Source organism: Phoenix dactylifera, unplaced genomic scaffold, assembly GCF_009389715.1.
Source record: "Phoenix dactylifera cultivar Barhee BC4 unplaced genomic scaffold, palm_55x_up_171113_PBpolish2nd_filt_p 001147F, whole genome shotgun sequence".
Classification (NCBI taxonomy): Eukaryota; Viridiplantae; Streptophyta; class Magnoliopsida; order Arecales; family Arecaceae; genus Phoenix; species Phoenix dactylifera.
In genome coordinates this window covers 46,770-118,858 of record NW_024068488.1, presented here as the reverse complement: position 1 = coordinate 118,858, position 72,089 = coordinate 46,770, and the positions used below count along the sequence as shown (strand labels likewise).

Below are 72,089 nucleotides of genomic sequence, written 5' to 3'. Positions count from 1 at the left end.
GCCGGGCCGGCCCGGCCCAGGCCCCCCGGGCCAAAACTCTAAACGGGCCGTGCCTGGCACGGCCCGTGAGGCACGGAAGGCAAGCCCGGCCCAGCCCCCGGCCCCTCTATTGGTGGGCCGGGCCGGGCACGGCACGGCACGGGCCGTGCCAGGCACGGCCCGTAACGGGCGGTAACGGGCCGTGCCAGGCACGGCCCGCAACGTCTCTAAACGGGCCGTGCCTGGCACGGCCCGTAACGGCCAGGCACGGCCCGTCTGGAGAGGGGGGAAGAAAATAGCCGTTTCCAACGGCTATTTTCGGGAAAAAGACGGTTTTGCCCCTCCCAACAGTCCTATAACGGCTGAATTGAGGGGTATTTTGGGAAAAAAATTTTTTTGGGCTTCTATAAATAGCCCATTCCTCCCTCATTCTCACCACACCAAACCTCTCATTCTCTCCTTCTCTACTGCTATTATTTCTCTCTTCTAAAGTGCTCTTCTAGCAATTTAATTTTTAGTTTGTTCAAGTGCTACACAAGAGGAGGTTCCTGTTGAGAAGAGAAGGTCGCTTCTGTTGAGAGCACAAGAGGAAGCTCGGAATCTCGGCGCTGCCTCTGCCCTCCGACCCTCTACTCAATTCCTCCTTGCGGTTAGTTTTTATTTTTTGAATTAATCATAGATATGTCATCTTTTGAGGAAAGTCAGTTTGGCATTCCTGTTTCTGAGGGGGAAGAAACTAATCCCCAACCCCCTGTTCCTAGTTCCTCTAGAACTGGTGAACCGAGTGAAGGTCAAACCTCTTCTCGTAAGAGGACTAGTACTGTATGGAATGAATTTGATAGAGTTATGGTTGAGAGAGTCTGGAAAGCTAAATGTAAAAAATGTGCCAAACTTTATAGTTGTAGTAGTAGTGGGGGAACAGGGCATTTAAAAAGACATCAAGAGAGTCATAGGATGCATGATTCTCATGCTCAAACTCAAAGTAGCCTTAATATACAAGGGGGATTACTTGTAGGTAATTTTGCATATAATCATGAAAATCAAAAAAAATCACTTGTAAAATGGATAGTTAAGGATGAATTACCTTTTAGTTTATGTGAATCTTTTAATTTTGAAGAATATGTTCAATTAAACCTACAACCTGCTTACAAAAGAACTAGTAGGCGTACATTTAGAAGAGTAGCTATGACCAATTTTTTAGCAATGAAACAAAATTTAATTGAAACACTTTCTACTTTAAATGTAAAAATTTCATTAACTTCTGATATTTGGTCAGCATCTGTAGGTAGTAATTCTTTTATTGCCATTACTGCTCATTATATTGATAATGATTGGCAATTAAATAAACGTATTCTTGCTTTTCGTGCTTTTGATTTTCCACATTCTGGGCAACAAATTTCAAATATAATTTATCAAACTGCATGTTCATATAATATTAATGATAAAATTATGTCTATTACTTTTGATAATGCATCTAATAATAATTCTGCTGTTGTATTATTAAGAGACTCATTGCATCCCATATTAGATGGAAATTTACTGCATATTAGATGTGCATGTCATATCTTAAATCTTTCTGTTCAAGCTGGCATGGGCATGATTCAAGATGTGATTTCAAAAATTAGAAATGCAGTTTCTTTTATTCATGCTTCTAGATCAAGACTTCAAGAATTTAAGGAATTATGCATAAATCATGGTAAACGTTTTAAAAAATTTAAACTTGATGTAATTACTCGTTGGAACTCCACATATAGCATGATACATGATGCATACCCATATAAAAATTTATTAAGTACATATATTAATGATCGTGGATTAGGATTTACATTGACTGAAACTGATTGGAATAAAGGAAAAATTTTGGAAGATTTTTTGCTTAGTTTTTATAATGCTACCAATGTTCTTTCTGGTATTTATTACCCTACTTCATGTTCATTTTTACAACAAGCATATATAATTAGTCAAAAATTTGCAGAACATAGATATGATGATGTTTTAATGCCTATTATTCACCTAATGGAATCTAAATGGAATGAGTATTGGGACAGGATATGTCCTATGCATAACTTAGCTGCTGTATTTGATCCTAGAGTTAAATTAAATGGCGTGCTAATTTTACTTGATGCATACGCTGAAAATATGAATCAAGATGCTGAATCTGCTAAAGATGAGGTAAGACAACTTCTTTATGATATTTATGCTATATATGATGAAAAAATTCGTGGATCTAGAACACAAATACAAACCTCTATTCCTCCTTCTAGTAGTTCTCGTTCGTCATCTATTTTTTCATTCATTGCACAGAGAAGACACACACATGCTTCAAGTTCCTCTTCATCTTCTTCATCTTTAAGTAGTGAACTAGAATTTTATTTACGAAATGATCTTCAGTCTGCATATGATGAAAATCAAATAGAGAATCTAGATGTATTATCTTGGTGGAAGAGTGTTAGAAATCAATATCCTGTTATGTCTGCAATTGCACGCGATATTTTAGCTGTGCCGATGTCCACGGTAGCATCGGAATCCGCTTTTAGTGCAGGTCGGCGTGTTCTTGACGAAAAGAGAAGTAGGATGACGGGCGAAACGGTGGAGATGCTTCTCTGCTTCAAGGATTGGCTGGATGCTGAGGCAAGACTTCAAGATAAAGGTGGACATAGTACAACATCTTCTGATGATGATGATACAAACACTACTGAAGAGTGAAGACTGAAGACTGAAGACTGAAGACTGAAGACTGAAGACTGAAGAGTGAATACTGATTCACTGAATCACTGATGATTAGTAAGATTTCTTAATTTTTTATAATTGTACATTTTTATTGTATTCTGGAGGTCAGACCAAGGTCCAAACCTCGGCCCTTTCTTAGTTTCTTATTGTATTCTAGAATCTAGAGGTCAGACCAAGGTCCAAACCTCCCTTCATGTACCATTTTGATTGAAATTAATAAACTGGTAGGGGTCTATGCCAAACCCCCCACCATTAAGATGGCTTTATATTCATAAATCAAGATTTCTTAGTGTTCATAATTTATTAATGTATTAAAAAAATTTTATCGGGCCGAGCCGGGCCCAGGCCCGGACCGTGCCAGGCCCGCGTGCCAGCCCGGCCCAGGCCCTTATGGGCCGTGCCGTGCTGGCACGCGGGCCGTGCCGTGCTTGGCCCGCGTGCCTAGACCGGGCCGTGCCTGGCACGGCCCGAAGCGGGCCGTGCCTGGCACGGCCCGCTGGCCAGGATTCGCTAGCCCAGCACGGCCCTATCAAAGGGGTCGTGCCAGGCACGGCCCGTCACTGTAGCTGGCGGGCCGTGCCAGGCACGGCCCGCTTCGTGCCGTGCCGTGCTGGGCCGTGGGCGGCCCGGCCCAGTGCCCATCTCTAGTCACTGAATTAGAAATTCAGGTAGTCCGGTACCAAAGTACAGTGAGTTGCTTGCTAGTCACAGGTTGCGGTCTCAGGTCAGAGGGCCAAACTTATACCCATATCCACTCGGAACATCTCTCGACAGAAGAGCGTTCCGGAATTGGTCACGTTTAGTGAAATGTACTTCTACACTTCACTTGTGTGGCATACCAGTGTCTCCACACTCCTTGGTTAAGAGGACAACCAACGTATATGTCACACAACGACCTAATCTCGATAATGTTGTCGTCCTAGTAACAACATATCATTTCGTCGCAAACAAGTTTAAGGACTCAAAGATAAATCCTCCTTTATCATAACATAAGTCCTAAGGACTTCATCATATAAGAGTTCATTTGAAGATGAAATGATGAATAATGCCAAATAACACTTTATTAATTTGTCAATTCATTTACAAAATTCAATCATCAATATGCTGACGATTGACATTTAGGATACAAATTCCAACAACTCCCACTTAGCCTAATGCCAATCGGCATAGTATCTAATACCCATCTTCGACTTGTGTTCGTCGAACTCTTTGATGCCGAGGACTTTGGTAAATGGGTCAGCCAGATTTTCTTTTGTGTCAATCTTCTGAAGATCAATATCACCTCGATCGATGATCTCTCGAACGAGGTGGTAGCGACGTAGAATATGCTTGGTCCGCTGATGTGCTTTGGGTTCTCTTGCTTGAGCTATGGCCCCAGTATTGTCACAAAATACAGGCACTGGACCATCAATGGAGGGTGTCACTCCAAGCTCGGTGATGAACTTCCGCAACCATACAGCTTCCTTGGCGGCATCAGATGCTGCGATATATTCTGCTTCACATGTAGAATCTGCCACTGTATGCTGCTTGGAACTCTTCCAGCATATGGCCCCACCCTTAAGAGTGAAGATATATCCTGACACGCTCTTGCTATCATCTTGATCTGACTGAAAACTTGAATCAGTATATCCCTCAAGTTTTAAGTCAGAATCACCATAGACAAGCCACTGATCTTTAGTATTTCTCAAATACTTAAGGATGGTTTTTACAACCTTCCAGTGGTTGCTACCTGGATCAGACTGGTATCTGCTCACTACTCCTAGTGAGTATGCCACGTCTGGTCTAGTACATGTCATGGCATACATTATAGATCCCACTGCCGAAGCATATGGAATTCTATCCATACTCTCTCTTTCTTGAGGGGTTGTCGGACAATCCCTTTTAGAGAGGTTAATTTCATGGCCCATCGGTAGATAGCCTTTCTTGGAATTAATCATACTGAACCTCTTCAGTATAGTATCAATGTATGTGGATTGGGATAATCCAAGCAATCTTCTAGATCTATCTCTATAGATCTTCATCCCTAGGATGTAAGATGCTTCTCCCAAATCCTTCATGGCAAATTGAGATGATAGCCAAACCTTTATTCCTTGTAATGCAGGAATGTCATTTCCGATTAAAAGAATGTCATCCACATACAAAATAAGGAATATAATAACTGAACCATTTGCCCATTTATAAATGCAAGGTTCCTCTTCATTCTTAATGAAGCCATATGTTTTGATTACCTTATCAAAACGTATATTCCAACTCCGTGAAGCTTGCTTTAATCCATAAATGGATTTTTGAAGCTTGCACACTTTAGACTCATCTGCAGATGTAAAACCTTCAGGTTGTATCATATACACTTTCTCTTCTAAATCTCCATTTAGAAATGCGGTCTTTACATCCATTTGCCAGATTTCATAGTCTAAATGTGCTGCTATCGCAAGCACAATCCGAATGAACTTGAGCATTGCCACAGGAGAAAACGTCTCGTCATAGTCAATACCATAACGTTGACGATAACCCTTGGCAACCAAACGGGCTTTATAGGTCTCTACCTTTCCGTCTGCGCCCCGTTTCCTTTTGAATATCCACTTACACCCTATGGATTTAATTCCTTCGGGTGGGTCAACTAATGTCCAAACATCATTGACCTTCATGGATTTCATTTTAAATTGCATGGCTCCAAGCCATTTATCAGAGTCATACCTCTGCATTGCATTCATATATGTGATCGGATCCTCATCGTTTTCATCAAGTTCGATAGGATCCCCATCCCGGACCAAGAAACCGTAGTATCTGTCCGGTTGACGTGGTACTCTACCCGATCGCCTTAATGGTGCATCTAATATGGGTTCTGGATCTAATCTAATCAAATCCGACTCAACTGGTTCAGTAGATGGTGTCGGATCTTCTACATGTTGAACTTCTCTAAGCTCAACATTAGAGCTATTTGTTCCTTCACCAAGGAATTCCTTTTCTAAGAAAATTGCTCTATTGCTTATGAACAACTTTTGTTCTTCAGCAAAGTAGAAGTAATATCCTTTAGTTTCTTTAGGGTAACCAACAAAGAAACATTTGTCAGACTTGGGTTCAAGTTTGTCTGTCTTCAAACGTTTGACGTACGCCGGACACCCCCAAATCCTAAGGTGAGAGAGCATCGGCTTACGTCCAGTCCACATCTCATGTGGTGTTTTATTTACAGACTTACTTGGAACCTTATTTAGAATATAGCAGGCTGACTCAAGAGCATATTCCCAAAAGGATATGGGCAGATTAGCAAACCCCATCATGGATCGAACCATGTCTAACAGAGTTCGATTTCTCCTTTCTGACACACCATTATATTGTGGTGTACCAGGAGGAGTCCATTGGGAGAGAATCCCATTTTCTCCTAGATATGTCAAAAATTCATTGGAGAGGTATTCACCTCCTCGATCTGATCGAAGAGTTTTAATACTCTTTCCAGTTTGTTTTTCTACTTCATTACGATATAATTTGAACATTTCAAATGATTCAGATTTATGTCTCATTAAATAGACATAACCATACCTAGAAAGGTCGTCTGTAAACGTAATGAAATATGAATACCCACCTCTAGCATCTGTGCTCATTGGCCCACATACATCAGAATGTACAAGGGTCAATAAATCACTGGCTCGTTCACCTTTTTCGGTAAAAGGTGATTTGGTCATTTTACCAAGAAGACATGATTCACAAGTTGTCAATGATTCACAATCATTAACATCAAGGATTCCCTCTTTACTTAACCTGTTCATCCTATTCTTGTTAATATGACCTAGCCTATGATGCCAAAGGTAGACATCCGTGACATTATCTATTCTAGGACGCTTATTGGATTTATACATTACATGAACAGGCTGTGACAAAATGTAAATGCCATTACTCAGAATTCCATTCATTACAACAACACCATTCCAAATGACATTGCAATAATCCTTTTTTATTGATATTTCATAACCATTTTTGGCCAAAAGGCCTACAGAAATGATATTCAATAGAAAACTTGGACAATAGTGACAATCACTAAGGACATTTACATGAGGGCTGAATTCAAGTTTAAGAATTCCTAAAGCTAGAACTGGAACTGGTCTTCCATCTCCAACATTCAGGAACCTTTCTCCTTCTTCAAACTTCTTACTGACTTGTAGCCCCTGCAACGAATTGCAAATATTAAAAGGACTACCGGTATCCAATACCCAGGTCGAAGTATCACAAATAGAAAAATTACAAGGTGTTATCATATAAGTACCTTGATTGGCAACTGATTGCCCACTTTTCTTAGGCCGGTTCGGATCGAGGGATGCAATGTAAAGAGGACAGTTCCTCTTCCAATGTCCTTGCTTCTTGCAGAAGAAGCACTCCGCCTTGCTCTGATCAGCCTTTTTATTCTTTTTCTGACTAGGCTGAGCATGGTGCACCTGTTTCTTTTGGATTTTATTTTTTTTTTCCCTTTCTTAAAGGAGCGACCCTTGGATGAACCTCCTACTAAATTCACCGTCTTCTTAAGAAGTTGGTGATCATTCTCAAACGTCTGTAGTAACCCCAACAATTGGTGATAATTCACTACAGGTTTCGTCATACGAAAATGAGTGAGAAAAGGACGGTATGATCCAGGCAATGAGTTGAGTATGGCATCCTTCCCCAATTGATCATGAAGGGGAAAGCCAAGAGAGCTTAGACGCTCGATCAACTCAATCATGTATAGTACATGATCAGTTACCGAGGTCCCATCTTTCATTCGGGCGCTGAAGATGGCACAACTAGTTTTGTGCCTCTCAACATTGTCAGGAACGCCGAATGATTCATTCAACACTTGAATGATATCTTCTGGCTGCGTATTCTCAAAACGCCTACTAAACTCATCACTCATTGCTGCCAACATGATGCATCGAACAGTGATCCGGTCACTGAGCCACTTCTGATAAGTGTCTCTGGCCGATCTTGATGCATTAGCAGCGGGCTGCTCAGGTGCTTGATCCGTTATCACATAAAGGATCCTCTCATGCTCTAGCACTATTTTCAGTTTCCTATGCCAATTATTGAAATTTGGACCAGTCAACTTGTCATTGTCCAACAATGAGCGAAGTGATAAATTAGTGGCCATTTCTGCATAAAAAGAAAATTTGGCTATTAGTATATGAATTGACTAAACACAGTAGACTTGGACTTTAGTCTAAAGATATTCCCACTATTTTATACAAATTGGTAGCCTCTACCTCTAATTCGAAAAATTACTCCTAATTCTTTAGTGGGCACTAGAACCCAATAGATCCCATATAGGCCCGAGTGTGGCTCGGCCAACCCATATGCACCTATTGGTAGGTTCTTAACCAATTGCTTCACCAAGCAACTTCTAGTGATGATTTTGCCCTAGGTTTTCCGGCAGGCGTGTGGCGCCTCCACCGAATACCCTAGTTAGATCCAACCATTAAATGATAGGGTTAAGTCTAATCAACTAATAGACGACCAAGCCCGAGTGTGGCTCGGCTCACCTGACCGCCTATTGAAGGTACACTTAACTCATCATATATTGAATGACAATTCCAATGCTTGATAAGTATCAGGCGTGTGGCGCCTCCAATAATTATCAAAACATTGGACCCATTATCACCCAACTTAATGGGAGGCTATGACCTAGTTATCTCCATAACTATTTCATTTTAAGGACCTAATAATTTTAGAGGATTTCATAATTAGGATAGATGAGAAGATCCGATTAGTCTAATTTCTCCCACTGACTTCACCAAATCAGATTAGACTCAAACCGGTTAAGGAGACACCTAAATCAGTCATACTGATTTTTCTTAAGGCATGGGCTAACTCGAATCATTAAGTGATCCAATCAAAATGTGATTGACCATGTCGGCCAGGTAAGTGAGATCGGTGGAAGGGATATGCCATTAACTCGACAAAGACGAATCAGTGCGAATAGCTCCCAATTAAAAACCACCGGTCAGAACTGCCAAACTTACCTTAGACACCGACTGGTTAATCAATTTCGATTTGATTACTCAAATGATTCGGGCTACACCTCTGAGCCTAAATCAAGTTCCATCTTGGTCTAATCAAAGACATGGAATTGATCAATCTACAACTATTGTATTTAACCTAGAGTTTCCTTGACCTAATCTAGTTACTACTTAATTAGATTTGATCAAATACTCTAATTAGACCATGTTTGATTCTAACCTTAGGTCTAACCCAATCCTAAGAACTTGATTCAAGCTAACCCATATGCCCAAAGAATTATGTAATGTCAATTAATTGAGTAACAATTCTATTTCATAACACTTAATTCTCAATTAAGTTTAGACTTATGAAAGTTTTGATCATTGCATATTTCTTTTTAATTACATATTAATTACAATCTTTCAGTTCTTAAAACACATTTTCAGATCTGAGTTTTTGTAATTAATCACATGTAATCAGATTTAATTCATGTTTAAGTCATTATGTTTTATGTTCATGCATCACATATACATAACAACATGAATTAATACAAACAACATACATCTTATGTATTTGTTTTTTCACTTTTATTTTCAGATCTGATTTGTTCATTAAAATCAGAGATCATATGAATCATAAACTTTATTTAGATCTAATCTAAACAATATTATGATTTCAGATTTATTCATGTTACTAATCCTAACACAAACATGCATCATATGCATCCAAAATTTCAGATCTACTTAATCATGCATAATCAGCAATTAAATCAATCATAAAAAGCACTTTAGATCTAATCTAAACATGTTAATGATTTCAGATTTAATTGCAAGAATTAAAACATAAAAGTTTAAACATAAACCTGGCTCTGATACCATTTGTCAAGATCAAGCGCTACCATTACACCAAAACCGATCGGTGTTGGTGAAGGCGCAACTCTATTTCCTTAAACCCCACCAAAGGCAGCGCCACGAGTCGACTCCGACCAGGCCTCGCCCACCCCGGACTCCGACCTAGCCTCGCCATTGGTTCAGGGACCCTCGGGTATAACCCACCTACTAACCAAGCCATCGCCGTTGGCAGGCGGCAGGACATGCTGACAGTGACCCTCCCTGTGCTGCTCAGGGACCCCGCAAGGTATGGCCCGCACAGCGGCAGAATATGTCCAACATTCTCCCCCCCAACGCGATGCTTGGGTTTCGAACTCGAGACCTCTTTTAGTTGGCACATGCAAAAGAATAGGAACAACCCAAATCAGATCTCAACCAAATCTGAGGTTGGTTCTGCTTTCTTTTTGTTTTTTTTTTGCAATTCAAATTTTAAACACATGTGCAAGAGGGAAGGAATTTGAAATCCATGCGGTAAGGTAAAACACTTCATAATTTCGAAATCACCTCTTGAAATTTGAATTTAATCCATTCAAAAACTCAGACGCCACCTTGGCTGATGGTTTGAGTGATTAAAATCATTTAACACATTGCTTAATGTTTGAATTTAAATTCAAATAACAAACAATGTCGCCATGTGTCAAGCAATGGGTCCATGTGCCATGCAATAATTTTGGTTTATTTAAAATTCATGAAATCCAATTCCATGTCACCAATAATTGCCACATCATCTGAGCCTAATCCCCTTGGGTTGCACCTAATCAAATTTGGTCAAACTCGAATTAAAACAAAGCAATTTGGTTGAACCCAATCTAATCAGGTCAGACCCTGATTGAGCTCAAATTGAATCCAATTCAATTTTGGCTCATGCAAACTCAATCAAATTGAATTATTACTTTGTGTTGGACCTAATTCAATTAGGTCAATCCCCAATTAAGAACAAATTAATTTAAAATTAATTTGATCAGCTTAAGTCCTTTTTGGTTCTGACCTAATCCATCAGGTCAAAACCCTGATTGAGCCCAAACTTGAATCCAATTTAATTTGGCTCATCCTTAGCACAATTACTCAATCAAATTGAGTTTATTAGTAATTTAATTACTAATTAATCCTTCAATAATTACTTTAATTATTTTATAAGATAATTTGCCAATCAAATTGACCAAATTACCCCTGAATGATTCTTAATCATTCATCAGCTTTCTTGATCAATCAGGAATCTTCTATGCGTGTGACCTCATAGGTTCGAACCTAAGCCGGTAGTATAGGAATAATTTTCTACACTAATCGATGTGACCATCTAGCAATGGTACCCGACGTCCGGATAGGTCGAATATATGCGAAGCAAATATTCTGGAACCCTGAACTATGGTTACTGTATAATTCAATCCCTTTGACTCCTAATGCCAGGATGACTTAGAGCTCACTGTCAACCCTATAATTAGTACATCCATTATGTGATTAACTTTAGATATCCCGTGACTCCTCACTGGGATTACCCTGGCCAAGGTTTTGCTAAATTAATCACAAGACATTATCTTCTGTTTTCAAGAGGGGTCAATTCCATCTTGACTCACAACTGACTACGCAAGTACTTGACTGCACCCAGTGACCTTCCGTCACTGAATTAGAAATTCAGGTAGTCCGGTACCAAAGTACAGTGAGTTGCTTGCTAGTCACAGGTTGCGATCTCAGGTCAGAGGGCCAAACTTATACCCATATCCACTCGGAACATCTCTCGACAGTAGAGCGTTCCGGAATTGGTCACGTTTAGTGAAATGTACTTCTACACTTCACTTGTGTGGCATACCAGTGTCTCCACACTCCTTGGTTAAGAGGACAACCAACGTATATGTCACACAACGACCTAATCTCGATAATGTTGTCGTCCTAGTAACAACATATCATTTCGTCGCAAACAAGTTTAAGGACTCAAAGATAAATCCTCCTTTATCATAACATAAGTCCTAAGGACTTCATCATATAAGAGTTCATTTGAAGATGAAATGATGAATAATGCTAAATAACACTTTATTAATTTGTCAATTCATTTACAAAATTCAATCATCAATATGCTGACGATTGACATTTAGGATACAAATTTCAACAGTTAATGCATTGTTAGATTCCATTCCTGTGATGGATACTAGCAGATGGGCCACCAAGTTTGAATCATTGCCTATTTCGGAATCTCAGCTAGTGTCATCCAATGTCAAACCTCCACAACTAGAACTCAAAGACCTTTCCGAAAACTTGAAGTATGCATTTCTTGGAGAAAACAAGACCTTACCTATTATAATTGCATCGAATCTAACTAAAGAACAGAAAGAGAAGCTGTTAAGTATCCTTCGGAAGAATCAGGAAGCTATCGGTTGGTCTATAGCTGATATTAAGGAGATTAGTCCTTCTGTGGTCCAACATAAAATCCATCTAGAAGAAGATGCAAAAATTTCTAGAGAACCACAAAGGCGACTTAATCCAATCATGAAGGACATAGTTCGAGCCGAGGTCATCAAGCTTTTAGATGCAGGGATTATATATCCTATTTTTGATAGTCAGTGGGTAAGCCCAGTTCAAGTCGTACCTAAAAAGTCTGGCATCACTGTGGTGAAAAATGATCACAATGAGTTAGTCCCTACTCGAGTCCAAACGGGATGGCGAGTATGCATCGACTATAGGAAGCTTAATGCCATGACTAGGAAAGACCACTTTCCTCTACCCTTCATCGATCAAATGCTAGAATGGCTAGCTGGCCACTCCCATTACTGTTTTCTCGATGGTTATTCTGGATATAACCAAGTCCCTATCGCACGTGAGGATCAAGGGAAAACCACATTCACCTGTCCTTATGGCACTTTTGCCTATCGTCGCATGCCTTTTGGGCTATGCAATGCACCAACTACATTCCAACGGTGTATGATGAGTATTTTCTCCGACATGGTGGAGAAATTTTTAGAAGTTTTCATGGATGATTTTTCTGTATTTGGATCCAATTTTGAGGAATGCCTACACCACTTGACACTTGTTGTAGAACGCTGTAAACAGAAAAACTTAGTTCTTGACTGGAAGAAGTGTCATTTCATGGTAGAATCAGGTATTGTTTTAGGACACATTGTGTCACAAAGGTGAATTGAGGTGGATAAGGCCAAAGTAGAATTAATTGCTAAATTGCCACCTCCCAGAACTGTTAGGAAAGTCAGATCCTTTTTAGGGCATGTGGGTTTTTACCGCCGCTTTATCAAGGATTTCAGTAAATTGTCGAAACCCTTATGCAATTTGTTGGCGAAAGATGCTACTTTTAATTTTTCGCCAATTTGTATAACTGCTTTCGAAAGACTAAAGTCTGAACTAACTTCAGCACCCATCTTAAGGAGTCCTGATTGGAGTCGTCCTTTTGAAATCATGTGTGATGCATCCGATTATGCCATAGGTGCTGTCTTAGGTCAGCAAGTAGAGAAGCTTCCCCATGTTATTCATTATGCAAGCAAAACTCTAAATGACGCCCAACTCAACTATTCCACCACTGAAAAAGAATTGTTGGCAGTTGTTTTTGCTCTAGATAAATTTCGCCCCTACCTGATAGGATCTAAGGTTCTTATTTATTCTGATCATGCCGCCCTTAAGTACCTTCTCACAAAGAAGGATGCTAAGGCAAGGCTCATTCGTTGGATCCTATTGCTCCAAAAATTTGATCTCGAAATTCGAGACAAAAAGGGATCTGAAAATGTAGTAGCTGACCACTTGTCCAGACTAATTATTAAGTCATCTGCAGAATCATTACCTGTATCCGAAACTTTTCCGGATGAACAACTAATGATGATTTCCCATACCAATGTTCCATGGTATGCTGACATAGTCAACTACCCCGTTACTGAACAAATGCCTAGCTCTTGGACCAAACAGGAGCAATGTCGCTTCCTAGCTCGTGTGAAGTGGTATTTTTGGGATGAACCATACCTATTTAAATATTGCCCTGATCAGATCATCCGACGGTGTATTCCTGAATACGAACAAAGGAAAGTCCTTTCCTTTTGTCATGACCATGCCTGTGGTGGTCATTTCAGTGGTAAAAAGACGGCTGCAAAGGTTTTGCAGTGCGGATTCTATTGGCCCACACTATTTCATGAATCACACGAGTATTGCAAATCATGTGACCGATGTCAAAGACTAGGAAAAATTTCAAGAAAAAATGAGATGCCCCTGAACCCGATCTTAATTGTAGAAATCTTTGATGTTTGGGGTATTGATTTTATGGATCCTTTTCCTATGTCATTTGGGCACCAGTACATACTCCTAGCTGTTGACTATGTGTCCAAGTGGATTGAGGCTGTCGCATGTAAGACCAATGATCACAAAGTAGTGATCAAGTTTCTTAAGGAGTCTGTCTTCGCTCGCTTTGGCACCCCTCGTGCTATCATTAGTGATGGAGGGAAACATTTTTGCAATAGAATTTTTAAAGCCCTTGCTAGGAAGTGCAACATCACCCATAAGGTCGGTACACCATATCATCCACAAACAAGTGGACAAGTTGAGATTTCCAACAGAGAAATCAAGACCATCCTCGAAAAAACTGTCAATCCATCTCGAAAGGATTGGTCCCTTAGGTTAACAGATGCATTGTGGGCATATCGAACGGCCTACAAAACACCAATTGGAATGTCCCCATATAGGATTGTCTATGGCAAGGCTTGCCATTTACCTGTCGAGTTAGAACACAAGGCGTATTGGGTAATCAAACGCCTAAATTTCGATCTCGACAAGGCAGGAGAACATAGAAAGCTTTAGCTCGACGAGCTTGAAGAAATTAGGAACGATGCTTACGAGTGTGTTAAGAAGTACAAGGATCGCATGAAAGTCATGCATGATAAAATGATTACTCATAAAGAGTTTTACCAAGGACAAAAAGTTCTCTTATATGATTCTCGGTTACATCTATTCCCTGGAAAACTTAAATCTCGCTGGACTGGCCCATACACAGTAGAGAAAGTGCACCCTCATGGTGCAGTAGTAATATGCAATACCAAGGATGGTAGGTCCTTTCAAGTCAATGGACATCGTTTAAAACCATACCTTGAGTATCTGAGTCCAGAAGTCGAGGAGACACTTCTGACCGACCCTATCTATTATGAGTAAATCAGAATTGTCTGGCTGAAGACATAAAACTTAGCGCTCTTTGAGAGGCAACCCAACATGTAAGTTTCTTTTATTAAAAAAAAAATCATCAATAAATTACTAACATGCAGGTTTGGAGGATTTTGCCCCAATTTTTAATTAACCCACCCATATCAGGTACTTCTCCTCTGTCCTCTTACTGCTTTAAATTTTCTTTAACATTGAGGACAATGTTAGATTTAGGTTTGGGGATATTTTTACGCATTTGAAATTTTATAAAAAAAAAAGTTTTTAGTTAAAATTTTTGAAAAAAATATATATATACAACACACAAGGTATATAAAATCTAAGAGCCCAATGACTAGTTGGAAGTAGTGCAAAGTGAGTTCTTTTTATTAAGTTCCTTTTAGTGAGTTGTAAGCTAATTAGTGCTTTCAATTTTACAACACATCTGGCCTGCATTTTCTAAGGTATAGGTTCGACATTGTGTTGAGAATATGGTAGCAACCTCGAATCCTGATGAACCATCATTTTTTGATCCCCAAAAAAAAAAATGGTGGATTTAGTCAGGTACATCGAAAAGGGCTACCTATTGTCAAAGGTCAGCGGGCTTGTAATGAGGAACCCGAGCATAGGTCCGTAGGGAAGTCTTGATGCCCGACACCTCATGCCAACTAGTGTGAGAATTGTCGACTAATTGCTCGCTACATGGAGGAATCATCACAGGAGTAAAAGTGCACAATATATACATTATCATTTCTCTTTAATGCAAAAAAAAAACAAAACAAAACAAAACAAAAAAAAATGAAAAAAAAAATGTATACTGACCTTAAGAAAGACAATAGTGTGAAAGCCGTCGTTGTAAAAATTCGAGTAAATTGAAATATTACAGATAAAGCCCATGAGGTATTAAAGTAAACATCCACAGCTCTCGAAATCCTGCAGAAAAGATGATTTTGAATCAGCAAATAGGTCTGGTCCGACCAATTCTTGGAAACTATTAATATTAGCGATATTTTGGAGATCCAAAATCTTAGCTTGTGCATGGTCCAAACTTCACTGAGCACTCAAGTATAAATAAGTCTTACAACTTCCTAACGGAAAACTTAATAACTTCAACTTAAATTGCATACTAACCTAGAAATTGGGCTACTTAGTAATTAAAACCTTGTGTGCTTTTGAAATTCTTATCAGTTATGTACTTGAAATAAGACTTTCATTTCACAAATCAAATTTTATTTTGGGATTGAAGTTTGTGGGTAACTTCACTGCAAACCCTCACGAGACAACACTCGTCCACTAGGGTAACCTAGGGGTTTAAAGGCTTGTTGCACGTGCTAAGTGCAATCGTAATGCTCTACGAAAGTGAGTATTTATCTTAGTATATTTATATAATAAATAACACTTTTGCACTCTTATTTTATCATTTTCGCACTAAATTGCTAGAGACTAGCAATAAGCTAGTTGGGGGGTGTGATGAGAGCACAAAAGTGCGACCTACATGTCACCTAAATTAGTATTATTGCTAACCGATAATGATAAATTCACTGGATTAATATTATATTTGGGTTTGGCACAGATTTTCATAAATTAGAGATAAAATGCACATTGAGTACAAATTTGACTAAAGAATGATCCCTTCCCAGATCCGACCCGATTGAAGATCGGTTCGGGTCCGAGTCGGGTTCGGGTCCGAATCGGGTCTAATTTCTTTATGCTTTTAGGAAAGAATTTTGGGCAAATCTAATTTGACCATATCATAACTATGAGGTGCTAGGTGACCCATGACTTAAAAGACTTGTAATTGACCTCCAGTCAGAACAGATGACCTGTGACGAATTTTCCAAATTTCATATCACACTATTTTTATCTATATAACTAATTGGACGGAACTTGGTGTCTCCCAGCTTCCCTCTCAGGAGGGAAAAGAAAGACCCAGACCTTCTTCCAAATCCAATTCCATTGCAGAAACTGGCACATGACCCATATTCGGTCAAGTGAGATCCCAGCGTCCAAGCCGCGATCCACGCCATCAAGATCCCAGCAGCGGTCCCATGGCATCCCTTCCAAATTCTCCCAGAAGCTTCACAGCACCCACAGCCGTCCGTATTCATCTTCCGACTCAGCCCTCCTCCGCGCTCATCATCCATGGATCCTCCTCCCCGTCGATCCAGCTTCCAATCTGGCACCTAAAGAAGGAAGCCCCAGCATCCTTCCTCTTCCGCGTGCGATCCCGGATGAATCGCCTCCCATCAACGCCACAGCATCCCACGGCACCCTTCACAGATCCCGCATCCGTGAAAGAAGCCCCATCATCCTTCCTCTTCCGCGTGCAATCCCGGGCGATTCACCTCCCAGCAAGGAAGATCCCAGTGCCTCCCTTCCGCATCAGCAGCACCCGAAGAAGGAAGCCAAGTCCCCACCTTCCGCTTCAGCTCCCAGCGATTCCGCATCCATGGCCCAAAGAAGGAAGTTCACGCCTCCCTCCCGCTGATCCTGCCTCCACCACATCTCCAAGGGTCTATAAAAGAGAAGAGGAGGTGCTTGGGGAGGAGGTGTGCTCGGTTGGGGATCGGCTCCAAAGAACAGAGGAGGGGGGAGAAGTCGAGCGAGAGGAAGAAGTTGAGTGCTCTGTTTTCAGATTTGAAAACAGAGCATTACATTTCTTTTGTTTTTTTTTTTATTTGTTTTAGTTGTTTTTCTTTTAAAGGTTATATTTTTAATTGGTGTTTAATCGTTCTGTTTTGGGTATCATGATGTTCTTATTTATTTATTTTTATTTTTATTGAGAGTAATGTTTTTAGTAAGAGTTTTATTTTGAGAGCATGTTGTCTTGGGGTTTTTAGTTTTAGTTTAATAGAGAGATCTATTTATGCTAAAGTTTTTAATTTCTATTATTTTTAATTTTCGTTCTCCAAATTCTGTAATCTTTCTTCTTTGTTATGCAATACAATTAAATCTTCCTTCATGCAATTTGTGTTCGCTTCAATCTTCTTATTTTATCCATTTTAATTTATGCCAAAACTCTTCTTTGATTAATTAAATAAATGCTTTTTGAATTTAAAAACCTGTCTTTTAGTTAATTTCAATAAAAAAAAATATTCTCCGGTAGACTAGAGAATCTATCAACATCCTCAAAATAATGTTTTTCTTCCATCATTAAAAAGTCGATTTTGAATTCGAGTGAATGTTCTAATTTTTATGCAACTCCAATCGCCTCCCTGTGGATCGACCTCTTACAATCGCTATTCTTTGAGTAGAACAGGTAAGAGTAAAAATTTAAATTAAACTTTGTTTGTCGGTTCTAACAACGATCTGTCTAGTATATTTTTAGTTAGACAGGAAAGGACGAAAAGAGTAGACTAGCGCATACTAGTATGGATTTGATTTCAAAACTTATTCAAAAATATTTAGTTGTAGGTTTACCTAAATTAAATGTTGATAAAGAGAAAATATGTGATATATGATAACTAGAAAAACAAACTATAGTTTATTCAAATAAAAAAATATTGTTTCAAGTTCTAGGCCATTGAAATTGTTGCATATGGATTTGTTTGGACCTACTAGCACCACAAGCTAGGCGGTAAATTTTTTGGCTTTATAATTATTGATGATTACTCTTGATTCACTTGGGTTTTATTCTTAGCTCATAAAGATGAAGCATTTGCTGCTTTTACAAAACTTTATCGAAAAATTTCAAATGAAAAGGGTTTAACAACTTTATGCATTTGAAGTGACTATAGAACTGAATTTGAAAATTATAATTTTCAGAAGTTTTATAATAAAATTGATATTCAATATAATTTTTCTACACTTATGACACCTCAACAAAATGTGGTTGTAGAAAGAAAGAACAAAACTTTAAAAGAACTAGCTTGTACTATGCTATGTAAAACCAACCTTCGAGAATACTTTTGGGCAGAAACAATTAATACAATATGTTACATTTTGAACCATCCTTTGATAAGACCTATTTTAAATAAAACCCCATACTAACTTTGGAAAGGAAGAAAATCTAATATTGAATTTTTTCATATTCTTGTTTGTCATTATTTTATTTTGAATAATGAAAAAGATAGGCTAGAAACATTTGATGCAAAATTTGGTGAAGCCATCTTTCTAAGATACTCTTCCACTGTAAGCCATCTTGGTGTAGAATGAAGAAGAAAAGGAAGATGAACATGAGAATGAAAAGGAAGAAAAGCAAGATCCACCAAATGAACCTCAAGGTAGGCATAAATTACCCAAGGAGTGGAGGTATGCTCATAATCACCTAGAAGAAATAATTATAGGTGATCCATCTCATGGTGTTAAAACTAGGTCATCACTTAGAGATATTTATAATTATTTAGCTTTTGTCTCATAAATAGAACCTAAAATTATAAATGAAGTTGAAAAATATCATAATTGGATAAATGCAATGCAAGAAGAACTTAACCAATTTGGATGAAATAAATTATAAAATTTAGTTAAAAGATCCATAGATCATCCTGTAATTGGAATTGAATGGATATATAGAAATAAGTTAGATGAAAATGGCATTGTAGTAAGAAATAAAGCTATATTAGTTGCATAAGGTTATAATCAAGAAGAAGATATTGATTTTGGTAAAACTTTTACACCTGTAGCACAACTAGAAGAAATTAGACTCTTATTTGCTTTTGCTTTTTTTATGAACTTCAAATTATTTCAAATGGATACAAAAAAATATATATTTTTAAATGGGCACATTGCTGAGGAGCTTTATGTTGAGCAACCTCCTGATTTTGAAAATTATAACTTGTTAAATCATGTTTTCAAATTAAACAAGGCTTTGTATGATCTAATACAAGCACCCCATGCTTGTTATGAAAGATTGAAAAAATTTTTACTTGAAAACAATTTGTGAGAGGAAATATTAACACTACATTATTTATTAAAAGAAAGAACAATGCTATCTTAATTGTGCAAATATATGTAGATGACATAATGTGATACCCAGGAAAAAAAAAAAAAAGAGAGAGAGGGGTGGACGGGCCGGCCCGAAAAGACCGGGCCCATCCACCATATACGATCGTGCCTAGGGCACGATCGTGGGAGAAGAAACACACACAAAAAAAAAGGGCAGCAGCGGCGCTAGGGAGGGCGATCGCCGGAGGAGGCCGGTCGTCGGGGGAGCTTGACCGCCGGAGAAGAGGGCGATCGTGGGGGAAAGCGGCGGATTTCGCAAGCCGGCGGGTCAAGGAGGAGGATCCCCACCAAACACACGAAGAGGCCTCGGATCCGTGGGTTTACTCACGGATTTCTCCACCGATTTCTCGCCGGAAGGGCCGCCGGAGCATCCCGCCGGACCGAGGAAAGTCCTTGTGCTTCATTGATTGGTTTTTGGGTGGTGTTGGTGGAGTTTTGGCCGGTGAAGCCGTCGAAGAGGGATCCAAAATAGGGTACCCCTGTTTCGGCCCCTTTCTTTTGGATTTCGCCACCGCCGGCCGCCGGGATTGGCCGAGGTCCATGGCGGTGGGGTGGTCGGGATAGAGGAGATTTGGAGTAGGGTTCTAAGGCTTTGATTGGAGATGGGGGATGGCGGATCCGAGGCCTTCCTCCTCATGATCCCGTCCCTTCCTCCTCTCCCTCCGCGTGGGTTGGCCACCGGCGGCGACGACAGCGGTCGGGGGGAAGGCAGCTGATGAGAGCACAAAAGTGCGATCTATACATCCCTTAAATTAGTATTATTGCTAACAAAAAAATGATAAAAATGCTGCATTTTTGTAGGGTGCAAGTGATCGTAAATCAAAGTTAAATTTCGCATCGGGTCCAAAAATATGCATCATCACAGGTGACCAGCCAACCATATGGGGTCAGTCCCAGTTGCACACTGGAAGGAGCATTAGCCGACTAGGTGCAGCCACATCCAGCATGCAACCCATCCTCCCACGAGTGATCAACGGCATCCGCGAGCCAGTCCATTCCGCATCCGTTTGCGAATCTCCCGAGCCCCAGCATCCCGTGAAGCTTCTGAGTCCGCCTCTCCCGCGAGCCCATCCACGCGTCCGTGATCTCAGCGTCCGCATCCCAGCTCCGGTGCACAAGTCCAGCCATCCATCATCCATGGAGCTTCTTCCGCGAGCCATCCACGGATCAGATCTCCCAAGCTACCACCGAGCGTCCTCGTTCCAGCTCTCCCGAGATCTCGCAGGCGTCCGTGATCCCAGCTCCAAACCTCCTTCCGTTCGAGAGCTTCCTCATCCGTCCGCGTGTAGGTCGGCATCCCGTGATTTCAGCATCGGCGACCAAGCTTTCGCGCGAGCATCTCCGCATTCCAGCCGTCCGCGAAGCACTCCTCCACGTCCAGATCTCGTTGGATTCCTCAGCGATTTCGGCATCCCGTGATCCCAGCGTCCGCGTTCACAGCACATCCTGCGAGCCTCTTCCGCATCTCTTCCCCAGATCCCGCAGCCGTCCGTGGCGATTCACCCGCAATCACAGCCTCATCCAGCCGTCCCTCCGCGTCCGAAGATGATCAGCATCCCGGGATTTCCGCGATCAGCTCTCATCCGAGCGTCGATCCCTCATCCAGCCGTCCACGTCCATCCCCTTCTCCCGGGATTTCATCTCATCCGGCCATCTCCACCGCATGTCACTCTCGGCTGGGAAGAGAAGGGAGGCTCTCGAGGGGTTCAAAAGAGAAGAAAAACAGAGGCTGGGATTCATTCAAAAAACAGAACTCCCATTCGAAAAAACAGAGAAGGGAAACAGGGGAGACCCTGTTTCCGAAAAAGAAAAAGGAAAAAAAAAGAAAGAAAATGAAAGGGGGATTAATGTTTTCAATGAGCGGCTAATTTCTTAGGGAGGGTGATGGAGGAACCTTTGATGTATTGCTCTTTGAAGTAAACTCTAAACTTTTGCTTTCAATGGTTTATATTTATTGATATGTTCTTGATTCATTTCATAGATAGATCTTTAATGGATTATGATTATTGATATATGGATTGCTTTTGTATTTGATTCGTCGTAGACGTAGAAAGCACGACGGATGCTTAGAAATTGAGTTCATATGTTCATGAAATATATACCATGATTAGATCTATCTTACATTTAATCTTTAATCAAGAACCATAGAGTTTATTCTTTGGATGCAATATCATCAAGGGGGATTCCAGATCCCTACCATTTTTATTTCATTGAATTTTGTTTATTATTCTTTGCATTTAATTTCTGAAAACGAAAATATCATTTTAATCCACAAATTTATTTAACTGAAAATTACATCTAAAAATTACGCTAATAATCTATAGATCGTTCCCTGAGGATTCGACCTCGGACTTCCGAGATTTTACTACTTGTGCGATTCTCCTGCACTTGGGAGAACAATTTTATTTTTGCATCAAGTTTTTGGCACCGTTGCCGGAGAACGGCTGATTTATTAGTATAATTTTAGATTTAATCAGTATCTTAGTATTTAGTCTTTTTTTTTTCAAAAAAAAAAAAACTTTATTGCTGTTTTTTTTATTCCCTGCACAGTCTGCATCAAACTCTGATATCTGAGTAATCCACCGTCTGATTGCACTCAAATTTCGTCGGCTGCTGTAGGACACATGTTTCGTTCATCGGAACGGTCTGATTGATATTCTGATACTTTTACGACCATTACATTAATATAAACTTTGCTGCTGTCTGCTTTGAATTTTCTGTGTTTAATTTTTTTTGTTTAGAATCAGAATTTTATTATCATCATATCTCATTAACCCTTGTTGCTACTTGAAAATTGATAAGAACTTTAAGAAAAGATCAAGGGTAATCATTAAAAAAAAAAACAAACAAATAAATAAACTCTGAAATTTTGTATGCTAGGTTGGAATAGGGACAACACTGGACGTCTGAGTCGACAACCTTTTGACAATTCCTTAGATCACATTATTGAAACTTTTTCGCAAAAGCTCAGATCTGGTGAGATGGCTGATGATGATGTAGGAAGTCACTATGTTGATGAAGGTAGACCCCCAGTTATGACACTTCGACAATATTTACACCCTACTAGGACTAGTCAACTTTCATGCATGATTATTCCTGAAAATGTAGGACACTTTGAAATCAAACCAGGAGTAATTCAATTGCTGCCAAAGTATCATGGAATGGAATCCGAGAACCCTTATCTTCATCTTAAGGATTTTGAGGAAATTAGCATCACATTTAGAGTGCCAAATGTATCGGAAGATGTCCTTAAATTGACCTTGTTTCCTTTTTCCTTGAAGGATAAAGCCAAAACATGGCTAAACTCCTTGAGACCTAGATCGCTAGGAACATGGCATGATATGCAAAGAGAATTTTTAAAAAAATTCTTTTCCGCACAAAGGACTAATTTTTTGAAAAGGCACATTAGTAATTTCCAACAAAAAGACCATGAAACATTTTATGAATGCTGGGAGAGATTTAAAGATTTGCTACTCTCTTGTCCTCATCATGGGTTTGAAACATGGAGAACCATTAGTTTCTTTTACGAGGGATTGTCTCCACAATTAAAATAATTTATAGAGACTATGTGCAATGGTCTATTTTTGGAAAAGCAACCTGATGAGGCATGGGACTATTTAGACTCTCTCGCAGAGACTGCACAATTATGGGATACAGGGGATAGAGTGAATAAACCTTTGCCTAAGCCTACTAGCATTCCACACGGGGGGCCTTTACAACCTTAATACTCAGGATGATATTCAGGCTAAAATGGCAGCCCTTACTAGGAAGGTAGAGGAAATTGAACTTAGAAGGATTGAACCCGTCAAGACCGTAGAATATAACAGCGAGTGTTGTAGGATTTGCGAGATGCCTGGCCATCTCATCACTGATTGCCCCACAATACCCGCATTCAAGGAAGTCTTGCACGATCAGGCCAATGTTATGAATACTTATCAAAAATCTTTCAATAATCCTTTTTCGGGTACTTACAACCCTGGATGGAAGAACCATCCAAATTTCAGGTGGAGGAATGACCAACCTCAACAAGTATATAACCCAACTCCTCCACCTCCGCACCCTCATTATGCACATGCACCCCCTCAAAAATCCAGTCTCGAAGAAACTTTGCAATCTTTCATGCAAGGTCAAGCCAAAATCAATGATGAATTAAGAAATCAACTGACAACGCTGACCACTGCTTTAAGTGCTCAAGAGAAGGGTAAGCTACCAGCTCAACCACAACCTAACCCTCAAGTCTACGGCGGTAGCAATGCATCATCTTCAACTTCGCATAAAGAGCAAGCAAAAAGTATAATAACATTACGAAGTGGAAAGATTATTGACCGACCAGTCCCAGAACAAACACAAGTCATACCTGATTCTGACCCTCCCAAGACAAAAGAAAAGGATAATGAAGAAACTGAAGCACCAACATCTACTGAAAAAATTGAATGTCCTTTTCCTGCACCATTTTCACAAAGATTAAAGCCCTTGCAAAAGCTTGAACCAAACTCTGAAATTCTTGAGCTTTTAAGCAAGTAAAAATCAATGTACCTCTTCTTGATGCAATCAAACAAGTGCCTTCATATGCAAAATTTTTGAAAGATTTGTGCACTGTCAAGCGTCGATTAAATGTCAAGAAGAAGGCATTTCTGGCTGAAAATGTGAGTGCAATTTTACAGCATAACATTCTCCCTAAATATAAAGATCCAGGTTGCCCAACTATCTCGTGCATCATTGGCAATTTTAGGATTGAGCGAGCATTGCTAGATTTAGGGGCGAGTGTGAACTTGTTGCCATATACGGTATATGAGCAACTCGGTTTGGGTGAGTTGAAGCCAACAACTGTCACCTTACAATTAGCTGACAGGTCAGTGAAGGTCCCTAGAGGAATTATCGAAGATGTGTTGGTCCAAGTAGACAAGTTCTATTTTCCTGTTGACTTTATCGTACTGGACACACATCCGGCTTCCAATTCACCATCTCAGATTCCGGTCATCTTAGGACGCCCATTTCTTGCAACTTCTAATGCATTGATCAATTGTAGGAATGGTGTCATGAAGCTTTCTTTTGGCAATATGACTTTGGAACTGAACGTCTTTAGTATAGGCAAACAACCCAGTGAACATGAAGAAAGTAAAGAAGTTGAATGGGTTGAAACCATTGCGGAAGAATATTTGTTAAAAGAAACATTTACTGAATCGGCCGATAATGATTTGATAGATTGGTGTTCTGAAGGTACTACTGATGATGTGGTCCCACCTGTTTTAGATAATTCGGATGTCATGATGGTCAATGGGTGGAGACCGAGAATAGAGGAATTTGAACAGTTGCCACCTCGAAAAGCAAAGATAGTACCATCCCATGAACAAACACCTAAGCTCGAGTTGAAACCTTTACCGAAGGAACTCAAGTATGCCTTTCTTGGATCCGATGACACATTTCCTATAATCATCTCATCTAATCTGGATCATGCCCAAGAAAGAAAATTACTTGGTGTTCTAAAGAATCATAAGGGAGCTTTAGGATGGTCTATTGCCGACTTGAAGGGGATTAGCCCTTTAATTTGTACGCACCGGATATATTTGGAGGACAATGCCAAAACCACAAGGCAAATGCAGCGTAGGCTGAATCCTACGATGAGAGATGTGGTTAAAGCAGAAGTCCTCAAGTTGCTTGACGTGGGTATTATTTACCCAATTTTCGATAGCAAGTGGGTAAGTCCTACTCAAGTCGTGCCCAAAAAAGCAGGTCTAATGGTAGTCAAAAATGAGCAGGGTGAGTTAGTCCCGACTCGTGTCCCCACGAGTTGGCGCATGTGTGTTGACTATCGAAAATTGAATTTGGTCACTAGGAAAGATCACTTTCCCTTACCCTTCCTAGACCAAGTTTTGGAAAGAGTTGCAGGACATAATTTTTATTGTTTTCTCGATGGCTATTCCGGATACTACCAAATCGAGATTTCACCAGAAGATCAAGAGAAGACTACTTTCACTTGTCCTTTTGGTACATTCGCTTTCCGTCGGATGCCGTTCGGGTTATGTAATGCCCCTGCAACATTTCAAAGATGCATGCTCGGTATTTTTGAAGACATGAACGAGAAGTTTTTGGAAGTGTTCATGGATGATTTTTCTATTTTTGGCGATTCTTTTGATAATTGTTTACTACATTAAAAGAACCTACTCGCAACCAGCTGGAACGTCGACTTACGGAACTGACTTCCGTCAGCAAGCGGTGGCCGACAAGGCCCTTTTCAAGCTGTCTTAGCTCGGTGTATAGAAAAGAACCTGATACTGAATTGGGAGAAATGCCACTTCATGGTGCCAAAGGGAATTGTCCTAGGACATATTGTTTCATCGAAGGGCATGGAAGTTGATAGAGCTAAGATTGACTAAATCGCCAAGCTACCTGCACCCAAGACGGTTAGAGATGTTAGATCATTTTTGGGTCATGCCGGATTTTATAGGAGGTTCATCAAGGACTTTAGTGTCATAGCCCGACCATTATGTAACCTCCTATCCCTTGATACACCGTTCAATTGGACTGAAACCTGTCAAGAGGCATTCGAAAAGTTGAAGTCTATGCTTAGCACTGCACCCATCGTGTGACCACCTGATTGGTCATTACCTTTTGAGATCATGTGCGATGTTAGCGACTATGCGATAGGAGCTGTCCTAGGACAACGCAAGGCTAATAAGCCATATGTCATCTACTATGCAAGCAAAACCTTAAATGATGCTCAAATGAATTACACCACCACCGAGAAGGAATTGCTTGCAGTAGTATTTGCATTAGACAAATTTCGTTCTTATATCCTTGGTGCTCCTATTGTTATCTTTACGGATCATGCAGCGCTAAAATATTTACTGGATAAGAAAGAGGCTAAACCACGCTTAATACGATGGATTCTTTTACTCCAAGAATTTGACATCACTATCAAAGATAAAAAGGGAGTAGAGAATGTGGTTGCTGACCATTTATCACGGCTAGTTTTTAATGATTCGGTGCCACAGTTGCCCATCAAGGACTCGTTTCCTGAAGAGCAATTGTTTGCACTTTCTACTATGCCATGGTATGCTGATATTGTAAACTTTCTTGTCACTAACCGGATGCCGGAGCATTGGAGATCGAATGATAAGAATAATTTCTTGCGTGAAGTAAGAAATTATTATTATGATGCTCCTTATTTGTTCAAGTATTGCAATGATCAAATCTTTAGAAGATGCATTCCGGAACATGAGATACAAAGTGTACTCTCTTTTTGTCATGCCAGTGCTTGTGGAGGACACTTTGCATCTAAGAAAACGGCAGCTAAGGTGTTGCAATGTGGTTTTTATTGGCCTACACTATTTAAAGATGCCCACGAGTTCTGTAGGACATGTGACCCATGTCAACGTGTTGGAAGTCTAACTCGTAGGCAAATGATGCCTCTTCAGCTCATTACTGCTATTGAAATTTTTGACATGTGGGGCATCGATTTCATGGGCCCATTCCCACCGTCGTTTGGATATGAGTATATTTTAGTTGGTGTTGAGTATGTGTCAAAATGGGTAGAAGCTGTTGCCTGTAGAACTAATGATCACAAACCTGTTTTGAAATTTCTAAAAGAAAATATTTTTTCACGATTTGGGATGCCCAAGGTTATAATTAGTGATGGGAGAAAACATTTCTGTAATAAGCCTTTTGAGATCCTATTACGAAAGTACGGTATCACTCATAGAATTGCAACTCCTTATCACCCGCAGACTAGTGGCCAAGTAGAGCTAGCCAATCGGGAGATTAAACGAATTTTAGAGAAAACGGTGAATCCATCACGCAAAGACTGGTCTTTAAAACTTTCTGATGCATTGTGGCTTACCGTACTGCTTATAAAACTATTCTTGGTATGTCTCCGTATCGGCTAGTCTATAGAAAAGCATGTCATCTACCTGTTGAATTAGAGCATAAATCATATTGGGCCATTAGAAAATTAAACTTTGAATTGTACGATGCTGGTTTAGCTCGAAAATTACAATTAAGTGAGTTGAATGAAATTCGTCGGGATGCGTATGACAATGCTAGACTTTGTAAAGAACGAATGAAAATTAGGCATGATAACTCAATTCTAAGAAAATCTTTTGAACCTGCACAAAAAGTTCTTTTGTATGACTCTCGCTTACATCTGTTTCCTGGAAAGTTACGATCAAGATGGACAGGTCCTTTCATTGTAAAAATTGTTTTTCCACACGGGGCAATTGAAATTGAGAATCCACAGGATGGCAAAATTTTTAAGGTTAATGGACACAGATTAAAACCTTTTCTTGAAAATTTTGCAGATGAAGAGGACTCCTTTTCCTTGGGGGAGCCTTCTTATGACTGAACATGAAGGCCACGGTATGTGTATATTAGTTAGAATTATTATTTTTTCGTTTATTTCTAGTTTTCTTCTTATTTTGTAGGTCTCCTTTTCTGAAAATCAACAGCTCAAGGTATTCTTCTTCTCTCTATTATTTTCTCTATTGTCTCTCATATATAGTTTTCTTGCATTTTTTTACATTGAGGACAATGCAATGTTTAAGTTGGGGGGAGGGAAATATTTTGATCAAAAAAAAAAAAAAAACTTGTTTTTGCATTTGATTTATTCTATTACTTTCTTTTCTGAGCAAATGCACATGTATTTTCATATTGAGTGTGTACAACTATTAAGGCAAGGAACACATGCATACTATGACTGATCAGAGACCTATTATTAGATCCCCACAAGTGTACTTAATGACAATAGGAAGGCCTCAGGAGTTCACATTTGTTAACTGCATTTTTGTTAGCCTTATCCGTAAAAGAAGTATGAGTATCCTTGTTCGTACCATAAGGTTCAGGATTTGGTTTTCACATAAAGATAGAGGTTGAATATCCCAGTTAGATTACTTAGGTGCCTTATGGTCCGACCTTGGTTGACCTATAGTCACGATGCAGTCACATATATAGTAAAAAATATATATATATGGTTCAGTCTATCTTCTCTTTTCTTGCAAAACAAAAAAAAAAAAAAATCCTTATGATGACAAGTCTGGCCTCGTGGCGTAGTCTGATTCGAGCAATTAAGCCCGAGGGGTTTTTCACCTAATGTCTTGAGCCAACTGGATCGGGGGTCATTGGCTGAAAGCTCGCTACACGGATCTTACTAGAGCCTAATGGGGTTGGACTATTGTAATCGTCATATGTGTTTTAAAAATAAAAATAACAATAAGCATGAATAAGGTTGGTTGGACTGAACCTAGTGACATGTGGTAATGGCTGGTTTGACTCCATTGTATTGGACCTCTGTGTACCCGGGTTGTTTAGTTGGGATTGATAGCTCTTTCTTTATATGCGAACCATTCTTGACAAATTTAGACAACAAGTGATATTCTGAAAATTTGATAGATCAGGTTCTAATAAAGTGTAGAAAACATTTGTGGACTTGAGTAGTGCACCTAAAACTCAGGCGGTACCCGGTTGTGGTGGAGGTATTAGTACTCTGAGAAAGTCATACGATTTGATGCACACTACATTTTTATATTTCCTTGCTTTGAGAGTTGCCATGCCTGAAAATATATATCAATTAATTACATGTGTATTAGCTTAAGATTTATTTCATATTTTTATTAGAATCTCATGTCATATAATTCATGATGTTTGTGGGTAACATCCCTGAAAACCCTCACGAGACAACACTCGTCCACTAGGGTAACCTAGGGGTTTAACGGCTTGTTGCACGTGCTAAGTGCAATCGTGATTCCTACGAAAGTGAGTACTTATCTTAATTTTATGCAGTTAGCTTCAATAAAAAGTCATAGGTTAAACCACACCTTTTGCACTCTCATTTTAGTATTTGCTTGTTAATTGCTAGAGACTAGCAATAAGCTAGTTGGGGGGTGTGATGAGAGCACAAAAGTGCGATCTATACATCCCTTAAATTAGTATTATTGCTAACAAAAAAATGATAAAAATGCTGCATTTTTGTAGGGTGCAAGTGATCGTAAATCAAAGTTAAATTTCGCATCGGGTCCAAAAATATGCATCATCACAGGTGACCAGCCAACCATATGGGGTCAGTCCCAGTTGCACACTGGAAGGAGCATTAGCCGACTAGGTGCAGCCACATCCAGCATGCAACCCATCCTCCCACGAGTGATCAACGGCATCCGCGAGCCAGTCCATTCCGCATCCGTTTGCGAATCTCCCGAGCCCCAGCATCCCGTGAAGCTTCTGAGTCCGCCTCTCCCGCGAGCCCATCCACGCGTCCGTGATCTCAGCGTCCGCATCCCAGCTCCGGTGCACAAGTCCAGCCATCCATCATCCATGGAGCTTCTTCCGCGAGCCATCCACGGATCAGATCTCCCAAGCTACCACCGAGCGTCCTCGTTCCAGCTCTCCCGAGATCTCGCAGGCGTCCGTGATCCCAGCTCCAAACTTCCTTCCGTTCGAGAGCTTCCTCATCCGTCCGCGTGTAGGTCGGCATCCCGTGATTTCAGCATCGGCGACCAAGCTTTCGCGCGAGCATCTCCGCATTCCAGCCGTCCGCGAAGCACTCCTCCACGTCCAGATCTCGTTGGATTCCTCAGCGATTTCGGCATCCCGTGATCCCAGCGTCCGCATTCACAGCACATCCTGCGAGCCTCTTCCGCATCTCTTCCCCAGATCCCGCAGCCGTCCGTGGCGATTCACCCGCAATCACAGCCTGATCCAGCCGTCCCTCCGCGTCCGAAGATGATCAGCATCCCGGGATTTCCGCGATCAGCTCTCATCCGAGCGTCGATCCCTCATCCAGCCGTCCACGTCCATCCCCTTCTCCCGGGATTTCATCTCATCCGGCCATCTCCACCGCATGTCACTCTCGGCTGGGAAGAGAAGGGAGGCTCTCGGGGGGTTTAAAAGAGAAGAAAAACAGAGGCTGGGATTCATTCAAAAAACAGAACTCCCATTCGAAAAAATAGAGAAGGGAAACAGGGGAGACCCTGTTTCCGAAAAAGGGACCCCTTTGCGGGTTCATGGGAGGAAGTAGAGGAGACCTCTTCTTCCCCTTTCTCTTGGCCGGCCACAATCACCGGCGACTGCAAAAGTGGCGGCCGGCGATGGTTCGGCCAGTGGTGGCCGAGGGTCGGGAGGGTGGTGGCCGAGGATTGGGCAGGTGGCGGCTGCTGCCCTTGGGCCAAGAAATGGGGAAGGGGAGATGTATTCCCAACCATGAAGAGAGAGGAATCATCCATTCTTTTGGTCTCTTCAACGGGACCGATCATCGTCGCGGCATGGCTGCGGCCACGGCTGGCGACGACGTAGGCTGGTGGTACGGAGTGGGAGTCGGGCCACCCCGACTGCCCTAGATCTGGAGGGATTGAGATGTTTGGGGACCTGGTGATGGACCCCATAGTAGATGTGAATTATGGTTTAGAATATTTAAATATTAAATAATTTAGTTGTGATTTATAATTGATGTTGTAGAGGAAAAGTCAGCGGTGCCAGGAGATTTTGATCAGGGGACTCAGCACCCCAGCGCGTAGGTTGTGATTCGGACCGTGTTTGAGTCAGTCTACAATTTCTGTAAGAATCCCTACATCTGAGCACTCTATGCATATATTTGATTTATTGTTGGATTTATTTCATAATTATGTTGTTATTGTTTTATGAGCTGATACGAAACCTTTTAGGCGTGCATTGGGTTTATAATGAAAATATTGAGATAAATTCATTTGGGAAGAAATAACATATTTTTATAGGGTGGACGGTTTTCGACTTTCTACCTAGAATAAATGAATAGAATTGTCTGAAAATATGTGATGTGATGAAATTGTGATTAAACATGTAAAACTAGACATGTAATGTGGGTTGGACTAACCTTGTCATGAGATAGCCTCTACGAGCTTATGCGTAGGATAGCTGCCACGAGCTGATGCGTGGGATAGCCTCCACGGGCTTACGCGTGGGATAGCCTCTACGAGCTTATGCGTAGGATAGCCTCCACGGGCTTACGCGTGGGATAGCCTCTGCGAGCTTATGCGTAGGATAGCCTCCACGTGCTTACGCGTGGGATAGCTGCCACAAGCTTATGCGTGGGATTTGTGCAGTCTTGGACTGGGTCATGATCTTGGTTAGTCCAACGCCAGAAGTAAAAAGTCTGAAGACTTGGAAATCAGGGTATTACGTGAATGAATCACGAAATGTGAAAAAAAGGATTTATGTATATGTACTGATATATACGCTTGTTGTTTGTTGAGCTTTTTGAATGATGAAATGACATATATTTGATGCATTGATTATTTTATAATTTTTACTGTGTGTAGCTGTTGGGATTCTTACTGGGCTGGAAAAGCTCATACTACACTTACATTTTTTTTCAGAGGCACTGGATTCGTAGGATCTGACGGGTGGGACAAGAAATGAAATCAGCATGGAGTCTGACTGCTTGATAGATAGCAGCTTATCTTTTATTTATGGACATTTGGAATTATGTAATAAATCAGTACATTTTAGTTGGTTTAGTTTGAATACATTAATTATGGATTTATTGGAATTGTTGTTTATCTTAGGCCTTGCATGATCTTTAGGGCATTGCTCTAGGGCTCATGCGGCCGGTCGCGTACCGGACCCGGGTGATGGGTTCGGGGCATGACAGAGTGGTATCAGAGCTTAAGGTTAAGGTATCCTAGGGTTTATGTTCAGGTGAGTATCAGTGGAGAATTATGATAGAAAAACTATCAGAGTTTGGTTTATAATCACTTGAGATTATAACAAGAATGATATTATAATCTAAGGTTTAAGACCACTAGGGACTGTGGCCTTAGTGGCATTAAAGTTTGAGGTTTAAGATTATTGGAAAATGTGACCAGTTGGAATCTGAGCATATGTTTAAGATCACTAGGGATCGTGATAGAAATATATCATAGCTTAAGGTTATGATCACTTTGGACATGACAATTAAATTCAGTGCTTAAGCTGTAAGATCACTGGGCATTGTGATAAAATGTATGCATCGGTTTGGTTTTCGATGCATACGGAAGGAAAGTATAAATTGTCTTTGATCATGATAAGAGAGGTTTGACCTAAGATAAGTGTAGGTCAACAATGGCATATCGAGTATACCATGTTCAGATATTATTTAAATGATCTGAAAGTTCAAATTTGATGTGGGTTTTGATGTGATCATACTTTTGGTTTTGCTGCTAATTATTAGAGTGGGATTTGTACGTTGATTTAGTATTGGAGTAAGCTAAGGAGATTTCATAATATTGAAAGGAACGTTCTTCGAAGTTGAAAATGTATGTGGATTATATCTGGTGTTGGCATGTTGGATATTGCAAATAGGTCTATTTCCTATGGATGTATTTGATTATTTTGAGGCCATAGAGTATGCATATTGATGGGAGAATTCTAATTATTTGAATTCTCATATTTGGATTGGGCTACTGGATTTTACTTATAATTGTAGAAGACTATTTGATGTGTTAATTTAAAACTCAAGCCTAGGTTTAAGATTTGAGCAGGGATCTTGTCATTGTTGATGAAGCCACTAATAAATGTCATATTGAGTAGAGACTTCGATCATAAGATGCTTACATGAATTATCATATATAGCATTACTGATGGATGTTAAGAATCTTGGTGAAGGAAGATCAGGAGATCGATCGAGTTAAATTCTAATCATAGTGTATTGGCTCAATGACTTCTAACCCATTGAATTTGAAGTAAATTCTGTTGGAAGGAAAATCAATGTAGATCTTCTAATTAAATTGCTAAAAGAATACAAGAATTACCTTCCTTTAAATTAAACTTAGATATTTTGGATTCTAAGAAGGTTGTGGAGATTACGTAGTGACCTTAAACTTGACTAAAAGATTGGGGGTTAGTTATGGTAAGTATACTCTATATAAATTGAGGACAAAAAGATCTAGAGGTTTTGCTCTAGTTCTACTTGAAAATTTAAAATTTGGATTTTCTTAGTCTCGATGCAAAGTGATACTTTGGTCAGAAATTATTTTGTGACTTTAGAGAATTTGATGAGTTAGATCAGAGTGCGCAGCGGAAGTGTAGTGGTTTGAGTTATTTTGAAACCGATTAAAAATAATAATAATAATAATACCTTGATCTGAAAGGTATTATTATGGAAGACTTGAGTTAGTTTTCTAGTAGAGGGGAATGTCGTTGATTCTTTGCCTACTGGAAGTAGTTGTGGGCTCTCCTATTTTTGATAATTCTAAGAAGAATTTTGGGGCAACTCAAATTTAGCGTTAAAGTATTGATAGCTCTGTGATTAAGCTTGGGCCTGGAATAATTTAACATAGTTCTTCGACTTCTAGCCCTGACATTGTTAATATACCTATTTGATCATTTAATCACAGGCAAAGTTAAGAAAAGAAAAATGATTATAGAATATTAAGAGCATTTGATACTAAAGATTTCTCCTATTTATGTTAAGCCAATTATGATCTCTATGTAGAATCAAGAGAAATTAATTTCTTTGGGATATAATTATGGCATTTTAATCCAAGGTTGGGAGTTTGGAATTCTTTTGAAGGATACCAAAAGAACTTACTACGTGTGGTACATAGAAAGGATCAAGTTTTGAGATGCTGTGATTTTTGTATGTCAAAATCTTGTGAGTAGGTACTCCGAGAGGGAGACTACTTGAGATCTCGGGGATGATATAACGGATGCATATTTTTAAAGTTTGAGGCTTCAAGTAAGTTAATTTCGAGGACGAAATTTTTTTAAGGGGGAGAGTATGTGATACCCAGAAAAAAAAAAAAAAAAGAGAGAGAGGGGTGGACGGGCCGGCCTGAAAAGACCGAGCCCATCCACCATATACGATCATGCCTAGGGCACGATCGTGGGAGAAGAAACACAAAAAAAAAAGGGCAGCAGCGGCGCTAGGGAGGGCGATCGCCGGAGGAGGCCGGTCGTCGGGGGAGCTTGACCGCCGGAGAAGAGGGCGATCGTGGAGGAAAGCGGCGGATTTTGCAAGCCGGCGGGTCAAGGAGGAGGATCCCCACCAAACACACGAAGAGGCCTCGGATCCGTGGGTTTACTCACGGATTTCTCCACCGATTTCTCGCCGGAAGAGCCGCCGGAGCATCCCGCCGGACCGAGGTAAGTCCTTGTGCTTCATTGATTGGTTTTTGGGTGGTGTTGGTGGAGTTTTGGCCGGTGAAGCCGTCGAAGAGGGATCCGAAATAGGGTACCCCTGTTTCGGCCCCTTTCTTTTGGATTTCGCCACCGCCGGCCGCCGGGATTGGCCGAGGTCCATGGCGGTGGGGTGGTCGGGATAGAGGAGATTTGGAGCAGGGTTCTAGAGCTTTGATTGGAGATGGGGGATGGCGGATCCGAGGCCTTCCTCCTCGTGATCCCGTCCCTTCCTCCTCTCCCTCCGCGTGGGTTGGCCACCGGCGGTGACGACAGCGGTCGGGGGGAAGGCAGCTTGGGTTGCCGTCGGGTGTGGGGGGAGAGAGGCTGAGCCACCACCTCGGTGGTTCATCTGTTGATGATGGAGGGGAGGGAAGAAAGAAAGAAAGAAAGAAAGAAAGAAGAAGAAAAAAAAAAAAAAGGGACCCTCTCCTCTTCTTCCCCTTTCTCTTGGCCGGCCACCATCACCGGCGACTGCAAAAGTGGCGGCCGGCGATGGTTCGGCCAGTGGTGGCCGAGGGTCGGGAGGGTGGTGGCCGAGGATTGGGCAGGTGGCGGCTGCTGCCTATGGGCCAAGAAATGGGGAAGGGGAGATGTATTCCCAACCATGAAGAGAGAGGAATCATCCATTCTTTTGGTCTCTTCAACGGGACCGATCATCGTCGCGGCGTGGCTGCGGCCACGGCTGGCGACGACGTAGGCTGGTGGTACGGAGTGGGAGTCGGGCCACCCCGACTGCCCTAGATCTGGAGGGATTGAGATGTTTGGGGACCTGGTGATGGACCCCATAGTAGATGTAAATTATGGTTTAGAATATTTAAATATTAAATAATTTAGTTGTGATTTATAATTGATATTGTAAAGGAAGAGTCGGCGGTGCCAGGAGATTTTGATCAGGGGACTCAGCACCCCAGCGCGTAGGTTGTGATTCGGACCGTGTTTGAGTCAGTCTACAATTTCTGTAAGAATCCCTACATCTGAGCACTCTATGCATATATTTGATTTATTGTTGGATTTATTTCATAATTATGTTGTTATTGTTTTATGAGCTGATACGAAACCTTTGAGGCGTGCATTGTGTTTATAATGAAAATATTAAGATAAATTCATTTGGGAAGAAATAACATATTTTTGAGAATTTATAAAAATATGTGATGTGATGAAATTATGATTAAACATGTAAAACTAGACATGTAATGTGGGTTGGACTAACCTTGTCATGAGATAGCCTCTACGAGCTTATGCGTAGGATAGCTGCCATGAGCTGATGCGTGGGATAGCCTCCACTGGCTTACGCGTGGGATAGCTGTTAGATGTATGCCCTAGAAGCCAATTTGGCTGACACATTGTTGATTCTAGGGACATAATTTTGTACTTGACTGTTTATTATTGAATAAATAAAAGGCATCTTTTCATTCATATTATTTATGTGTCTATGAATCGTCCAAAGAATTAATAAAATGATGATACATATTCTCAAGAGTTGAGAATTTGAGCCATGTATCATTGGTGATTAATTTCTAAATGCTCCTGATCAATGGATCATCACAAGGACGGTGATCGATCCGATCAGTGCACAGATCACTTTTCTTCTGGATGGACGAGACTTGAGTCCACAGTGTAGGGACACTGAAGTGATAGTGCAGGTGCTTGTTAGAGAACAAGGGTACTGAGCGTGACCAAGACAAGAAGTCACTTGGATGTCTATCCACTCGTCAGTGACTTGCTTGATGTTGCAGTAGTGTGACTAGTCCTTTGACCTGCAGTGCTTCGGCTACTCACAGTGAGGTTATTGTAGTTTGACAGCACACATACATGGTCTCTAGCCATATGGGTCCATGCAGTGTAGATTGGCTGCAGTAAGTTCACTGTAGGAGTAGGGTATGCATCTATAAGGAATCTATCGACCTTGATAGAAGAGAAGTGATCCTATGTGATTTGTTAGACTGAGTTCTAAGACCTTGGCCAGGGCAGTAATATAAAGTGGAAAAAGAGTTTTCCACTATCGAACTCAAGTCGAATAAATCTTGACATATGACAGACGATGGGGTTTGACGAGTTGTCCATGACCTCCGTCCTGTAAGGATCCACGATAGTAGGACTGTATCACACGTTAACTGCACCTAGAGGTTCATCATTCCATTCTGCTGGGTAGCCACTACATGCTGCTAGGTGTCACTGGTGGATGGTGGGACTCACAGGGATTATCTCGATGATCGATAAACCCTAATGAGTAGAGTTGGAATCGTTCCAACCCATTGAAAGGAGTTTTCAATGATATAGTGATAGAGATCACAATATATCTCACTACCAGTCAGAGTAGAACCTATGGGGTCACACACACTAGAAGTATTGACCGATCCGATGGTTGAAAAGTGATTATGAATCACAAGTAATCAATTTGATTGATAAGAAGTTGAAGAAGGAACAAAGGGAATTAATTAATTGGACTTAAAACAAGAGTCCTACTTCGGGTAGGATTCCTAGAGTCCTAATTGGATTAGGACTGGAAATCCTAGTTGGAGTAGGACTGGGATTCCTACTTGGAATAGGATTCCCAAAATCCTAATGAGATTAAGAGTTTTTAATTAAAATTGGATTCCTACTTGGAGTAGGATTCCCAGAGTCCTAATCGGATTAGGACTCCGAATTTAAATTAGAGTCCTAACTGGATTAGGACTAGAATTAAACAAATCCTAATTGGATTAGGATTCCTTAAGTCTAAATTAATTATTAATCTAATGAATCAACATGACTCCTAATTGGATTAGGATTGAAGAGTTCAATTGAGTCATGGTTCATTCAAGTCCTAATTGGATTAGGACTAGCATAGATTGAACCCAATTTGGCTAATCCTAATTAGATTAGGACTAAACCATGAAAAGGGCACCTAATCCTCTTTGGAAGAGGATTAGGTTAACCAAGTAAGAGGGGCATCAGCCCCTCTGCAATTGGTTAGGGCGACAAGAAGAGAGAAGGGGCCGGCGCTCCAAAGAAAGAAAGTAGTCAAGGGCTCCTAACTTGTAGGAGCCCTTGATGCTTATAAAAGGGGACCTAGGGCCGGCGCCCTAGTTAGTGCTCTCTTCCTCCTCTTGCTGCCGCCACCAGCCCCTCTCCTCCCTTGGTTCAGCCGCAAGCAAGGGAAGAAGCTCTCCAAGTGTTGGCGGCCTCCTCCCCTTCCCTTCCTTCATCCAACGCAAGGAAGAAAAGAAGGCTGCGTGGGGATTCTTCTTCTTCCTCTTCTTCATCCTTCTTCTTCCTCCTCTCAAGCACAATCAAGGGTTGATTGAAAGAGAGGAGATCAGCCATCAAAAGAAGTCTTTGCAAGGGAGCTAGCACCCCGGGAAGGCAAGAAAGATTTGATCGGTCCTCTACTTCGTGTGGATACCCGTAGAGGCCGGACGTTTGAACGGCTTCAAGCGAACCCTCTTCCAAAAACCACGAATTCAGATTTGCGGTGATCATCTACCCGCGCAAGGTGAAGATCTGATCTTCCTAATGGTTTTAAAAGTTTTAATTCTTACCTAATTACGAAAGGTCTCGAAACAACGTTCATGCGATGAACGTTGATCCCGCACATGCCCCCTTTCCGCTGCCATCTGATTTTTGTTTTGAAATATCAGTGGCATGGGCGGGTTCCCAACAGTGGTATCAGAGCCTAGGCTTCGTAGATTAAGGTAAGAATTAATTATCTAAAGGCTTATTAGATCTGAAAATTAAATGATCATGCATGCTGAAAATTTCTACATGCAGATTTTTCAGGGGTGCTGATTTTTGCATGCTGATTTTTATGTGATAAGATGATGATTTTAATTGCATTGTTAATGAGATTACAAAGTTTAGAATCATGATTAGCATGATCAGCAACCTATGTCATGATATAATCAGTTAGTTTTCAGATCTGAAAATTATAATTGTTGCATATGGTGATGATCATAGGATCCAAACCCTTTTGGTATCAAATGTAATGACCTGCGATGTGATCTGTGATGTCATGTAATTTTTCAGATGCTTGCATGCATCTTGTTTAATATTTTGAGAGGCCTGTGTGCCTCCTAAAAGGGGATGTAATTTATTTTTATTTTTATTTTACATCTGGTTGTATTTCTGTGATGTGATGTACGTCAACGATCAAGTTGAAGACAAGGCATGAGATGAACAGGGGTCTAAGCAGTTGATGGCGATTGGATCAAGAGTTGGTCAAGGATCGAATCAAGGAGGCTTGGAACCAATTCAAGAGTTGAAGACCAGTTGATCGATTGACGTGCATGTGCTTGTAATACGACCTAACTAGAATCCATGATCATCACCTATTTAAAGTTTAGCTTTAATTTGATGCTGCGATTATAACTGCCTGTGATGTGCCGTTTGCATGTGATGTGAATGCAAGTCGGGTAGATAGGTTTACATGTGATGTAGCAAACCCAATTGACACCTAAATCAAAACCTCCTCAATCAAGTCGAGAGTGAACCGACATGAGCAAGTCATATTAGATTAATTGATCTAATTGGTGTCTAGGAAAGCATAAAAGGTGGTTACTTAATTAGGACCTTACTCTCTGAGTAAGGAGAGCCTCCCACCTGCTTACCTGGCCAATTGTTCGATTACCTCTTATGAAGGGCTCAAGTTGCAAACACTAAGACCTGATTAACCAATATTAAGTTAATAGGTCTTCCACTGTAGTAGAGCTGCTAAGGCCTTTCTGATGTTGATTTGTCTCGGCTGGACACAGTGGTCAAGTTGCATCGGGGGGCTGGACCTCTCTATAGACATGAGATGTTGTAGGGTAAAGGTGGGGTTGGGCACCAATAACTATTAGGTGAGGACCCAATGACGACTTTATTCCTACGGTTATACGGTGGGTCTGACTTAACTAAGAAATGGGACCAATAACTGTTAGGTGAGGTCTTCATGGCTTAGAGACCAAGTTACACTGCACCATGCTTGAGAAGCATTCTACAAGAGTTGTACACTCATCCATCTATGTGTCACCAATAACTGTTAGGTGAGGTGGCATGTAATCGGTGGGACCGCAGTACCCACTAGAAACCCTAGTCGTGTGGGATTTTCGTTTCCCTACCAGGAGAGTGTGAGGGATTCGAGAAAATAGTGGGAGTTACATTTGTTCTAAAAGACCTTAGAACAGATTAGGATCAAGTACAAAAGTCTAACTAGAATCTTTACTCTCTGCAGATACAATGTCAGCTTCAAACCCTTTGACCCGTATTCTTGAGACCAACCGACTGACCGGAACCAATTACAAAGACTGGCTTAGAAATCTCAAAATTGTTTTGGACTGTGAGAAAATAGGCTACATACTCGATTCAGATATCTCCATACTACCAACACGTCCTACTGATGTTCAGCGTGAGATGCATAAAAAGTGGTTGGATGATGACATTAGAGTAAAATGCTATATGATGGCATCCATGTCTAATGAACTCCAATGCCAGCATGAAAATATGAAGACTGCTAGGGACATACTGGCACACCTGCAAGAGTTGTATGGTGAGCAGAGTCGCACAGCTCGTTTTGAAGTGTCCAAGAGGCTTTTCAAAACAAAGATGCGCGAGGGGCAGTCTGTCCATGATCACGGTCTGACCATGATCAAGGACCTAGAGGAGCTTGAGAAGCTCGGTATGGACATGCACAAGGAATTACAAGTGGATTTGATCCTACAGTCACTTCCTGATTCATTTGGTCAGTTTATAGTAAACTACCACATGAATAAGATTGAATGCACTAAGACTGAACTAATCAACATGTTGGTAACTGCTGAGGGAGCTTTGAAAGGTTCAAGGGGCAATGTCCTTGCTACTGAGTTGACTTCTGGTTCCAAGAGAAAGTCTGCTTGGAAGAAAAAGAAGCCTGCGAAGAAGCAGAAAAAAGACAAGAAGCCAAAGAAGGAAGTTCAAAAGAAAAAGGCTAATGACAAAGGAAAATGTTTCCACTGCAATGTCGACGGCCACTGGAAAAGGAACTGTCCTTCATACCTCGAGAGCCTGAAGAACAAGAAGACTGACACACCTTCAGAAGGTATAGACTTGCTCATAATTGAAACTAATCTAACGGTTTCTTCTACTTCTAATTGGATTATAGATTCTGATTCTAGTGCTCATCTATGCACTACCATGCAGGGTCTAAAGAAAAGTAGAAGGCTGGCGGAAGGTGCGGTAACCCTTCGGGTTGGCAACGGGGCAAAAGTTGCTGCTGTGGCTATGGGCACCTACCATCTGCGACTACCGTCTGGTTTTAGTTTATTACTTAGAGATTGCTATTATGTACCTGCTGCTAGCAGAAATTTGATTTCTGTTTCATGTCTAGCACAGGAAGGTCATGCTTTTACATTTGACAAAGACTGCTGTTCTATTTATTTAAGAAATAAAATAGTCGCACGTGGTTTTATGATTGACAGTCTCTATCATTTACATATGGATGTATCTGTGAATGTTACCGAGCAAGAAGTGAGTGCCAAATGATCCAAGAGATCCAGGGATGAGATAAACCAAAGATATTTGTGGCACCTCAGGCTTGGTCATATTGGAGAGGACAGAATGAACAAAATAGATAAAGATGGGCTTCTAGGCACATTGACTTCCGAGTCATATCCAGTTTGCGAGTCTTGTCTTCAAGGAAAAATGGCTAGATTGCCCTTTGTAGGACACGGGGAGAGGACCACTGAAATACTTACCCTAGTACATACAGATGTATGTGGCCCATTCGATGTGCTAGCCAGGGGACGTTATTCTTACTTCATTACCTTTACCGATGATTATTCACGATATGGGTATGTGTATCTTATGAGACACAAGTCTGAATCTTTTGAAAAGTTCAAAGAGTTCAAGAATGAAGTAGAAAAACAAACTGGAAAACCTCTTAAGGCTCTTCGATCAGATCGAGAAGGAGAATACCTTAGTGGGGAATTCCGGGACTATCTCAAGAAAAACGGCATAGTCTCATAATGGACACCTCCGGGTACACCTCAACTCAACGGGGTGTCAGAGAGGAGGAATCGGACCCTATTAGATATGGTCAGGTCCATGATGAGCTTCACTGATTTACCTATGTTTCTTTGGGGATATGCCTTACTCATAGCGATTTATTTATTGAATAGAGTTTCCTCTAAATCCGTTCCTACCACACCGTATGAGATATGGCATGGTAAGAAACCAAGTCTTGGTCATCTCAAGATTTGGGGATGTCCGGCCCACGTCAAGAGACTACAGGCAGACAAACTAGAGGCTAGGACCATAAGTGCTCGTTTTATAGGATATCCTAAAGAGTCATTAGGATACAATTTTTTCGTCTCAGAGGATCACAATGTGTTTGTGAGCCGTCATGCCATCTTCTTGGAAAATCAGTTTATCCTTGATAGAGGTAGTGGGAGGAAAATTGAGCTTGAAGAGAAAGTCTCTGAAAAGCAACGAGTCATGGATCCTATTGAACCCATTCATACAGAGCCAGTACACGATGTCCCTCGACCACCTCGTAGATCTAGTAGGGTCTCCCATCCTCCCGATAGATACTTAGGTATACTAGAAGAGGATACCGAGGAAATGTTTCTAGTGGGAGATAGGGATCACATACAGGATCCCAAAACCTACAACGAGGCGATATCTGATATCGATTCCGAGAAATGGCTGGAAGCCATGAAGTCAGAGTTACACTCCATGCATTCCAACCAAGTCTGGACCTTAGTAGACCCACCAGAAGGTATTGTACCTATTGGATGCAAATGGATCTACAAAAGAAAGATAGGTTCGGATGGAGAGGTAGAGACCTATAAGGCAAGGCTTGTGGCGAAAGGGTATAGTCAGCACGAAGGCATTGACTATCAGGACACCTTTTCACCTGTAGCCATGCTAAAATCCATCCGAACATTGCTTGCCATTGCAGCATTTCATGATTATGAAATCTGGCAGATGGATGTGAAAACTGCTTTTCTGAATGAATATCTTGATGAAGATATCTATATGGAACAGCCTTTGGGTTTCACTTCCAGTGATGGAGATCACAAGGTCTGCAAGCTGCAAAGGTCCATCTATGGACTAAAGCAAGCGTCTCGGAGTTGGAACACTCGTTTCGATGACGCAATCAAAACGTTTGATTTCATCAAAAACGAAGAAGAACCGTGTGTTTACAAAAAGGTTAGTGGGAGCGCTGTCGTATTTCTCGTACTGTACGTGGACGACATCCTACTGATAGGGAATGATATTCCCATGCAAACCTCGGTCAAGGTCTGGTTGTCAAAAGAATTCTCCATGAAAGACCTTGGGGAAGCATCCTATATTTTGGGAATAAAGGTCTATAGAGATAGATCTAAAAGGATGCTTGGCCTTTCAGAGAAGATGTACATAGAGGAGGTGCTGAAGAGGTTCAGCATGGAAAACTCCAAGAGGGGTCTTTTACCCCTTAGGCATGGAATTCATCTCTCCAAGAAGATGTGCCCCAACACATCTGAAGAGATTCAACGCATGAGCAAGATTCCCTATGCATCGGCAATAGGAAGCCTCATGTATGCCATGCTATGTACACGACCTGATATAGCCCTTGCTGTGAGTGTCACAAGCAGATATTAGTCGAACTCAGGTGAAGAACACTGGACAGCTGTGAAAAATATTCTTAAGTACTTGAGAAGAACTAAAGATTTATTCTTGGTCTTTGGAGGATCATCAGAGTTAAAGGTAGAAGGGTACACAGATTCAGACTTCATGACTGATGTCGATGACAGGAAGTCAACATCTGGATATGTGTTCTTGTGCAATGGTGGTACGGTAAATTGGAAGAGTTCTAAACAACCGATCATTGCTGATTCTACTATGGAAGCTGAATACATCGCCGCCTCTGAAGCTGCTAAGGAAGGCTTCTGGTTCAAAAAATTCATTGCAGAGTTGGATGTGATGACATCAGATGCCATAACACTCTACTGCGATAATAATGGCGCCATAGCCCTTGCTAAGGAGCCAAGGTCTCATCAGAAGTCTAAGCATATAGAGCGGCGCTTCCATCTCATACGCGACTATGTTGAGAAGAAATATGTAAAGGTGCAGAGAGTAGACTCCGCGGATAACGTGGCGGACCCGTTCACTAAGCAGCTAAGTCAGCAAAAGACTGAAGCCCACCTTGAGAAGATGGGCCTAAGATATATGACCAATTGGCTTTAGTGCAAGTGGGAGATTGTTAGATGTATGCCCTAGAAGCCAATTTGGCTGACACATTGTTGATTCTAGGGACATAATTTTGTACTTGACTGTTTATTATTGAATAAATAAAAGGCATCTTTTCATTCATATTATTTATGTGTCTATGAATCGTCCAAGAAATTAATAAAATGATGATACATATTCTCAAGAGTTGAGAATTTGAGCCATGTATCATTGGTGATTAATTTCTAAATGCTCCTGGTCAATGGATCATCACAAGGACGGTGATCGATCCGATCAGTGCACAGATCACTTTCCTTCTGGATGGACGAGACTTGAGTCCACAGTGTAGGGACACTGAAGTGATAGTGCAGGTGCTTGTTAGAGAACAAGAGTACTGAGCGTGACCAAGATAAGAAGTCACTTGGATGTCTATCCACTCGTCAGTGACTTGCTTGATGTTGCAGTAGTGTGACTGGTCCTTTGACCTGCAGTGCTTCGGCTACTCACAGTGAGGTTATTGTAGTTTGACAGCACACATACATGGTCTCTAGCCATATGGGTCCATGCAGTGTAGATTGGCTGCAGTAAGTTCACTGTAGGAGTAGGGTATGCACCTATAAGGAATCTATCGACCTTGATAGAAGAGAAGTGATCCTATGTGATTTGTTAGACTGAGTTCTAAGACCTTGGCCAGGGCAGTAATATAAAGTGGAAAAAGAGTTTTCCACTATCGAACTCAAGTCGAATAAATCTTGACATATGACAGACGATGGGGTTTGACGAGTTGTCCATGACCTCCGTCCTGTAGGGATCCACGATAGTAGGACTGTATCACACGTTAACTGCACCTAGAGGTTCATCATTCCAATCTGCTGGGTAGCCACTACATGCTGCTAGGTGTCACTGGTGGATGGTGGGACTCACAGGGATTATCTCGATGATCGATAAACCCTAATGAGTAGAGTTGGAATCGTTCCAACCCATTGAAAGGAGTTTTCAATGATATAGTGATAGAGATCACAATATATCTCACTACCAGTCAGAGTAGAACCTATGGGGTCACACACACTAGAAGTATTGACCGATCCGATGGTTGAAAAGTGATTATGAATCACAAGTAATCAATTTGATTGATAAGAAGTTAAAGAAGGAACAAAGGGAATTAATTAATTGGACTTAAAACAAGAGTCCTACTTCGGGTAGGATTCCTAGAGTCCTAATTGGATTAGGACTGGGAATCCTAGTTAGAGTAGGACTGGGATTCCTACTTGGAATAGGATTCCCAAAATCCTAATGAGATTAGGAGTTTTTAATTAAAATTGGATTCCTACTTGGAGTAGGATTCCCAGAGTCCTAATCGGATTAGGACTCCGAATTTAAATTAGAGTCCTAATTGAATTAGGACTAGAATTAAACAAATCTTAATTGGATTAGGATTCCTTAAGTCTAAATTAATTATTAATCTAATGAATCAACATGACTCCTAATTGGATTAGGATTGAATAGTTCAATTGAGTCATGGTTCATTCAAGTCCTAATTGGATTAGGACTAGCATAGATTGAACCCAATTTGGCTAATCCTAATTAGATTAGGACTAAACCATGAAAAGGGCACCTAATCCTCTTTGGAAGAGGATTAGGTTAACCAAGTAAGAGGGGCATCAGCCCCTCTCCAATTGGTTAGGGCGACAAGAAGAGAGAAGGGGCCGGCGCTCCAAAGAAAGAAAGTAGTCAAGGGCTCCTAACTTGTAGGAGCCCTTGATGCTTATAAAAGGGGACCTAGGGCCGGCGCCCTAGTTAGTGCTCTCTTCCTCCTCTTGCTGCCGCCACCAGCCCCTCTCCTCCCTTGGTTTAGCCGCAAGCAAGGGAAGAAGCTCTCCAAGTGTTGGCGGCCTCCTCCCCTTCCCTTCCTTCATCCAACGCAAGGAAGAAAAGAAGGCTGCGTGGGGATTCTTCTTCTTCCTCTTCTTCATCCTTCTTCTTCCTTCTTCATCCTTCTTCTTCCTCCTCTCAAGCACAATCAAGGGTTGATTGAAAGAGAGGAGATCAGCCATCAAAAGAAGTCTTTGCAAGGGAGCTAGCACCCCGGAAGACAAGAAAGATTTGATCGGTCCTCTACTTCGTGTGGATACCCGTAGAGGCCGGACGTTTGAACGACTTCAAGCGAACCCTCTTCCAAAAACCATGAATTCAGATTTGCGGTGATCATCTACCCACGCAAGGTGAAGATCTGATCTTCCTAATGGTTTTAAAAGTTTTAATTCTTACCTAATTACGAAAGGTCTCGAAACAACGTTCATGCGATGAACGTTGATCCCGCACATGCCCCCTTTCCGCTGCCATCTGATTTTTGTTTTGAAATATCAGCGGCATGGGCGGGTTCCCAACAATAGCCTCTACGAGCTTATGCGTAGGATAGCCTCCACGGGCTTATGCGTGGGATAGCCTCTACGAGCTTATGCATAGGATAGCCTCCACGGGCTTACGCGTGGGATAGCTGCCACGAGCTTATGCGTGGGATTTGTGCAGTCTTGGACTGGGTCATGATCTTGGTTAGTCCAACGCCAGAAGTAAAAAGTCTGAAGACTTGGGAATCAGGGTATTACGTGAATGAATCACGAAATGTGAAAAAAAGGATTTATGTATATGTACTGATATATACGCTTGTTGTTTGTTGAGCTTTTTGAATGATGAAATGACATATATTTGATGCATTGATTATTTTATGATTTTTACTGTGTGTGGCTGTTTGGATTCTTACTGGGCTGGAAAAGCTCATACTACACTTACATTTTTTTTCAGAGGCACTGGATTCGTAGGATCTGACGGGTGGGACGAGAAATGAAATCAGCATGGAGTCTGACTGCTTGATAGATAGCAGCTTATCTTTTATTTATGGACATTTGGAATTATGTAATAAATCAGTACATTTTAGTTGATTTAGTTTGAATACATTAATTATGGATTTATTGGAATTGTTGTTTATCTTAGGCCTTGCATGATCTTTAGGGCATTGCTCTAGGGCTCATGCGGCCGGTCGCGTACCGGACCCGGGTGATGGGTTCGGGGCGTGACACATAATTTTTGGTGCTATTGATGAAGTTTGATGTCAAGATTTTGCCAAGCTTATAGCGAGAGTTTGAGATGAGCTTGATGGGAGAACTAATATTTTTCCTCAAACTCCAAATAAAGTGAATGGAGGGGATCTTTATCAACCAAAGCAAGTATATCAAGAAAATCTTAAAAAAATTTGAGATGAAGAATGCCAAGGAAATTAGCACCCTCATGAGTCTTTCACGGAAGCTTGATCTAGATGAGCAGGTATGAATATTGATTTAAAACTTTATAGTGGTATGATATGTTCATTACTTTGTCTTACCTCTAGTAGACCAAATATAATGTTTAGTTTATGTATGTATGCAAAATACTCAAGCTAATCCTAAAGAATCTCATTTAAGTATAGTTGAAAAAAATTTAAGATACCTAACTGGAACTCAAAATGTATTACTATGGTACTCTAAGCAATCATCAATAAAGTTAATTAGATATTCGGATGCAGATTTTGTGGATATAAATTGGATAGAAAAAGCTCTAGTGGAATAAGTCAATTCTTAGATGTTAATTTAATCTTTATTTGTCAAGAAATGAAATTTGGGAGTGTTGACCCCCTAATGGATTTTGATGAATACAAAACACTAGAGTATAATTCCCTTTATATTGACAATTTACTTGAGCATTTCAGGTGTATAACTAAGAATATTGTTAAGTATTGTCAAGGCATGTTCTCGTATTTTTCGGTGGATTTATTGAAGATTTTTGAGATGAAGAAAATAGATCAGGGGCAGCCGAGACGTCTCCGGCTTGTTCCAGAGACGTCTCTGGCACGCAGAGAAGAAGCTGGGATGTCTGGAGACGTCCCCAGCACCTGCCGAGGCGTCTCGCAGGGTCGGAGTCGACTCCCGGCTTTCCAGAGTCGACTCTCTCAGAGACGGGAGAAAGGCCGATTTCAAGGGATGCGCGCGAGTCGTCTCCGAAGGACGCGGAGCCGACTCTCTCAGGGATTCCAGAGGACCCGCTTTTCGTTGAGAAAACATCGGAGCCGTCTCCGACGTTGCGGAGTCGTCTCCACGCATAAAGCACAAAAATCCCGAGACGTCCCCCCGAGGGATGTGAGCCAGCTCTCTCAGAAAAACAGAAAAATAAGAAATTGGGTTGTTCTTCTTCGGAGTCGTCCCCAGAAAGCGCCGAGTCGACTCCGACATTGTCGAAAGATTTTTTATACAGCCGAGACATCTCTCGTTCAAGCGGAGACGTCTCCGGAATGCCTCGGACGCGACTAACACATTTTCGTAGGTTTTGTTTGAAATCCTAACGGCTCTATTTTTGTTTCTAACGGATCTATTGCTTGCAGAAGTATAAAAAGAAGTTTTTAAGTGCATAAAAATGACTTCTCACCAACCTAACACTAAAGCATTCAAGAGAGAAGAAAGAGAGAGAGTCTCAAGGGAGTTGGTGCTTTCAAGAGGAGAAATCAAGTGCATTCAAGCCTTCTTCATCTGATTTCGTGCTCATCTACTCACTCCCACTCGGCAATCAAAGCTCGCATTCAAGCCGACGTGATCCACATCGGAAGAACCACCATCATCCAAGCTTTCAACGGCAAAGAGGGTTCTTCCGGTTTTGTTGTTCTTTATCGATTTATTTGCTTTCATAGAAGCTTTTAAATTTTTGTAAAACTCTTGAACATTGTGCTTGTTCCAGTCAAGGGACTTGGAACAAGGGTTAGGCGTCCCAAGCCTAGTTTAAATTGGGGGAGTGTAGGGTTCGTTGTTAGCCCGGGTTAAAACAACGAGTTGGGTAGTTCACTCGAAAAACTACCGGACTGTAATCGCCGATTATAGTGAAAAATTCCCAAAGGTGTTTGGGGAGTGGATGTAGGAGCAGTGGAAGCTCCGAACCACTATAAACCTCTGTGTTTGCGATTGATTGTGCTTACCACTTTAAGTTTATTTTTGCACCTACACTTGTGTGTATTGTTTAATTAGACTAAAAATTTTAAAACACCCAATTCACCCCCCTCTTGGGTGACCATCTCTGGGCAACAAGTGGTATCAGAGCAGGTGCTCTATGTATTCTTGAAGACCTAACCGTCTTTGCCAAAGATTAAGATGGCAACACCCTTCAATAATGTTCCTGCTGAGGGGCAGGCTACCAATAGACCTCCACTTTTCAATGGGACAAATTATTCCTATTGGAAAACTAGAATGAGAATTTTTGTTCAAGCACAAGATTATGCCTTGTGGAGGGCTATAATCAAAGGACCACACGAACCATCTCACACAGTTAATGGCGTTCAGGTTCCCAAACCTGAGGAGGATTGGGATGAGAATGATAGCAAGATGGTTCAACTCAATGCTAGAGCCATGAATACATTGTTTTGTGCTCTAGATGTAAATGAGTTTAATAGAGTCTCCACCTGTAGTTCCGCCAAGAAAATATGGGATAGGCTTGAAGTTACCCACGAGGGTACTAATCAAGTCAAGGAGTCTAAAATGAACATTCTAGTTCACAAATATGAATTATTTAAGATAGAACCCAACGAAACTATTTCATGCATGTTCACATGCTTCACTGATATAATTAATGGTCTAAAGAATTTGGGTAAATCTTACACTAATTCAGAGCTTGTGAGGAAAATTCTCAGGTCCTTGCCAAAAATTTGGGAAGCGAAGGTCACGGCGATTGTAGAAGCCAAAGACCTCAACACCTTGGCACTTGAAGAACTATTGGGCTCATTGATGACACATGAGCTCACAATGAAGCAACATGAAGAAGATGTGCCAAAGAAGAAGACAATCGCCCTTAAGGCCATTTCAAGTAATTGTGAAGAAGAAAGCAGTGAAAGTGAAGAGGGAAGTGAAGATGAAGATTTGGCCTTAATAGTAAGGAAGTTCAAAAAATTCATAAGAAGAAAGAAGGCCTTCCCAAGAAAGAAGTTTGGAGGGAGAAATGATTGGGAAAAGAAAAAAGAAAAAGAAAGAGACCTAATCATATGTTATGATTGCAAGAGACCGGGACACATCCGCTCCGAATGCCCTCAACAGAAGAAGCACTATGGAAAGAAGAAGAAGAAGGCGTTGAAAGCGACTTGGGATGATAGTGATGCATCCTCCTCCGAGGAAGAGAAGGAAGAGACCGCCAATTTGTGTTTCATGGCATTCGACGACGATGAGCTATGTCAAAGCTCAACTACAGATTTTACTTTAGAAGAATTATAAGAAGCCTTCCAAGAACTCATGAATGATTGTAGTATGTTAGGAGTAAAAAATAAAGAACTAAAGGCTTCCAATCAAAAACTGAAGGATGACATTAAAAACCTATTGATTGAAAAGGAAAAGTATGAAAATGATAGCATTATTGACCTAAAGGATAAAATTTCAGAACTTAGCATTGAGTATGAAACTGCAAATACACTCATTAGGGAATTAAATCTAAGAGTCAAATTCCTACTCAATAGTAATACTTCACTTGCACAAAATGTCGAATCCCTTAAAAATGATAAAGAAGTATTAGCTAAAGAAAATTTGGACCTTAAGGATGAGCTACACAAGTATAAACCAATTGTGCAGAAATTTACACATAGCTCGGAAAAATTGAATCTTATTCTATCCAATCAAAGAGCTGTTTTTAATAAAGCCGGATTAGGATACAAAACTAGCAAACAAAAAAAATATCTAAAGAACTTTTTTGTAAAAGCAAAAGATGTCAAAACTGAAAAACCTACATGCTTTTGTTGTGAGAAAAGTAGACATAAAGCTTATTCTTGCGTTCAAAAAAAGATTCAAACTAATAAGAACACATTTGTAAAGGATAAAAACACAACCAAAATGTGGGTTCCTAAGGGAACCAACTACACTAACCAAGAAGGACCCAAGAAAACTTGGGTACCTAAGAGCTTCACATGATTATTTTGCAGGTATGCCTTGCAGCCGGGAGCAAAAAGAGAATGTGGTATCTTGATAGCGGTTGCTCAAGGTATATGACCGGTGACAAGAGCCTCTTCGTCACCTTAAAATCAAAAGAAGGAGGAGTAGTCACATTTGGAGACAATGCTAAAGGTCAAATCATTGGCGTTGGTAAAATCTCTATATCACTCTCCTCATTTATTGACAATGTATTGTTAGCTAATGGATTAAAACATAATTTATTAAGTATAAGTCAATTTTATGACAAGGGCTTTAAAGTGTCATTTGAATCTTCTCTATGCATAATTAGTAGTCCAATTGACAATGGGATCATACTTATGGGACATAGGCTTGGAAATGTTTACATGGTAGATCTTGATGATCTCACCATGAAAGATGGCCAATGTCTTGTAGCCATGGATGCCAAGGTCAATGAGACTAGCTGGTTATGGCATCGTAGGTTAGGACATGCTAGCATGGATTTAATTTCTAAATTGATTACAAAAGATCTAGTTAAAGAACTACCAAAAATAGATTTTGAAAAGAACAAAATTTGTGCTGCATGTCAACTAGGGAAACAAACAAGAAGCTCTTTCAAACCTAAGAACATAGTCTCAACATCAAAACCCTTAGAACTAATTCACATGGATTTATTTGGACCCACTAGAACTGCTAGTCTAGGAGGTAAGAAGTTTGGTCTTGTAATTGTTGATGACTTTTCACGTTTTACATGGGTTTCATTTCTTGCCCACAAAGATGAGTCCTTTTTCGCTTTTATGAAGTTTCATAATAGGATTTCAAATGAACTTAACCTTAAACTAAAAGCAATTAGGAGTGATCATGGTACCGAGTTTGAAAATCAGCATTTTGAAAAGTTTTGTGAAGAAAATGGTATCAATCACAATTTTTCGGCCCCTAGGACACCCCAACAAAATGGGGTAGTAGAAAGGAAGAATCACACACTAGCAGATATGGCTCGTACCATGTTGTGCGAATCGGATCTACCAAAGTATTTTTGGGCTGAAGCAATCAATACTGCCTGCCATATTTTAAACCGTGCTTTAGTTAGATCTATTTTAAAGAAAACATCTTATGAGTTGTTGAAAAATAAGAAACCCAATATAAGTTATTTTCATGTTTTCGATTGTCGCTGCTTTATTTAAACAATGGAAAGGACAATCTAAGTAAGTTTAGTGCTGAATCAGATGAGGGGATCTTTTTAGGTTATTCCTCATCTAGTAGAGCATACAGGGTCTTCAACAAGAGAACTCTCGCTGTTGAAGAATCCATTCATGTTGTTTTTGATGAAGCTAATGGAGATTCTTCTATAAAAGAAGAAGATGGTGATGCAGGTATACTTGAAGACAGAATGAACGAGTTCTCCATACAAGACAAACAATATGAGGATGAAATCAAAGAAGATACAATTCAGCAAGATGAAGAAGATCAACCCCCAGCAAGAAATCAAGATCTTCCAAGGGAATGGAGGTATGCACATGGTCATCCAAGGGATCTAATCCTTGGTGACCCTTCACAAGGGGTAAGGACAAGATCCTCTTTAAGAAACACTAGTAATTATCTTGCATTCGTTTCACAGATAGAGCCTAAATCACTAGAAGAAGCCGAAAAGATGAAAATTGGATAAATGCTATGCAAGAGGAATTAAACCAATTTGAAAGAAATCAAGTTTGGACTCTAATGAAAAGACCTCCTAATGTTTCAATTATAGGCACCAAGTGGGTATATAGAAATAAACTAGATGAAGATGGAATAGTAATAAGAAACAAAGTTAGGTTGGTAGCCAAAGGCTACAATCAGGAAGAAGGCATAGATTTTGATGAAACTTTCGCTCCTGTTGCTAGGTTAGAGGCTATTAGACTACTTTTGGCATATGCATGCTTCATGGATTTCAAACTCTATCAAATGGATGTAAAAAGTGCATTTTTAAATGGTTATATAATGAAGGAAGTTTATGTAGAACAACCTCCAGATTTTGAAAACCACTTACATCCAGATTATGTTTTTAAATTGCATAAAGCATTGTATGGACTTAAGCAAGCCCCTAGGGCGTGGTATGAAAGATTAAGTAATTTTCTAATTGAAAATGAGTTTAAAAGAGGAAATGTAGATAAAACACTCTTCATTAAAAGAAAAGGGAATGACTTATTGCTTGTGCAAATTTATGTGGATGATATAATTTTTGGTGCTACTAATGATAGTCTTTGTCAAGAGTTTGCTAAGCTTATGCAGGGAGAATTCAAAATGAGCATGATGGGTGAGCTCAACTTCTTCCTTGGGCTACAAATAAAACAATCAGAGGAAGGCATCTTCATCAGTCAGTCCAAGTACATCAAGGAAATGTTGGAGAAGTTCAAGATGAAGGATGCAAAGGAAATCAGCACACCCATGGGCTCAAGTTGCAAACTTGACAAAGATGAAAATGGTAAATGTGTAGACTGCAAATTGTACAGAGGTATGATAGGGTCTTTACTTTACCTTACTGCTAGTAGACCAAATATATTATTCAGTGTTTGCATGTGTGCTAGATACCAAGCATGTCCTAAGGAATCACACTTACAAGCTGTTAAAAGAATATTCAAATACCTAGTAGGGACATCTAATGCAGGTTTATGGTATTCTAAACAATCTGATTTAAATTTAATTGCTTATTCCGATGCTGATTTTGCCGGGTGCAAACTCGACAGAAAAAGCACAAGTGGCACCTGTCAATTCTTGGGTGCTAACTTGGTTTCTTGGTTTAGCAAGAAACAGAATTCAGTTGCCTTGTCCACAGCTGAGGCTGAGTACATTGCAGCCGGAAGCTGTTGTGCCCAAGTTCTTTGGATTAAGCAACAACTTGAAGATTTTGGTATCAAAATGGACAATATTCTAATTAGATGTGATAATACAAGTGCAATCAATTTAACAAAAAATCCTGTCCAACACTCTAAATCAAAACACATAGAGATTAGGCATCACTTTATAAGAGATCATGTGTTGAAAAATGATGTATTGATTGAGTATGTATGCACTAAAAATCAATTGGCCGATATCTTTACAAAGCCCCTTTGTAAAGATAGGTTCAATTTTTTTAAGGAATGCCTTGTGCTTGTATGATCCTAGCAAGTAGATTGAATTTGTAATGCAAGCATGATTTGACTTCAATACTATAGCTTAAATGATTTAACTCCTCAAACATATGCAATGCTTTGCATGCTCTAGAGATACATATGAATGCTACTAAAACTAATAATACACTTCAAGGTCACATATAGCAAACCTAGTGCCTAATGAGTGAAAATATGAATCTATCAAATTAGATGACGAATTGTTTGACTTTTCGGAGAATAGTTATCCCCCTTGGACTCTTCATAGAGATATTTTCAGAGCCTATTCCATAGGCATTCGAAATTTGATCAAACATTTCTCATTTCAATATTGATAATTCAAAAATCATTGTCAAGCTTTTATAGGATGTATTATTAAGGGGAAGGATCACAAGCAAGCTCACTTTATATTCGCCAAAAGAAATTAAACTGATCATTGAGGTTGAATAAAACGAATTAGGAAAAGATTGGAAACGTTCTGAAATTTTTTTTTGTGTGTGCCGGAGACGTCTCTGGCAAACCGCAGAGACGTCCCCCCGGCGAGACGTCTCGCATTAGTCGCGGAGACGTCTCGAAGATAGAATGAATGTTTTTTTTTTATAGGCCGAAACAGCTCGAGCCGTCCCGAGCTGTTTTCCATCGTCCCCAACAAAACCCTAAACCCTAGCATCCATCTTCTCTCCACCACAAATCGAACCAAAATCACTGCCCATTTTCCTAGATTTCCGATCGATGGCACCTAAGAAAGCTAGGCGTAGTGGTGGGAGGCATCCTAGGGTGGCGAACGACGAGGAACGGAGGGAAGAGCCCTCCGCGCCGTCTCCTCCGGTTGCTCTGCCAACCGTGACTCCCTCCTGTGCGAATCGCACAGTAACAACAGGTAGGCACATAGATTTTCAGTTCTTAGCGAGTGAGGGGTTCTCTATTGGAGAGAGACTCCGTGCCCAAGGTTGGGAACACCTATGTTCCCTAAACATGTCTACCTATCCTGGCCTAATGAGAGAAATTTTTGGCAATTTGGCCTTAGGGAGCTCGGGGTACACCGGGTATGTCCGAGGCACATTGGTAGAAGTCAATGAGGATATTTTATCTAGTTTACTGCAAATACCTAAGTACGGTGAGGCTCCAACCTCACATCCCCAAAGAGAGATTACTTTAAACCTAATTCTAGGTAGAGAGAACTGCGGTCCTCTTGACATTGTTAAGTCCCAAGACCTCAATGCTGAAATGAGATTGCTTTTGAGCATAATCAACAGGGTCTTGTTCCCAAAAACCGGTCGCTTCGACTTCGTTTCGGAGCGAGATTTGGCCATTATGCACCACATCCTATTAGGTATTCCCCTAAATCTTCCTAGACTCATGTTAAACTACATTTCAATCTGTCATAGGTACTCCAGATTCAGCATACCGTATGGGATGGTCTTTACCCTACTTTTCAAGCATTTTAAGGTTCCAATCCCTGAAAATGAGCCAGAAAAACCCTTGAGAAACACTGACTTCTATAACGAGAGCACACTACATAGGATGGAATTTCACAAGAAAGACGGGTCTTGGGTTAAGGTTTATAAAAGAAAATCCCAAACTGTAGAGTCTGAGATCCATCATCAGGAGCCTGTCCACCTCTCTCCTCCACATAGCCCTATACCCTTTACTGATCATATGGAGAGCTTTCCTTTTCCTGATGTACCTTCCAACTCGGCTGGACCATCCACTTTCATGCCTCCTCCTCCAGTTTGTGGATCGACTCTCTTGTCGGATGAGCAGATGCACACCCTAGCATCCATGGTGTGTCAGCAAATGAGGGAAGAAATCAGATCAGTGGTCTCTGCTGAGATAGCTCCTATCCGCACTTCACATGAAGCACTCTTAGAAGAGTTGAAAGAAATCAGAACTCAAATGGAAGCTATAGAGTCAGAATTGGTTTGTGTGGCATCAAACCAAACTAGAAGATCATGTGAGATACAAGCTGAATTGAAGATCATATCGGATAGTCTTCAAGAGCTGACGAGCCCTGGAGGCAATTTGGGCAGTGTGGCTGCCCAGCTTAGAGGGAGGATTGATAGGGCATCCCATGAAATTGAAGCATTAATGGGAGCACTCAATCAGTCTCAGGGAGATAACTTTAGAAGTTTAATGGAAGCAATTAATAGGTTTGTGGCTGCTGCTGCGGCTCTTGAGGGTGCTCGCCGGTGAGGCACATTTTGTGGACATCTAGGGTTCATCTTTTTGTAAAGCCCTAGGCTTATATGAAACTCTTTCTTTTGTGTTTGCAATCAATCCTTGTAATGGCATCAAATGTTGTAATACTATATAAATGCCATATCCTTTCTTTTTGAATCTTGGAGCATGTTTCTAATATTGTGATGTGCCATGGATGTTAAAATGTCATAATATACCTTGAATGTTCAAACTTGACAATGTGCAACCATTTCACTATTTTGCCAACTTGACAATGCATATGAAACAAGGGGAGCACAACTTGTAATAATTGAATTTAAATGGTCTGAAATGAATTCCAAAACAAAGGGGGAGTAAAATTCACCTTCCCAAATCATTGAATGTTTCATGTTAATATGAATGCCGAATTCTAATGTGCAAATCTGAAAAAAGGAAGTAGAACCATTCACATAGGCATCGCGTTTTGGGGGAATAAGCAAAATTTGTCCCCTTCATTGTTGATGACAAAAAGGGGGAGTTGAACCAATATGGAATGCAAAATGCAAAATTTACACTCATACTTGAAAGTTTAATTAGAATCAACAAAATGAAAAGATAAAATTAAAGAATATTGGTTTAAAGACAATTGTCCTTCTGGAAAAGAAAGGGGGAGTCAAAAGTATTTGGCTTTTGATTGTCTTTAGCATCAATATTTCATCAATTTACACTTTAACTTGATTCAAATCTAAAAGTGATAGATGATATGCCAAAATTGCTCAAAGAGCTACTAAGATCAATGCTTATGCATAAGGATAGAACTGACAATTGACTATATTGAATTATGCATACTGTATCTAGCTCTAACCAAAACACAATACTTGTACATCTGATCAAATACTATGTATATGTTTAATTTTAAATTTTGCATATACTCAGTGTTTTGTCATCATCAAAAAGGGGGAGATTGTTGACCCCCTAATGGATTTTGATGAATACAAAACACTAGAGTATAATTCCCTTTATATTGACAATTTACTTGAGCATTTCAGGTGTATAACTAAGAATATTTTTAAGTATTGTCAAGGCATGTTCCCGTATTCTTCGGTGGATTTATTGAAGATTTTTGAGATGAAGAAAACAGATCAGGGGCAGCCGAGACGTCTCCGGCTTGTTCCAGAGACGTCTCTGGCACGTAGAGAAGAAGCTGGGACGTCTGGAGACGTCCCCAGCACCTGCCGAGGCGTCTCGCAGGGTCGGAGTCGACTCCCGGCTTTCCAGAGTCGACTCTCTCAAAGACGGCAGAAAGGCCGATTTTAAGGGATGCGCGCGAGTCGTCTTCGAAGGACGCGGAGCCGACTCTCTCAGGGATTCTAGAGGACCCGCTTTTCGTTGAAAAAACGTCGGAGCCGTCTCCGACGTTGCGGAGTCGTCCCCACGTATAAAGCACAAAAATCCCGAGACGTCCCCCCGAGGGATGCGAGCCGGCTCTCTCAGAAAAACAGAAAAACAAGAAATCGGACTGTTCTTCTTCGGAGTCGTCCCCAGAAAGCGCCGAGTTGACTCCGACATTGTCGAAAGATTTTTTATATAGCCGAGACGTCTCTCGTTCAAGCGGAGACGTCTCCGGAATGCCTGGGACGCGACTGACACATTTTCGCAGGTTTTGTTTGAAATCCTAACGGCTCTATTTTTGTTTCTAACGGATCTATTGCTTGCAGAACTATAAAAGGAGTTTTTAAGTGCATAAAAATAACTTCTCACCAACCTAACACTAAAGCATTCAAGAGAGAAGAAAGAGAGAGAGTCTCAAGGGAGTTGGTGCTTTCAAGAGGAGAAATCAAGTGCATTTAGGCCTTCTTCATCTGATTTCGTGCTCATCTACTCACTCCCACTCGGCAATCAAAGCTTGCATTCAAGCCGACGTGATCCACATCGGAAGAACCACCATCATCCAAGCTTTCAACGGCAAAGAGGGTTCTTCCGGTTTTGTTGTTCTTTATCGATTTATTTGCTTTCATAGAAGCTTTTAAATTCTTGTAAAACTCTTGAACATTGTGCTTGTTCCAGTCAAGGGACTTGGAACAAGGGTTAGGCGTCCCAAGCCTAGTTTAAATTGGGGGAGTGTAGGGTTCGTTGTTAGCCTAGGTTAAAACAACGAGTTGGGTAGTTCACTCGAAAAACTACCGGACTGTAATCGCCGATTATAGTGGAAAATTTCCAAAGGTGTTTGGGGAGTGGATGTAGGAGCAGTGGAAGCTCCGAACCACCATAAAACCTCTGTGTTTGCGATTGATTGTGCTTACCACTTTAAGTTTATTTTTGCACCTACACTTGTGTGTATTGTTTAATTAGACTAAAAATTTTAAAACACCCAATTCACCCCCCTCTTGGGTGACCATCTCTGGGCAACAGGGAGCATTATGAACGACAAAGGATGAATACATTGCAACTGAAAGTTGTTGTGTTTAAATCTTGTTGATTAAGCAACAATTTGAGGATTATGAAAAAAATAATAAAATATCAATAATATGTGATAATATAAGTACAATTAATTTGGATAAAAATTTAATTCAATATTCAAGAACTAAGCACATTAAGTTAAGACATCATTTTATAAGAGATCATGTTCAAAATAATAATGTAATGCTTGATTTTATTAGTATCAATAGGTAATTAACTGATATTTTTACCAAACCCTTTAGTGAGGATAGATTTAGTGTGATTAGGAGAGAATTAGGGCTTTTGATCCTATTTTGTTAGAGCCATATCCTGAAATCCCTTGTGTTCTACTCATTTACTCTTGATTAAATTGATCTCATACTCCTTTAATTTGAATTTGAATTTGATGAGAACATCATTGACTTTCTCCTTTTTAGAGCCAACTCCTAATCTTAGGAGTCGATCCCTAGTTTTGAGGTGTCATCCCCTTAGATTGAGGGGGATCTCTGAATCGGCTCCAAAACATAAGAGAGTCAGCTTGAGCTGAGTTAGGTTGAGGAGTCGACTTTTCACTATGTCAGGTCGACCCCTTCTTAGGAGTCGACTCATAGATTAGTTTGAGTTGACCCCTATGTCAGAAAAGTTATATATATATATATATATATATATACATATATATATATATGTTTTAAGAAAAATCTATAAGTTTTTTAAAGGCTCTTAGATAGTTATGTATGACCTCCTCCCTTCAATTAGAAAAATCAACATCCGGAACGAGCATCCATACAAAACATGGCCCCGCCAGCGAGTATAAAGTTGGCATACGAAATAAATTTTTTTGTCAATTTCGAAATATGGCCTTGTCACGGGTATAAAGTGACTATAGCACAAATATCTGTGAGAAATATTTTGAACTATAATGTGCTAAATGACATGAGAATAATTTAGGAATTTATTTGTAAAATTAACTTAGATCTATGTTTATGAAATATAGATGATTTGTTCATGCATGATTTGCTTTATGATTTATTTTGATAGATTGCATTATTTTTGCAATAATTGTTATTTTCTTTAAATATTTATTGACATTGGAAAACTTATGCTTGATTTGGTAAGGTAGTGTAAGTTTTACTTACTGAGTTGTGTCGTTTACATATCTCTATTTTTACTTTTTCTATTCAGACGAATACGGTCAGTAGGAATAAAGGATGGTTCAGTCTTAGAGTTCAGGCTAGCAATTAGCTTGGTGACTTATAGCTAAAATTTTGGTACCTTAGTTGATTATGAGTTTGTTGCTTAGTAATTTTTTAATATTGAAGATTATAGGGTTTGTTATTTATGTTTGAATTTAGATTCTCTGAACTGATGTTTACTTTGTTATTGAATAAGATGATGAATTTTTGTTTTTCTATCTATTATATTTGAGATAGATTTGGAAGGTAAATGTAATAGTTGGCTTTGTGTTATCGTGGACTGTACTTCTCGACATGGCTGTGTTATGTTTTGGATTTTAGGGCATGGCAGATAGTGGCTTATTCCAACATACACTCATATTTCCCAACTGTCACCCATTATCAAGAAATCAGACAACTATTGAGGACTCAAGTTTTGCTGTAGAACCCTATTTCTCAGGCCTCAACAATTATAATCCTAATTATAGGCCATCAGAAAATTTTGATCAATCATTGTGAAATTAACCCCAGCAGCCAGCAGTTTTAAGAAAAATAAACTGCCGGATACTGTGTATAATTACCAGCTCAACAGTAGCCATCAGTTAATAAATCAATTCATGAACTTCTACTAGAATTATTGTTCATTGGAAACAGGTGTTTGGTTGATGGATTTGCTTTAAATAAAGCCAACTGTTCACCCTATGGTTACATGTCATCCAAAAGCATACAGGGACATTTGGGATACTACAGATCAAATTTAATATTTAATGGTATATAAATGATTATTTTTTACTGGATACTAATACAAAGAGATATTTTACGATATTATTTTTTAAATTTTGCAATTCTCTCTCTGTCTCTCTCTGTGGTTTCAAATGAAGCTATCGTCTTCATCTGTTCTGTTTGCCCTAGAGAATAGTACATGTTTTGTTTGGATTTAACAATACTATTTTGAATTGGATTTAACAATACTATGGTGCATGACTACCTAACATAGAGATGCAAAAATGGAGGTGATGGTATATTTCTAATTATGGCAATGTAATTCATGACCTGCCATCTGTGCGACACCAGACAACAAAATCTGCGGAAAAGGCGCGTCTCCGGTTCAACTGCCCTTTGCCTGTTATACCAAAAAAGCGCATAGGTTCATTCCATGTGTGGATCGAGCTCCGGTCTAGTAATCACTAGTGTTTCAAAGAAGTATGTGTCCTCTACGACTTCAAATTGACTCTTCGGTGTTTCAAGAACGGGAAGCGGTTTGTCCTCCCTTAACTCAATTAACTACGAGAATTCCTGTGGTTGCCTAGTTGTTGTCAGTTCTCATAAGTCCTAGATATACTACTTCGTAAACACTAGCTGAAACCCTGTACTTGACCGACTGCTAGCTCCACGCGGGAAGAAGTCTTACTAGAGCCGGGTAGCCAAGCTTATCCGATTAGAAGCAGGGTAAAGGGCCTAACTTTTAGCCAGTTCCGTTGCATCAAGTTCCATCCCAGCGATTGGGAGTTTCCTTCCTGCCAGACCTAAAATCATCTAATACCATTTCCTCCACTTAATGGATAACCATTTGCCCCCAATGGGGAATTGCTTTTCATCTCAAATCTAGGTCCTCTGCAATTTCTGGCCCCATATTCTGGGTGTGCCATGGGGGAAACTGCAAAAACATTATTTTTGATGCATCTATTTCACATACCAAAGAAACTGCAAAAACATTGAAAACAAATATTTTTGGTTTGTCGGGCTGAGTGGATGAAAAAAAATTATCTCATCAATGTCCCAACCTATTTGATAGATTTAATCCCATACATTGTCAATTCATTAGATGATGCTTTCATTTAGTTTAATCAAAATCGACTGCCTATCTATTGCAACCTCTTGTTTAATATGATTGAAAACTAATAGTTTTTGTTACCAAGAAAACAAGGAGTTTGGTTACTTCGCTGAATGCATGAACTAAATTTGCTCATAATTGTCTCATCCTATTTGTTAGATTAAATCCCTATTTGTTCTCAATTCACCAGAGGATGGTTTGATTTATTTTAATCAAAATCAACATCGTATCCATTGCAACCTCTAGTTGTTTACTCCTAAAATTCAATTAGTGGCATGCAGTCAATACTGATATCACTTTTTTGTTAAGTTGGACTTTCTGATAATATCTGATTCAATGTTCCATTTAACTACTAATGGTATTTCAGAGATACTTGAATTGGCATGTGCAAACTCCATTTCATAATTTGCTTTTGGCTATATGCTTTCATTTAGATACTTTTAGCCTCCATTCATTTGTGGCTGACAGATCATAGCACTGAAATGTATGACAGTTTTCTGTTTGTACTGAGGTATTGTAACAGACGACAAAGATAGAGCTGAAATTTCCTTTAAGAGAGAAACTTCAATATACTGCTGCATAGCTAGCAGATAGAAATGCTAACCTCACCTTAGAACAACAAGAAGGGCATCAATTTTAAACTAAGATCCACTATTTCAAGGTACGTTGCAGGCAAATTTAACCATACAAAGAAGCAGAACAAAATTAAATATTACCGAGATTGGCATTATATGGTGGAAATGCCATAGATGTTGGATCAAAGTTATTTAAATGGGTGTAATCACAAAAATCAAGTTAGTGGATCTTTTTATAACCTAAAAGTCACATTAGAGACAGATTTGCACATATGCCACGGCGAAAGATGCGTGCATCCACAGGCATAAACCAAATATGTGAATGCTAATAACCAATCGCAGTCTCCCCTTCTTCACTATAAAAGAGATCGTTCCCAAGCCCAGTTGAGCACGGAGAACACCCAATCTTTCTTCATCTTAATAGGGAAGGAAAAATACACAGCGAGATAACATACTAATTGGGCATGGCAAGACGCTTACTTGCTGCAACTATGCTATTTGGCTTAATTGTGAGGTTGCATGCTGGTGGAATTGCAATCTACTGGGGACAAAATGGCAATGAGGGATCCTTAGCAGATACATGCGAAACAGGAAACTACAAGTTTGTAAACATGGCATTCCTCCCCACGTTTGGCAATGGACAAAATCCCATGATCAACCTTGCTGGCCACTGCGACCCTTATACCAATGGTTGTACCAGGTTAAGCGACGATATCAGATCTTGCCAGAGCCGCGGCATTAAGGTGATGCTCTCCATTGGAGGTGGAGCAGGGAGCTACTATCTAGCTTCTTCTGAGGATGCCAAACAAGTTGCAACGTACCTTTGGAACAACTTCTTGGGTGGCACTTCTTCGTCTCGCCCTCTTGGGAGTGCAGTTTTGGATGGCATAGACTTCGACATCGAGGGAGGCACGAACCAGCACTGGGATGATCTTGCGAGGTACCTTAAGGCATATAGCAAGCCTGGGAAAGAAGTTTACCTGACCGCAGCTCCCCAGTGTCCCTTTCCCGACGCCTGGGTTGGCAGTGCACTTGACACTGGACTTTTCGATTATGTCTGGGTTCAATTCTACAACAATCCACCTTGCCAATATACCACAGGAAACGTCCGCAATCTCGATGATGCATGGAAACAATGGCTAACAATTCCTGCCAAGGAAATTTTCCTTGGACTCCCTGCAGCTCCTCAGGCAGCTGGTAGTGGATTCATTCCAGCCAGTGATCTCACAACTCTAGTGCTTCCGACCATCAAGAATTCGAAGAAGTATGGGGGGATCATGTTATGGTCCAAATACTATGATGATCTCACCGGTTACAGTTCTTCGGTTAAGAATCAAGTGTGATAGGCTCCAAATTCTGTGTAACCAGAATCCTCATGATGTGTTTCCATGTTTATCTTATCCTTGCTATTGTAAGAGTGATCTATGTACGTGAGTGCATGTGTGCGCTAATATGATGATCTCGTTTTCAGTAGCTTCTCTATCTTAAGAGTAATATTTGTATTTCCATGTGCCTGATTACTTTGCAAACAAAGTTGGGGCAGGGTTGTAACTTTTGCACCAAAGAAGGATTCACCTTTCTTCATGTGAATCCACTGTTGGATCACACAATGGTTGCTTCGAGATCTATGCAAGTGGATGAATGGAAAGGTTTGGAGTCATTTGAGTTCTATCTATGCGGAGTGTGATCCCAAAGATGTTCCCTCACACGAAAGATACAACCCAAACCCAACCAAGTTTTTCTATTTATAGATTGCTCTGCATAGGTTAATACATTTAGGTTCACAAAAAAGAAAAGAAAAAAACAAAATGGTTAATACATTGAGGTTACGGTCCCTCCTTCATAAGGCTATTTAAATGGAAGTTTCAGTTAGATTTAAGCTCTGTTGTTTGAGAAAAAGGCACTCCGAAGTACTTCTGAACTGTAATATTCATCCACAAGGAGTGAAGATTGAACATGGGAGACATATCACCTGAGGTTCTAATTCTAATATCTGGTTAGACTTCGTGCATAAACATAATTCATGCAAATATTTTGGAGAGTCGACGGTCAAGCTTGAAATCAGCAAAGCACTGAATTATTTTATGAAGATGCTGATATATATACAAGGAACTCATTAGAGGGTCTTTTTATACTCTTGCCATGCTAAGTTGCTCGAAGATCTAATAACCTCTCTCAAGATAGGCTGAGCAGAGAAGAGAAGTAGGCTACGAGTCTGATAATATTTTAATATGATGTTGGGTGCATGAACTCTTTAGCTAAAAATATCTGATCCATGATGTATCTTGACAGAAAGACCCCTATATAGCAGCTTGGAGAAGCTAGGCGCGGGAATGTACTCATATGCAGTCAGGCTCCATGATGCATTAAATTATTGAGCATGAGCTTCTCAATACTTCTTGTAAGTCTTACTTTAACAAGTCATTACGCTAGTTTGGCTTCTTTGACATATAGGAAAAGTACCAAGCCTAGGAATTGAGAATAAGTGATCAATCAGTAGTTTAACCAGGGTCTTGTTGATTTTCAGCTAGAATTGGCTTTACCTCAACTCAAATTGTTCATTATCATACACCTGTTGGTTACAGTGTAATACATTATGTAGAAAATTTTTGTTAAACCTGGCCATTAATTATGCATGAATAGCCGATTCAGAGAATTGGGTGTTGCATATACATCAATCATGCCGATCTTTCAATTATTGAAGCCTCGTTAACTAAATTATTATCTTTCTTTTAGTAAATTCTTTAATCAAATTATTAATTAGTTGATCTAGATTTAGTCTTGGATGTTAGCGATTTTTATATTGAATTGTTTGAAGAAATTCTCTTAAAATTACCCTAGTGACGTGATAATTATAACGACAGATAATATTTCTATCTTAACATGCAGGGCTCTGCCAGAATCCCTATTGATGCAGCTTGATAGACACCTCCAAAATGTGAATAATAAAAAATTCACTCCTATATTTAAACACCACTGATGACCCAATTGTCTTGATCTATTTCATTTGTCCAAATATGCAGCCTGCTGGAATATTAAAATAGTTTGAGTTATTAATATCTGACAATATTCCGCAACAAAAGATGGGCAACACAACTTCCAGAACTGCCGTCTCCATGACCATCCGTAAATAAAAAAATGAATAAGCCTATGAATGTCTCCATCCTCAAATTGATCCTAATATAATTCACAAAATAGTATATGCTGTCTCTAATCAGAATTTGCCTTCCTTTCCTATCTGCAGCTTTAGTCAGCAAGTCCTAACAAAAATTCCACCTGTTGTATTGGCAAAAATGCAAGTGCTGATGTTGTGAAGACCTGTTTGGGCGTGTGTTTAGTTCCATATTGGTTATTCGAAGAGTAGATCTTAGGTATTTATACAGGATCAAGGAACCCAAATAATACCTTTCGCTTAACTATTTTGGGTGAGATCCTGGGTTATTACTAATGATTTCAGACCCGATCAATAACCTATGTGGACTAGGGGACACTGCAATACGGATCCATTGGGATTGACCACAGGCCGATCGTGGTGCTTTTGATTAGATTTGAATGGATTGAACCCCTAGCCTGATGAGGACGTCAGGGCTTAAACGAGAGGAGTATGTGAAGATTTGTATGGACGTGTGTTTAGTTCTACATCAATTACTCTGTTGATAGATCTTAGGTACTTATACAGGATCAAGGAATCTAAATAATACCTTCGGCTAGCCATTTTGGATGACACTTTGGGATGTTACAAATGTTATGGCCTTCTTGTGGTACAAGACGTTATGGGCTTTGAAACAACAAAATATTACACCTGATGAGAAGTGATATGAAATTCTTTTAACCCCCCAGTATACTTGACAGCTAATCATTGAATGAAAAGCTAGAGTTTCGTCATTGGTAGCTAACTAATCTTCATCATCTACACATTGCAGACTGATCAAAATGTGTGAACAATATGATCAAATCTTCATCACATTTTAGAGAGGTTTCCTCAAATAGCCATAATCAGACAAATGACTAGGGGAGATGATATAAAAAACAAAGAAAATTAGAAACGAAGAGGAGAGAATATCAAGACCAATAAGGAGCATGATAGAAGTTACGAATCTGTTTATATCTATTCATATGAAAAGAAAGAATGCCTGATACGCAGAGATGAAGTAATCCAGATAATATTAAATTATGAACCATCGTTGTTTGATGTTACCATAATTGAGTAATAATGGCAGGGACTTCTTGACATATAAGCCACGGCATATGTTGCACTTGCATTAGTGGCCATAAATATTTTAAAACCTACATGCATGTCTTTTACATAGAAATATCATGAACAAAGATCATATTATTCCACTGTAGATCTCTGATGGCTATCTATATATTTGTAACAAAAGCTACATCATGCCTGATAATAGATATGCAAAGAGTTCATTGATGGTTCCATGGAAGACTTGATGCAGATACAGGGTAGTTATCTTGATATGTCGGTGATATCCACTTTGATCATAGACTCATTCTTTTGTACTTGCCAACCACAAGATACCATCAAAAAATGATGATGTAATCCACATACCCTGTTCGGTTCTCAGAATTACTTCATCAGTCACATGCTTTGGTTTTATTCTCCAATCTATCTCTTTACTCACATGCTTATTGTTGGAACAACTTCAATCATCGACGTGTATTCTCAGTTTCTTCCAATATCGATCGGTCATTGAAAAAACTGTTGGAGACATGATAGGGCTATGTGTTGATCTAGACTTATTTGATTCTAATTAGTGACTATATCACAACCATCATTTCTCATGTAGCCATAGAGTAAAAATTAGGATACAACCTTTGAAAGAAATAGTGCTATTGTGGAAGGCTATCAAGAACTATATCAACAAAAACATGGTTCAACCTTAATTAAGCCTTCAACCAACAAAGAACAATAACTTAAAAGATCCCCGTTTTGGAGTCCTACTATCTTGGGTTGTGTTGGTTGAGTTGGGTTAGATCAAGTCCAAATTAGATGAACATTTGACGAAACTAAAATTGGGTTAGTTAATGACACAAACCAACCAAGTAGAAGAAAATCCCCCAAATTTGACCCCATTTTTCTAATGGGTCATAATATGAACACAAATCTGACCCACACATCTAAAATATTGGGTTAGACAATTGCTACCTACATATTGACCGAATTGTGTCATGGGTTGACCCCACCCATTTGCAGTCCCATAGTCCACCATCTAACACCCTATCTTGTTGGGATGATGCTTTGCCATCCAAGACACTCCCTTGGTTAACAAGATTTCACTTGGCTTTGGAAATCCCGTTTAGATTGAAACACATGAAATTTGTCTGAACAGTTGACACGAACTCAATTAAATGTAAGGATTAAACTCATGAACACCTATAAGCAGATATTACTCAGGCTTCTATATAGTCGCAACTATCAACCGCTAGCGATCCTTGCCTTCTAGTTAATCCATACATTAAAATTGGCAGAAAAAATGAACACAATTTACGTGGTAGATAATAGACAGCAGGATCATGCATGGTAGATAGCAGTCAGCGTGCGTTCATTGGCTATCAACTTACAAGGCAGATGGAAGACAGCAAGCATGAGTGCTAGTGCTGGGCTAAACATCAATTGCAAGTGATCTTTAAGAAAGGAGTAAATTCCTCAAGGAGAAAGCTCTTTCACGGAAGCCAGGCTAGGCTTCCATCCAGCAAGCAACCCCAGCCGGCATCTCTCCGGCCTCTTGATGGGTGGCATGAAGGGCTTCTGAATTTCTCGTTCAACTCCATTTTCAAACCTCTTGGAAAGACAATCTGACCACTTCTCCTTTGAAACATAGAAATCCTTGGCAGAACAGACAGACTCTTCTGAAACTCCATCACCCTCTTCTCCTTCCACCTTGTCTAGAACTGTCTCCTTTGCATCCCCATCTCCTCTTAATCTGCAGGGATTTTTTCTCCTGAGTTTCGTGACAGTCGACCTGGGTACGAGATAGAACTTCTGGCCTGGAAGCAGCCTTTCCTTGGGGCCAACAAGGGACTCATGTGGCTTTTTGAAGACCTCCGGCCGGGCAACGCACAAGCCTGGATGCTTCTCCATCACCAAATAAGCCGGGACTGCAGCTGAATAGAGTTCAACTATTCCACCAGCTAGAACTATCCTCACTACTGATTCCAAGTGCTGTTGATGCACTGCTGAGACAGAATGGACATCTATGGATACCACCTCAACATCTATTGTGTCTTTGTTCCTCCTGACCTCTTTACAGCAGGGGACGGGCAACATATGGCGAGCATACCAGTTCAGGGCCATGAATCAAAAAGTTTGCTTTCCAAAATAAACAGGATATCTGCATTTGAGTTTTGATGAAAGCAAGGAGAAATAGCGGTTATATGTTGCTTCGTTGTGTATTCTTGTTCTCCCTAGTTGAGCCTGAAAGATTCTGCAAGCCCAATTCTTTAAATTCTTGTCTGCAAATGCCGGCTGAAGTTGATTTTTGCACGAACTTACAAAACGAGAAGTACAATGGGGAGGGAAAACCAATGCCCTCCTCTTGTTATCGTCACCTCCTCCTTGTGCCAACTTTGACTGCTAGCTGTAATCACAATTTGATCTGCGAAAAGATTAGGATCAACGACAACAATAAAGATAAGTACCAGGTAAATTTAAAAGAAAGGGAGAACGCCTCAAACATATACTTTGTTTGACGTCACCGTCCCCTTCCAAAAGGCAATGGAAAAACACGAATTTTTCATTTCCTAGAAACGTCCTTGCTTCATGAACGATTCCAGCATTTCCCAAAGTTCTGTGGCTACCTCACCTTGATAATGTAACTTTTGTGCACTTGGAACAAATTGAACGAGAAGCCACAGAAAATTCAATCGGTCCTTAGTGCAACTAGCTAGGTAAATTACTGTAGAAGGATCTACACTTGGCTAATCAGAGAGAACATGAGATAATTACCAACTGATATTTTGAAATTAGTCGTAGATTTGCACTATAAGAAATTGAACATTTGCCAGCAGAAGCTTTTGCTTATAAAGGCAAATCCATCGGTATATTCAGGTTTTTATCAACAGTTCTCTATATTTTTAGCTATGGAGCCAACTATCAATAAGTAAAGGCATAATTGGCTACAGATAATTGTAATCCATCACCAGTAGTCTAGGGATTTGCCGATGGATTTACATAACCATAGGTAAATTTTGACCTGTATTAATAGTTATTTTGCAACATGGGCAAAAGCCTATATTTATGCTTATGGAGTTGGATTTATCTTAGGCATAACCTTAAAACCATGTGTCCCCAAATTTTAATTCTCCCCTTTGACATATAGGAAAAGTACGAAGTCTTGTGAGTCTTACTTTAACAAGTCATTACCCTAGTTTGGCTTTTGTCATATTAAAAAGTACCAAGTCTAAGAATTGAGAATAAGTGATCAATCAGTAGTTTAACCAGGGTGTTGTTGAGTTTCAGCTAGAATTGGCTTTAACTCAATGTAATACATTATGTAGAAAATTTTATTAAACCTGACCATTAATTCTGCATGAATGGGCGATTCGGAGAATTGGGTGTTGCAAATACATCAATCATGCCATTCTTTCAATTATTGAAGCTTCGCTAGCTAAATGATTATCTTTTTTTAGTAAATTCTTTAATCAAATTATTAATTGGTTGATCTAGATTTAGTCTTGGATGTTAGCGATTTTTTATATTGTATTGTTTGAAGAAATTCTCTTAAAATTACCCTAGTGACGTGATAAATATATCGATAGATAATATTTCTATCTTAACATGCAGGGCTCTGCCAAAATCCCTATTGATGCAGCTGGATAGACACCACCAAAATGTAAATAATACAAATATTCACTCCTATATTTAAACACCACTGATGACCCAATTGTCTTGATCTATTTCATTTGTCGAAATATGCAACCTGAAATATTAAAAAAAATTGAGTTAATATCTGACATTATTCCCCAACTAACGATGGCCAACACAACTTCCAGAACTGCCGTCTCCATGACCGCCACTAAATAAAAAAACAAATAAGCCTACGAATGTCTCCATCCTCAAATTGATCCTAATATATTTCATAAAATAGTATATACTGTCTCTAATCAGAATTTGCCTTCATTTCCTCTCTGCAGCTTTAGTCAGCAAATCCTAGCAAAAATTCCACCTGTTGTATTGGAAAAAATGGAAGTGCTTATTTTATGTGCAACAATAGTGTTTGTTTACGAACCTAGCAAAATTTTTTGATGGTTATACGATTTTTTTTTTTTTTCATTTACATGCCACTTTTTACCAGGATTTGAGATGTTGTTTTCTCTATTTTTTTATAACACATTATTTATGGACCTCTTTTATAGGAAAAGAAAAAAAAAATACCAAAAGGAATTATTTTCGCTTTAGTATTCGTACATATAGAAATTTTTTACGTGAACTTCAGATTTCTTGTTGGCTATTATGGCCGCCAAAGTTCAGTGCAAATTGCTTGTAAAATGCTCATGCATGCAAACTGACTTCGTAATTGGCATGTTATGTTCGTGTCTGCTGCACAAAGAAGATGCACTCAAAAAATCATAGTCCTCTTACACTCGTCCATAGAAATTTTCATGTAAACTCAAATTTGCTTCTCTCTAAATCTCTACAGTTTAGAGAACTTTTCATGCATAGGTGCTGAACTCAATTACAATTTCTTACGCCCAAATCTGAAAACTTTTCTTGATGGAAAAAAGGGAGGCAAGGCTACCCTCATGTATCTTAAAAATAGCAATGCTTGGATCCAATGAACCAATGAAATGTTCCGGACTATACTTTCATCATTCTATCATCTTATACTCACAACAAGCCCCTGGAATAGGAAGGAAAAGTTTATCTAAATATTACGCCAGATAAGGAAAAGTTTATCTGATAAGAACGTCAGGGCTTAAACGAGAGGTTATGTGAAGATTTGTGCAGGCGTGTGTTTAGTTTCATATCAGTTATTCTGTGAGTAGATCTTGGGTACTTATACAAAATTAAGAAACCCAAATAATACCTTCCGGCTAGCCATTTTGGATGAGATTATGAGATGTTTAAGATGTTATGGCCTTTTTTTGGTACCAGACGTTATGGGCTTTGAAATAACAAAATATTACTCCTAATGAGATGTGATATGAAATTCTTTTAACTACCCAGTATACTTGACAGGTTATTATTGAATGAAAAGCTAGATTTCGTCATTGGTAGCTAACAAATCTTCATCATCTACACATAGCAGACTGATCAAAACATGTGAAAAATATGATCAAATCTTCATCACATTTTAGAGTGGTTTTCTCAAATAGCCATAATCAAACAAATGACTAGGGAAGATAATATAAAAAAAAATGAAAATTAGAAACGAAGAGGAGAGAACGTCAAGGCCAATAAGGAGCATGATAGAAGTTACGAATCTGTTTATATCTATTCATATGAAAAGAAAGAATGCTAGTTATGCAGAGATGAAGTAATCCAAATAATATTAACTTATGAACCATCATTGTTTTTTTTTTTTGTTTTTTTTTTTTTGCTGAAAACGGAAGTCTCATACATAACATGTACGACTACAACCAAGAAAATCAAAAAATAGTATATCACAGAGAGTTGTAGGCAACTCTGCCTCTCCCTCCCATAGGTAGTCTCTGGAATGGTTAGTAATAAAAGAAGTTACCCAATCAGCCGCCCCATTGGCTTCTCTAAATACATGCTTCGCTTGAAGCACCAGCCCGTCGGAAACCATGGCTCGGATGTCTCTCACCAACGGATGGTAGTCGCCGAGCCCCTCAGAAGTCTGCCGAATCCATCCAATAGTCGTTGCAGAGTCACCCTTCAAGAGGACGTTTCTCCCCTGCAGGGCACGCCAAACATAACACAAGCCCGAGCAGGCCGCTCTCAACTCCGCCCCTAGCACCGATGTATCAAACAAGTGGCAACCTCCA

General features: G+C 40.0%; 2 protein-coding genes, 1 long non-coding RNA gene and 1 pseudogene across 3 annotated transcripts; 2 read left to right on the top strand and 2 right to left on the bottom strand.

Moving 5' to 3' along the window:
• Positions 1 to 23,014: 23,014 nt before the first annotated feature.
• Positions 23,015 to 23,112, bottom strand: LOC120108047 (annotated as a pseudogene).
• Positions 23,113 to 35,633: 12,521 nt separating this feature from the next.
• LOC120108046 lies at positions 35,634 to 46,849 on the top strand. The gene is made up of 2 exons (XR_005509569.1): positions 35,634 to 35,694; positions 46,683 to 46,849. It is a non-coding gene; the product is annotated as an uncharacterized LOC120108046 (long non-coding RNA).
• A 15,744-nt stretch (positions 46,850 to 62,593) lies between these two features.
• Positions 62,594 to 63,472, top strand: LOC103724274 (acidic endochitinase-like). Its single transcript, XM_008815488.3, has one exon. It carries the CDS (start codon positions 62,594 to 62,596, stop codon positions 63,470 to 63,472), a length of 879 nt encoding a protein of 292 aa, XP_008813710.3.
• A 4,140-nt stretch (positions 63,473 to 67,612) lies between these two features.
• Positions 67,613 to 68,725, bottom strand: LOC120108045. The gene has a single exon (XM_039121601.1). The coding sequence runs from the start codon at positions 68,434 to 68,436 to the stop codon at positions 67,789 to 67,791; it is 648 nt and encodes a 215-aa protein (XP_038977529.1). The 5' UTR covers positions 68,437 to 68,725; the 3' UTR covers positions 67,613 to 67,788.
• Positions 68,726 to 72,089: the final 3,364 nt, after the last annotated feature.

Excerpts from the sequence above, each read along its gene's own strand:
- LOC103724274 (XM_008815488.3), top strand. The coding sequence starts at position 62,594 with ATGGCAAGACGCTTACTTGCTGCAACTATGCTATTTGGCTTAATTGTG.
- LOC120108045 (XM_039121601.1), bottom strand. The coding sequence starts at position 68,436 with ATGGCCCTGAACTGGTATGCTCGCCATATGTTGCCCGTCCCCTGCTGT.